Source organism: Fundulus heteroclitus, chromosome 12 (assembly GCF_011125445.2).
Source record: "Fundulus heteroclitus isolate FHET01 chromosome 12, MU-UCD_Fhet_4.1, whole genome shotgun sequence".
Classification (NCBI taxonomy): Eukaryota; Metazoa; Chordata; class Actinopteri; order Cyprinodontiformes; family Fundulidae; genus Fundulus; species Fundulus heteroclitus.
The window spans coordinates 41534122-41604742 of NC_046372.1; the positions used below are offsets into that span (position 1 = coordinate 41534122).

Below are 70621 nucleotides of genomic sequence, written 5' to 3' on the forward strand. Positions count from 1 at the left end.
AGACACTTTTATACACATTGAACAGTAGAAATGTAACATCAACAAGCTGTGGAGGTCCTGGTTTAAACAACGTTAGTATCAGCTGGAAACTATGGCGCCTTGCATATGATTTGTATTTATGTTTATGAAAGGAACGAAACACAGTACAGTATATTTTTTTATGGATTGAAAATACATGGTTTTGAAATGTTGAAGTTAATATGTTACCTTAGGTTTGGGAGCAGGGCCACGCCTCAACCATACCTCTGATTACCCAGCAGTCTCCTTATACCCAGTTTACCCATCCCTCTGTTTGTTACGGTCTATCAACCCCACCCTCCCTTACCCCCAACCTCATCCCATCTGATCACTCTTCCTCCCATCATCCTCATCACTACTTTTTTTCTCATTCTTCGTCTCTTTCCACTCCTCTTTGTTGCAGTTTGCATCTGGGAGGTCCTGTGTGGGCTCGAGAAAACCCATGTCCTGAAAACTGCACCCCCGCGCTGAGTCTCCTTCTCCCGAGCCTTCCAGTACCTCTCCCCGGATGACTCAACCTCACATCCAATCCATCCATCTCATTCACCCCTTCCTTCTTTAAACCTTTAAACTCAGATGTTTGTGGCGTGGTCCTTGCTAGTGAACACATGTGAGTACGGTGTGCATCCGTCCCAGGACGAGGTTGTGAACCAATATCCAAAGACCTGAACACCCCCCAGAGCTCTGTGCACCCCCATGCTCTGATAAAGGGAAGAGTTAGACACAACTGGAATCCTACCAAGACACGGGCATCCACCAAAGCTGAGAGAATTAATACGAGAAACAGCAAAAAAATAAAAAAAAGGCCAACAGTAACTCTGGAGGAGCTGCAGAGACTCGCAGCTCAGATGGGAGCATCTGTCAGGTGGACAAAAGTAGAGCATTAAGCATGCTTTTAGCAAGAAGGAAATCATTGCTGAAAGAAGGTCTCCAGTTAGCACTCCATAATACACCAGATAAAAATGTTATACACTGATGCTGCTTTGTTAGCGGCAAGGAAATAGTCTTTGTGTATCCAAGGACAGGACAACAGCTTCATTTGTAAATGAATGTGATAGAACAACTTAAAGACCTTGAGCTAATCTGTGCACATGTTGATTTTGTCAATCTTTAATATCTTCAATACCTTAAATATCAGCAAGGTACATCCAGTTCCAATGATTTCTTCTTTTATGGCTGAAATGTCATTCATTTTTTAACAGCAATCCCTGTCTCACTCCAAGCTGCATTTGAGGGTTAGCAACCCCACGTATTGTAAAATTCCCCTAATATGCATTTTCTCAAAAGTTCAGGCCATCCTTTGTTATCATGTTTTTCTAAAATGTATCTACTTCAAGTAATGCAACAATTGCTTGTATTTTGTAAATTTTTATTTGCCACCCTTCCTGACTTTTCTTTTCTTTTCTTTTTTTTTGTCTTTTTGGTTTTGTTTTCCAGTGGTTTTTGGCTTTCAGACCCACGGTTACAGGAAAGGTTATGTCTCGGAGCTTCAGAAGTAAGACACAGATGTTTCTTGGGTGTTTCCCTTTCAGCTCTGTCTGTCAGAGCAGTCAGTTCCTCCTCCACTGTTCTCCAACAGAGCTATTTGTTAGTGTGACGGCCTTGTTCTACGGCCCGGCCCAGAGATCTACATCCACTAAGAACAACACTTAACCACAGGAGGACAATTGATTTGGTAAACAACCCCCCCCCCCCCCCCCCCCCCCCCCCCCCCCTGGCCCCAGCCCGTCTTTCTGCCACTCGAATGGAGCAAAAGTGCACTCCGTGGCCCTCTGAAGCAACTGCGGGTAAAAGTGAAGGGGCTGGTGTTTTTGTTTTGCCGTGGGAGGGGGTTCAGATTGGAGGTGTCTGGCCTGACTTGCAGCTCAGCGCCAGCAAGCTGCACTTCACCTTCCAGCTGCTCCCCGTCCCTTTGGATTCATGGCAGAGGGAGAGAGCAGGGGCCACAGGGAGGAAGGGAGGGAGGGAGGAAGGAAGGAGGAGTTGGTGGTTGGAGGGGTGTTAGCGGACGGGTGGAGGTTGTGGTGGTGCTGGGTTTGGGGGGGGGGGGGGGGGCGCTCCTGGGCGTGCAGGCCCTGGAAATTTCCGTTGTGTTTCAGTTCTCTTCAAGATGGGAGGGGAGCTGAGTTTTAGTTTTAGTTTTGGGGGGGTGGGGGATGGCTGGGATGGTTGGATTGGGGTCTGGGGACCTGGCAACCAGCCAGTCCCAGCAGGAAGCTTTTGCTGGTTTCACACAGAAAACAAGGGAGTCCCGGACACTGGCTGGCTATCTGAGTGCACCGCCGCAGCCGCCGGCCAGAAAAACAGGAACCTACGTGTGCGCTCTGCATTTACTGACTGCTTCTTACTTACAGCTGCGCGCATATTCATATTTCCTGGTTTTAAGAAGGCAAACTGATACATGGGAGGGCAGAAAGAAAGCTCTTCCTCCGTTATTGATTTGATAAAGTCCAGCACTTTGGCTCATTAATCATAACTTTCACTGTACAGAAAGGAATCGAAGTTGGCAGGGATTCAGTTTCAATCCTAATTTGGTCAGGTTCCAAGAGGTCTTTAGTGATACGGGAAACATCTTTTCAGATTCAGTTTGTAAACAGTCTCTTTTATTGAGTTTAAAGGGGAAATTAAAAGCATCAGAAATTAAATGGTAAATGGCGTCAGAAATTAAGTTTATGGACCAACAGCTAATCCTTCTTACTATCCAACTTTCAATTAAAAAGTAAAACACCAATAATAATTCAAGTTCAGATGAAGTATATATATATATATATATATATATATATATATATATATATATATATATATATATATATATATGTATGTATTTTTTTCAAGAAATACATTTAATCTCTTTGGTCTGACACATGTCCAGCTGTTAAACCAGAGCGGGGAAGAAGCAGAAACTGGTGCTGTGCATCAGGTGGAAGGAGTGTGTGTGTGTGTGTGTTGGAGGGGAAAGGGGAGGGCCGCCGGGGGCAGGTGGACACTGACGGGGCTCGCTGGGGGCTCAGGGCCCCTAGCAGGTGGATGCTCAGAGAGCAGAAATTGAAAAAAAATGCGGATTAAGGGGATGAAAGGAAGCCAAGGATTACCCGTCTCTGTCACTTCCCTGAAAACTGAAAACAAGCCAAGTGTCTCAAGCTGCAGCTTCCAGTCTGTAGAGCTGTTCTATTAAGTATGTGAAAATACAAAGTAGAAAAATTACGTGGAAATTGACGTGGTTTACGTCAATAACTTTGTTTCCGGATTTCAATATCAGAAAAACTGAATTATTTTAACCACACAGGATAATTTCCTTCTACATCATAAATAACTAAAAACAAACATTACTACAGCTGTGAGCTGCATTATGAATTTAAATAGTTGTAATAGTTTTAAAGCAACATGAAACAAGTAGCTCCTCTCAACCTCCAAGCCCTGGAACATAGTTGTGTCATGCTCAGGAGACATTGTGGCATCATTGTTTTTCTGGTGAACAATTTCTGTCTATTTGGCCATGTGTTTTGGATCATTGTTCCTTTTAAATGACCCGATGAGGATCCGTTTTTAGGTTTCTGGTAGAGTTTGAAAGATTTGTACTTATAGGTATTTCAACAACATCCTTATGTCCTGTGCCTGTACAGTTGGCAGCAAGAAGGTCCTGTATAGGAAACCCGGCCGGGGGTCTTTCTGCATGTAGTTTGCATGTTATCTGTGTGTCTACAGGTGGATCTGGTGTCTGATGTTCCTCTGTAAAACAGCCCATATATTTTCTATCAGGTTCAGCTCAGGGGAGTTTGCTAACCATCAACAGCAGGAACACCATGGTCATTGAACCAGCCTTTGGTACCTTTGGCACTGTGGACAGGCACCAAGTCCTGCTGAAAACTAAAATCAGCACCTCCATTCGGCTCGTCTGTAGGGGGAAGCATGAAGGGCTCTATGACTTCCTGGTAGATGGCTGCATTGACTGTGGACTCTAGAAAACCCAGTGGACCAGAACCAGCAGATGGCATAGAACCAGAAGCCATCACTGACTGTGGAAACTGACTGTGGAAACTTCACACTGGACTTCAAGCATCATGAACTCTGGGTCCCTTCATTCTTCCTCAAGACTCTAGGACCTTGATTTCCAAATGAAATGTTAAATCTGAAAACATCTTTGGATTATTATGCAACTGTCCAGTATCTTTTCTCCTTAGCCCAGGTAAGACACTTCTGATGTCGTCTCTGTTAATTGCTGGCGCACCTTTTCCAACCACACTTCATCTTTCCATACATTTTTTTGTCAATACTCTTGGATACAGAAGTCTGTGAACAACCACTCTTGTTCTTTTGTGGTTTCCCCTCCTTGTGAAGAATATCAGTGACCGTTTTCTGGACATGTGTCAAGTCAGCAGTTTTCCTCATGACTGTGTCGTCTACTGTCCCAGAGTGAGAGTCTGTTTAAAGGCTCAGGAAACCTTTGCAGGTGTTTTTAGTTATTTAGCTAATTAGGGTGTGGCACCATGAGTTTCCAATAATTAGCCTTTTCACAGTATTGTGCTTTTCCGGGACACTGAATTTGGGTTTTTTATTATCTGTAAATCATAATCATCAAATTTACAAGAAACCAGGGTTTGGAATATAATCCATGAAGTGTGATGATTCTACATGAAATATGAACTTCACTTTCTGGGATGATTGGCTAAAATATTGTACTTTTATACAATGTTATTTTTTTTTTTAGATGTATCTGTATGTGGGTTCTCTTTGGGTACTCCAGCTTCCTCCCACCATTCAAAAACATACAGTGCCTTGCAAAAGTATTCACCCCCTTGACCTTTTCACCATTTTGTTACAGTACAACCTGTAATTTCAATGTTATTGATCTTATTTTATATGACTGAGCTGTATGAAATAGTCAAAGTTGGTGAAGAATGTTGAAAAAATATGCATATAAAATACATATAAAATAAAATAGATACTGAAAACTGCATATGGATCCAACCCCTTTGTTATGAAGCCCCCAAAAAGTTCTGGTGCAAAGAATTGTCTTCAAAAGTCCCATATTTAGTGAAATTAAGTCCACCAGGGGGAAATCTTAAGTGTCCCATGATCTCTCAGTAGAAACAGAGCTTTTCTAAAACCCCAGAGACTGCAGCACCACTAAGCAGGAGGCATCACACCATGATGACCAAGGAGCTCTCCAAACAAGTCAGGGACAAAGTTGTTGAGAAGTACAAGTCGGGGTGGGGTTAGAAAACAAATCTAAACAGTTGATGTTCCCCAGAGCAACATCAACTCCATCATCTTCAATTGGAAAGCACATGGTACCAGAACAAACCTACCAACCGAGGGCTACCCACCAGAACTCACAGACCAGGACAAGAGGGCATTAATCAGAGGAAGCACAGGGACCAAAGGTAACCCTGAAGGAGCTACAGAGCTCCACAGCAGAGACTGGAGGATCTGTCCATAGGACCACAATAACCTGTAGAAGAGTAGACAGAATAAAGTCATTACTTTGTTTTGAAAATAAGAGGAGACGTTTTGAATGTGTGTGATGGCTGCATTTACAGCCACACAGATGTGGTAACAAATACCATTTATGTAATTTAGTTTCTTTTTCAGATAAAGTTTCATTTAGCGAGCCATTTCATTATTTGGAATTTATTTATCACCATTACACTGCATTTCAAAATTGGTGTGCACATTTTGGTTTACCCTGTTTTGTTATGACTCTGTTTAATTTATATTCTGTTTGAGTCAGAGATTAAATTTAAACTGGAAAATGCTGTCTAGAACAAACCCAACACATCCCATCACATCAAGAAGACCATTCCCACGGGAAACATGGTGGCGGTAACATCATGCTGTGGGGATGTTTTTTTTTAGCATCAGGGACTGAGAATCTGGTCCAAGTGGAGCGATGAGGGATGGTGCTAAAAACGTGGAAATTCTTGAGCAGTCTGCCTGTAATTAGAGACTGGGACAGAGGTTCACCTTCCAACAGGATAATAACTCGAACCATACTTCTAAAGCAGCACTCCACTGGTTCAAAGGGAAACATTTAAATTAGTTTGAATGGCCAAGTCAAAGTTCAGACCTCGGTCCAATTGAGAATCTGTGGTTAGACTTCACTGTTCACAAGCGAAAATCATCCAACATGGAGGAGCTGGAGCAGTTTAGCCTTGAGGAGAGGGCAAAAATCCCAGAGGCCAGATGTGGCGAGCTCTTAGAGACTGATCCAAAGCCACTTGCAGGCTGGCATTACTGCAAAATGTGGCTCTACAATGTGCCGATTTTAGGGGGGTGAACAGTTATGCACAGTGAAGTTTTCTGCTATTTTTGTCCTATTTGTTGTTTCCTTTACATTCATTTTCAAACGTTTAGGCATGCTCTCTAAATTTAATGTTGCAAACTCTCAAAGAATCCATTTTAAGTCCAGTGAATACTTTTGCAAGGCACTGTTACTGTTAAATGAATTGGTCTCTCTAAATTGCCCTTAAGTGTAAGTGTAAGTGTGTGTGTGTGTGTGTGTGTGTGTGTGTGTGTGTGTGTGTGTGTGTGTGTGTGTTGCCCTGTAACTGACTGGTGACCTGCCCCCACCCCCTGTGAACCTGCATAGGTGAGTGGGTATCGACAATGATGGATGGATGGTATTGATATTTGGACATGTTGATATTTAATAGCAATTATAACAATGTTCAAAAATTCAAGCAATATGAATAAACAAGAAAAAAAGCTATTTAAATATGTGTGAAATTCTATTTAAAAAATGCAATTAGGATGAGGAATTAATTAGGACACTCCCACATAAATTGCGTCATAAAATAACTACAATCTAGAACAACGTGAAGGCCAGACTAAAGTTTCCACAGAGAACATAGACAAAGACCAGAACTTCTGGAATAATGTTCTTTGGACAAATGAGTCTACGGCTGAATCATCTGGAAACCAGGACAGGTATCTAACAGATCGACGGATCTAAAAATAAATAAAATGTTCTTAAAATTAGTGTTTTTGTCCTAGATTCGAGCAGGTAAATAAAATTATCTGCCAATGGAATGGGCATTTTGACCCCTAAAATAAGATAAGATAATCAGATATACTGCACTTGAAATAAGGTGATGGAGATAAATTGTTCCTATTTTAAGTGCAAAAATCTTATTGTATTGGCAGATCATCTTATTTACCTGCTCAAATCAAGGAAAAATACACACATTTAAAGAACATTTGACTTATTTTTAGATCCATTTTTGCAGTGTATCACCCAACTGCTGCAATCCAGGAGAAGGAACTCATGCTGGTAATAAATGCAGAGCATTGAGCAGGAAGTGTCATGGTTTGGGGATACTTAGTAGCAGCAGGACCTTGGCAGTTAAAATCCATCATGAACTATGTTGTGTATCAAAGGGTGCTTCTGGAAAATGTGTGGCCATTTGTAAAAAAAAAAAAAAAAAAAAAAAAAGGTTCAAGGCTGTATAGAGTTGGACGCTGCCTCAAACATCTCCCAGTTGAAGGCAATGAGTGGGATGAGCTGATACTTATCTGCTGACTAATCATCAGCAGGTAGGGTGTCCTAACACTTTTATTTAATAAGTTAAACTATTGTATTTTCTGTTGTCTAACTGCTTTTAAATCACTTTTTCCTCCACAGAAAAATAAATGAGATCAGACGTAAATATGTAAACGCTTCCCAAGGGAACTGAATATTTAATAGGGTGTCTTAATTTTTTCGCATTGCTGCAGGTGTTTATTGTTTCAAAACTGCAGGAGTCTTTTAATGCTTTTTTTCAGTTTAAAGTCTGTTTTATGAGATGCCAGAGAAAGTACCGGCTGTATGGAAACACACCGCCAGTACCTGCGCTATAAAACATCGAGCAACAGTGCGGCCCCTGTTTCTGCACACTGCCGGTCAGCACGCTGAAAGAAGAATGCAATATTTCACCCAAGCTGATAAAAAAAATTTGGAAATATTTCTTGTCATGAATAAGACAAACCGTCTAAGTGTGGAAACTAAAGGAACTCTCTCATAGCTTTTATGAAGGTTTTTAAAACTAAAGCTTGGACTGCTTGTGTTACTCTTTAAAAAAAATGCAAAAGAAAGAAATTGTGATATTCTTGTGGGTGTGAGGCTAAAGAGCAATCAGCTACACTGCCGAGAAACAACAAAAGCACATTTTGCTTTACATATAACAAAAATTGCTGGTTTGGAAACGCTAACATTTTGAGACCCAGTATTTTTACAACTGGCGACCAGATAATTCCTATTTCCTCTAATGTTTATATATATTTATAATACGCTGCCGAGCGCGTGGCACTGAAGTCAAATTCCTTGTTTATTTATGCAATCCTGGCCTATTAAGCTAATTCGGAAAATCACAACCAATTTCACACAATATTATTATTACTATAACTTAAAACAGAATGCATTATTTGAGCAGCAGTTGTGTATTTTTTGTTTTTTAAAAAAAAGAAGCATTTGGATTATGTGATAAATTGTTGCTTGAAATTTCAGTTGAGTTGTATTGAAACTGTGGTATTTTTACCCAAATTAATAACAGCATCTCATGTTGTCAAATCCTTAACCAAAGGTGATGTCGCCACTATCCCACCGTGTGGATCAGTGCAGTCAGGTTGGCACGAGCGGTGGAACAAACAAGGTTGGTACCAATGAAAAAATTGAGAGGTCAAGCAGTTTTAATGTCCTCAGTTTCCATGTCCTTTTATTTTCCATTCAAAAAAAAAGTCCAAAAAGTGCAAGTGCATTCAAAAAAAGTGCAAGTGCAGTCCGTATATGCATGGAGGTTAAGCAGTTTAGTGTTTTACCTAGTAGCAGCAGGTGGCATTCAGGAAACTCCAACAAGCCAACTCATGACTGAATGAACAAGATGGCTTTTTAAAGGGGCCACGCCAAACTAGGTAAAAACCACTTAAAACAACTAGGGGTGTACAAACATTAGTTACTTTAAAACTAATGTAAAATTCCTCCAATAAAAACCCACCAATAATTATGTAGAAATAAACCCACTAATTAAATAGACAAAATCCTAAATTAAACACAATTGCAATAAATAATTCTCCAGCAATTCTAAAACCAGTAAACCAGTCCCCCCTGCCTTCTTTGTTCTTGGTCTGGCCCAGAAGGTTTCAAATAGGTGTCTGGTCTCTGGGGAATCTTTTTGCCAGACCCCTGGACACAAGAAGAAGAAGGTTAGAAAAAAAATACATTACGCCACTCTAAAACCCTTTAAAACATACCACATACACTACACTCTGACACTTAAAAGATATCACCAAAATTACATTCATCATTCTTATTTCTACAGGCTGAAGCCTGGGGATGTGCAAATTAGTAAAACTTTAAAGTGCAGTGTGCCATCCAAAGTGCTATGTGCATGTTCAAGCGTTTTAGATAAGAGCTCTCTTTTTTACTTCACAGTAACGAACCGGGTCTTCGTTACAGGTGACAAACTCTAACGCACGACCATTACATTTCCGACGGTGACCCCCTTTTGCCCGGTGGGATTTTCTTTTCTTTTTTGGGGGGTTTATGAGAACAAAGTTAAAATATTATAACAATAAAGTCGTAAAATTATGAGAATAATGTAGCATTTTTAGAAGAACTCTTACAAAAAAAGTTGTACTTTAGAACAGGTTTCACAAATTACAGAATAAATCTTTTTGACACATCAGCATCAACTCATCTCGCGACCCCCCGGGGGGTTCCCGACCCCCACTTTGGGAACCCCTGGATCAGACATGTCTCGATGATCCTGTCACTCTCACAGTGACACACCTGTACGCTCCACCTCCCACGTGCCCACCCCTGCCCAGCCTCTGCCTGTTGTGGTGCGACGGTAAACACGGCCTCTGCTGTGGATCATGATACACAGCGTTATTTATTCATGGCCGGCGACGACAGTTGTGGTGCAAGCTTCTCCTGAGCATTGTCCATCTGTTTGCTCGCCTACTGTACACTAAATGTAATGTGAGTCCTCGGGAGGTGCACTAATAGCTGCTCAACTGTTAACGCTTCACACTATTCATCTCTGCGATAACACTGCCGTTAATTATAATTAGTGTCCTGTCGTTGGGGTGTGATTTACCGTCCCTGGTGAAGCGGGGGGGGGGGGGGGGGGGGGGGATAAACAGCTAAGTTAAAGTCTGACCTTAGCCGTTTTTTATTTAATCGCTGCCTGTGCCGACGCTGTTTTAAACCCTCTCACAAGACGCTTCTAACATGGGAATACATCAAATCTAATTGCTCCCTATAAGGCACCGTAATCTGTCTCTGAGGACAGCTGTACGCATCATTTTTCAGAAAGCCCAAGAGCTTTTTGGCTTTGCACTGTAATAGAAAATCAAGATCGCTTCCATATTCCCAAAACAGCTGCTACAGTATCAGGATGAGTAGTAACGTGAAGCAGCAAACAGTGTTTTTTTTTTTTTTTTTTAAACAAATACGTTGAAGGACACGCTTGAATTATTCAAAAGTATCCACAGTGGCTTAATCTTGTGAGATATTACATTTTGCTATTACCTATTAACGGAGATATTTCCTGTGGGGAGTTTGCTTTAAATCTGAGCAACAAGTCATAATTTGTGCTCAGGCCTGGTCCAAGCTACGAGCAATGTTTGCTTGGTGCCCACTGCTTGCCTGCAGAGAAATTCACACAGGACAGGTTGAAATGCACCATTTGCACACATAATGAGGAAAACCTTTATAGCCTGTTAGGCTCTGGAGTAGGGCTGGGCAATATTTCGAGATTTGAAAAAAATATCTGGATAAAAAAGAGATTGTATCATTGATATCAAGGTGGTCTATGCTGCATTAGAATTACACTTTTATGTTTATTTTTCAGCTGTTTCTCATATTATCTGTTAGTTAAATAACGCACATCTGAGACATTTGGGATAAAACTTTGATTCAGAGATGTGTTTTTTATAGTTACTTTATGAAAAGAAAAGCATATCAAGAAACGTATCGTATGTCGGCATTGGACGTAAAAATATTGCAATATTATTTTTGGTCCAGATCGCCATGCAGGCCCTATTCTGGAATCAACATTTAAACCATATTAGGTTACTCAGCGTTGCTCGTGTCTGAGCTGGGCAAATGTTTTAATGCACACTGTGGCTGTTTGTCAGAGGTCTGATGGGGTCCTCGGGAAAATTTCATTTTAGGGGTTCCACTTCCACCATCCACCGCTGCACTAGTGAACTCCTTTCTATATCGCCCAAGCTTGATTTGTTCCTCCCTCCTGAATTCAGCAAACATGTAGAATCAGGGGAGAAGAGCCACATTTAACATCGCTTCCACAAGCAACCACAAACTTTTGTCTGCCGATTTATTTATGGGCAGTTACAGCCTGCGTGGCATGTTTTCCCAGCGTAAACACAAGTAGCGCTTATTATTTCATTTGCTCTCATGTACGACTCTGTTAACACAACTTTCATGCCTTGAAGGCTTTTCTTCGTGTGCGTACAACTAGTGCATTTGTCAACCTGTGCTGTGCAAATGCAACGTTTTCTCGAGACCCCCAAGAGCATTCTGCTTTGCCTTTATTGTTTTGTATTGTGGTGTCTTAATTAGAGTTTTTGGATTTATATGTTGCACCGTGTATTACAGTGTTTATTTTCATGTAATAGCTGCTTAACTATTCATTGTCCGTAGGCGTTGGTCCTTGCAGGGTCATGGACCAGGTGGAGCGTAGTCATTGAGCGTTAGGCCCCAAGTTTTAGCTGTTGTCTCTCTGTTTATGTGCAATGTGAAACTTTCCAGTTCCTCCCCATCTTTACCAACCTGCTAAAAGCAGAGTGCAAACCAGAGGGGAAAAATGTAACTAGTTTGTTGTTTTTTTGCTGGATGGTGACCATAATTCAGGCCCTCGGAAAACCTTCAGCCGTCTCTGTTAGTACACGTTCCAAGCATATCACCATTCGAATGCAATAAGATCATTATCGTCACTTTACATTATGCTGCTTCCATCTGCCACTAGACACTGTGACTGATGTTGCACTGACAGCTGTAAGAACTTTCCTGTCTCATTCAGAATTTTTTTTTTATTTTTATTTTTTTTATAGGGTGTCTTCAAGTGAGATGGTGGATCAGCAGTTAGACAATCTGCATAATTGTCTCTTTCCTGCACTACGATCATCAGTGCATCGGCAAACAACTCCGCACTGGCAGATAAATAATCAGATTTACCCGTATCACATACCTGCACACTGTAACATCTGATCAGCCCAGTTTTCTTATATAATAATAATAATAATAATAATAATAATAATAATAATAACAGGTTCTACAAGAAAAAAACCCAAAACACTGCAGTAAAGAAGTGTGTCTCACTTTGATCTTTAAATACCCTCTTATGTCAACTTTTACGAGAAAGGCAGACGCTCCCTTGAATCTCTGCTGCACGAACACCTAGCAGCTCTTTTTATTTTTTTTCTTCTTCTTATTTCATTCTCCCTCCAACACCACCACCATCTGTCCCTTTCTTCCATTTCATGTGCTCAAGCGTTATCCACACCCCTCTCATAGCAACAGCACGTCGCCCCCGCGCCTTGCAGTGGATTTCTCCTCCTCTGGATCTGCGCCTCGCACCATGCAGACGGTCCCTCGGCCCTGCCTGACGGCTCCAGTGTTCCCCCCTCCCCCAACAGCCGTGCTCCTGTTTCACTCAAAGATGGCGTCGGCTCTAGAGCCCCTGGTCCTCTGGCTGCATTTTTAGCCTTGTTGTTGTCTTCGCTCCGCCACCTTCTTTGCAGCGACTCGACACGAAACCCCGGTGAGTAGCAGCGGAAGTCGGATGGGCTGGAGGAGATTTGTTTTTCGCCGCCCCGGTGTGAGCTTTACCCCGAGCTTTCCCTCGGAAACCAGAACCGGACCAGCTTTGGCTTTCGGGGGAGAGGAGGAGGAGGGGGGGACCGCGAGAGGTAGCGGGAGAGCGGGGTACGGGAGGGATGGTTGCTGGCGGAGGTGGGCGGGTGGGACGAGGGGGGCTAAAGAGAGGAGGGGAAAGCAGAGGCCTTTAGCGGCTCCGCTGTGGCGGCCTTGTCTCTCCACCTCACCGCGGGCTCGTAGCGACACAAGAGGGCGGCTGGCGGAGGGAGGGAAGGAAGTCGGCTAGGCGGAGAGCGCCGCGCGGGGACGGGGAGCGCGGCGGGCAGAGGCGGCTCGCCCCGTTCGGCTGCGTGCGGGGCAGCTAGGCCGCGTAGCGTAATGCTGCAGAGTCCGCCGCTCGGATGCCTTCAGCGTTGCACTTGCCCGCTAGCAGAGATGGCCGTCTGCAAGTTGCATTGTGCCTCCTGCATTAAGGCCGCAGTCTCACGCTAGTACCAGGACCTTCCGAGTGGGGATTGCTCGCCTTATGTGTGTTGCAGGAAACCGCGACCAACGAGGGAATGTGGTGTGTTTTTTTCTCCCCTCTGTGTGTTTGTGTGCGCGCGCGCGTGTGTGCTGGAGTGTTGGTTGTTCCACGCTGTTTACGTCTCGGCTTGGTGACTTACGCTAGGAGCGGAGGGGTAGCGTTAGCTCGCTGGCTACGAGGCTAGCTCCCCGAGCAGCAGCGCTTAGCGGGAACTCTTGTTGGTAAATACGCGTCCGGCCGGTCGTGTGTGTTTCACGGTGGGGACCACGCAGCGTGGGGACGGTCCTTTTTCAAGAAGGAAACACGCGACTTCTTTTTACCTAGCCGCTGAGCTAATGTTTGCTAGCTGTGCGTGTCTTTGACGACGCGGTGTTTACATTTAGCAACCCAGCTGACCAGGTCGCTGGAAGCTGGTGGTCCGGTTTCCAGGATTAGGTCCCTTGTTTTCATTTGTCCCTCGCATGTTGGTGTGCGGCGCCTCTTGTATATGGTGGCGGTGAACGCCGGGACCCATTTGGGCTCAGTTACGGAGGCCGTGTTGTCCAGAATTAGGGGGATTTGACAGTAATTAGCGGGTTAACAGGCACCGGAGCGCCGCTCGCAGCTCTGTGTTGTTTGTGTTGAAGGGAAAGCCTGGCTTTGTTTACATGGATCCTTCTGAGCACTCACAGGTGATTTGCACAACCTGCCTAATAGTGTCATGTTTTTCTAATATAATGTCAGTATACGCTGATCATATTTCGCTGGGGGCCACAGACCTCTCTGGATATCCCTGCTATTTAGAAAGCTATGTCTGTTTGGTGTATGTCTGACTAACTTTTAATTTCTGGGGTGAAACATTGTCTTTTATGTTAGGCCCCTCTAACTTCAGTTAATTGTATCTGGAGGAGTCATTTGCAGATCTATCTATCTATCTATCTATCTATCTATCTATCTATCTATCTATCTATCTCAAATGTTTGCTGTCTGTGTTCTGACTGTCCTTTTTTTTATGTTTTTTACAGTTTTCATCAGCTGTTGAGGCACAGTGGGCAAGAAGGTGACCAGACGTGACCTCTCCCTGTGGTCGTATGTCTCTTCCGCTCCACAGACGACAATCACACATCACTGAAAGACGAGGATCGTGAGAAGAACAAGTGGAAACAAAGGGGGGGAAGACGTGGATTTGGAGATATTTCCTTCACCCTCTACGTTGCAACACTAATTTTATTTTCTGGAGACCTCGGTCATATCTGTCAATTCACCCTAAGAACTGTTGACGTCATCGCTGGCAGAACACTGACTGCACATGTTTGTGTGTTTTTAACACTTTGAAAGAAGAAGAAAACCTCCGTTTCTGTGAAAGACTCGCCTAGCTATCCATCGCTCATCTACCCTTGGGCACTGTGGGAGTTTAACTCGTAAAAAGAGCTGTTGCTTCTTCCGCTTCCCCCTGCTTCCGGCCAGGAACGTCTACCTGGCTAGGAGTAGGCGGCGGGTGGACCAGATTTTACCAGGTAGCTGGCTCGGGGAGATTGTGCTATGATCAACTGCTCTTTTCCGTGTTGCTCATACTCAGCTTCTGAGGGACTCTCTGTGCGGCCCCAAGACAAGGGATAGTAAGCTGGTCGAGGACGACGAGGAGGAGGCGGCGCTACGGCGCAGGCCAGGTGTTCACTTGGAGCACGGTTACCTTTTTTTGTGTGTGTGTTCGTTTGTGGTGCCTGCAGTAAGGCCTGCGGGCCACTGCGTCTGCCCAGGCCGCAGCTATGGTGAAGCTGGCAAACCCGGTTTACACCCAATGGATCCTAGAGGCCATCAAGAAGGTCAAAAAGCAGAAGCAGCGGCCATCAGAGGAGCGCATTTGCAATGCGGTCTCTATGTCCCACGGTTTGGACCGCAAGACGGTTCTGGAGCAGTTGGAGCTCAGTGTCAAGGACGGCACCATCCTCAAGGTCACCAACAAGGGACTTAACTCCTACAAAGACCCAGATAACCCTGGACGCTTGGCTCTGCCGAAGCCCAAATGCAGCAGCGGCGGCGGTGGAGGAGGGTCAGCTGCATCGATGGGCGGCAGCAGCAACAGCAGCGGCGGTGCGACTCACTCGCATTCTGGGAGGAAGCCCGGACTCGATTGGAACAAGCTGATCAAGCGGGCGCTGGAGGGCCTCCACGAGCCCGGCGGCTCCGGCTTAAAGAACATCGAGCGCTTCCTCAAGTGCCAGGCGGACGTGGCGGCCTACCTGTCGAGCAGCGGCTCCGCCGGAGCCGGCCTCTTCCACCAGCAGCTGAGGGTCGCCCTGAAGAGAGCCGTGGCCCACGGCCGCGTGGTCAAGCAGGGCCAGATGTTCCAGCTGGTCAGCCGCAGCGGCCCCCAGGACGACGGCACCGGCACGGTGTCCCTGGAGTCGCTGCCGCCGGTGCGCCTGCTGCCTCACGAGAAGGATAAGGTAAAAAAATATATATCACAGTACGCACGCACCGCTGATAAACACTTGTTAATGTGTTTGTGCGCAGCAAAAACCTGCTTGCTTCGCCATGTGACCCTGCTGCCACTCTTCCTGGTGTCTAACCTGCCGTTTAAGGTTAAGCTGACAGCAGAACGGAAATGAACGTGAAGCACGGTTTCCTCCTGGCATCCACCCGCTCTGACGTAGTCACAGGCTTCCCGCTCTGCCGGGTAGCGGGCCGGGATCCTCAGCACGCCCGGCCTGGAGCAGCAGCCAGAACGGGAGCTGCCGTTGTTGAGCTTTAAAAATGTCTTTGTCAACCCTTTGGAGTTAGTCTTGCTAACACGGGATTGTAACCGACCAGAGGATAGTAGCTGTTTTTACGTGACGTACAGCTTTGCTGAATAATTTGAGGACCGATCACATCCGCTGACATGTGTTAGAGAGACACCGGGGTCTTTACCGGCAGGTGACGCGGGCCGCGTGGTCGGCGGGCTCGCTTTCAGCCGCCGCAGAGAAAGACGGGGTCGGGGCAGAGGAGTCGCGGGGCTCCCAGCCTACTGCGGGGAGTGCAGAGCAGCTGCAGGGCTGCTCCCCGTCAGGAGATGCTTAGCAGAAGGAAAGGAGGAAGTAACGGGGACGAGAGAGAAAGGAGGTGGTCTGAAGCGGAGCCAGAGGGCGAGGCCTGCATGATGCAAGCTTCCAGGCCTCTGGAAGCAGAAAGAGAGAGCCCGAAGCGAGGGAGACGGAGCGAAGAGGGGGAGGCAGACATGCCGGCGACAGAGGAGGAGAGAGGAAACACACCCACCTCTGTAACCTGATCAGAGAGAGCAGCCGTCTGCTAACCTCCAGTTCTAAGGTTAACAGACGCGTTCTCGAAGCGCTGATCCCGCCTCATGGCGCGGCTCTGATGCGTCGGACACGTCGCTCTGAAAGGCTCCCCGCCACCGAGACGCTGCCATTAAAGCCGGAGGAAAGCGAGCCGCCTCCGACCGGCGCGTTGGCTCGCTCCGAGCTTTGTCTGCCATCCGTTGGGGGGGGGGGGGGGGGGGGGGGCTGCTGGTGGAGATGCTCACAGCCGTACGTGTAAACACAGAGAAGGGATTAGCCCGCAGAGCGAGCCGCCTCACACAGTGACCCGTTTGGCTGCAGATGGTCCGCCTCTTAAGACAACACGCACATCAGCCTTCTCTCTCTGATGCTCCAATTCATACTTTTTATGGAGCCTTTTGCTGCTTTCTAGCTTAAAAAAAAGATTGTTTTTAGCTGTGAAATTGTGCTAAAATTAAGCTGAGGTGATGTTTGACAACTGGCCCAGAAGGCGTTTTTTTTTTTTTTTTATACAGTCGCTGAAACAAAAATGCTCCATTGTTTCTCTGTGCTACAACAAAAACATTCACGCCCCCTCGGAAATCATGACGGCTTCTTAAAGGTTTTAGCGGCTAAAACAAAGGTAAAAAGGTATGGGGGGGGGGTTGTATGATGATTTAAATCTGTCGTTTTACAGCAGATCCTCTGACCTTCTAGGTGAATAGAAACCTTCGTGGTCGCTGAGGTGGACCAACGACACCTGGAAGGATGCAAACTAGGCATTTAATTAGGAATTGCATCGTGGTCATTGACTTTTGTGTGTGGCACTGGCGTGGTCCTAAAGCTTTTTATTTATCTTTCTTAATCGGTGTTCCTGCCGCCCTTTCCTACGAGCCCGTGGCGGCTCAGCTGAGCGTTTGGCGCCGCCGACCTGCCCTCGGCGCGTTAGCCTGCGCCGGTGTGAGTAGCATATGTGTCAAAGAGATTAAACTGTGCGCACAAAAGGCAGAGATTGCTGTTGCGTAATCACTCGCCTCTGCTGGCTGCTTTTTCTACCGGTGCATCATTGCCGGCAGTTATGATTTCCCAGAGAGAGAGAGGGAGGAAAGGCATGATGGGGGGGATCAAAACAAATGGCTGAGCACTAGCTTTGACCCCATTTGCAGGGAGATTTGTGTATTCAGTACACTGATGGTTGCATCAGGGTGTTCTATTCAAAAGGGATCCCGGACCCTATTTCTGCCCCCCCCCCTCCTGATAGGGTGCCATTGTCAGGTCACGAGGGGGGGAGGCGGCTGGGTGAGGGAAGTCAACTAGGGGTCATAGATATTTAAGTGGCAAAGCTCATTGCCTCCATGAGCGGCGTTAATAGTATGGAGCTGCAGCCATTAGGTGGGAAGGGCTTACCGTGGAGCAGCCTGCGCTGCTTTCTATCTGCTCGTGTGCTTCTGTGTGTGCTTCTTGTTGTCGTTCATCCCATCATAATGGCTAAAAGCAATCTCCCTGCCCGCCGGCTGCCCTCCGCCTAACAGCTGGAGCGGGGTGAACCAGAGTTCTTGACGTAGGCAGGCAAGAGTCACGGCGAGGACGTGTGAAAAAAACCTGACCCCCCCACCCCCCACCCCCAACAAACCGTCCCACTAACCTCCCTCACAGCTTGGCATCCCTGATGTAATCTTTCCTCTCCCCGTGGCTGAGCTACAGCTTTAAGGCTTCTGTGGGGGCCGCGCCGTCTTCACCCGCAGGGCGATGGCCGCTGAACGCTACGACTACGTTCACACTGCAGGAGAATGACACCCAAATCTGATCTAAATGTGACGCTACTATAGTAGTGGACTTCTCAAAAAGAGAAGAAGGGGGCCCAGGCTTTGTAAAAAAAAAATAATAAATTCAGAACCGCAGAGAGCAAACCTTATCATTTCTTAGTCCATACACATCATAATGTCCTTTATGAGAAGGTGGAAGCTGATCTTCCCTTCTCAATAAAGTAGCTCTTCTAACAATTAATGGTGAAAACAATAACGTTCTTTGCTTAACGCATCATCAGAGACGGTGATGATGGTACCAAGAGAAGGACGTGGCACATGAGACAGAAGCTTAGAAGGTTTCAACAACGTACCTTTAGCAGGAGGATGACTGACAGAAACGGATCAAGCGGAGGCATCTAAGGAAATCGTGATGTCAGGCTTTGCACATAATGCACATATTTATTTATTTTTTCTAAGTTGGAGAAAACTGGAGAAGCGCCCATCCGAGTATAAATCAGCAAAGCACTTAACCCCCTTTTATGCGGATCTCCAAAGGCAGCTGATGGAGAAAACAGTTGTTATGCAGCGATAGGGCTTTAAGAGTGAAAAGGCCTGGAGACCGCAGGTTTTCCTGAAGTGAGACCAGATTTTAAGAGACGCTTTAACCAGAAGAGGCCACAGCAGAGCGTTCTTAATGGCCGTGCCGCCTTCTGCCCTTACTTCCTCTCGCTATGACGTGGTCTTCATATCGTCGCCTCCCATTGCTCTGCAGCGGTCTAATGCTAACGAGGAGGGAGGCCTTTTATTTTCAAGTTTTTTTTTTTTTAAACAAAACTTTATTGAACACTTCTAGAAAGCATTACATTCACCATTACAATTTGGACTTTTCTCTTGTGTAAAAACAAGATATTTAACTGTTTTTATTAACCAGTATATTCTTATTCAAGAGAAGAGCTTTCAGTTGAGTTGGACATCAATCCTTGTTGAACATAAAGTGCAGCCCACAAGCAAGTCTATGTTTTAAACATTTTGATCGGTACTTAATGCTGTGGTGAGATTCCTGAAAGCTTCTTGTAAAAAAAAAGTATGATTGAATAAACTCTAAAACAGTGAAACTACACCATCTCCCTGCTGCAGCTTTCTTCTCTCCCACGTGGAGCAAACCCACTTTAAACATATTACCGACACTTAAATGACGTGTTCTGTCCATTCGTTGTTACGTAGCCAGAAATTACAGACCTCTGCGATTTGGAAGTAGTTTTTTTTAAATTCTGCCGGGATCCGGTCGATGTGGTCAACACGGTAGTGGCTCCTTTCAGGGTCCGCTTGGCCCCCGCTTTCCTTTTCTGCTGATGGCTCGTCTGTTCAGGGCTGCATCTCGTTTTCTCTTAAACTTTCTTCAACGGGATCTTCTTACTGTTTTGTTATCGTCAGGGCGTTGGCTGTAAATCTTTTAATGCAGGCTGGTGTATCGGCATGCTGTGTTACTGTGTCGGATGTTCGGCACGGTTTGCGGACAGAACGTGTCGGTCCGTGAACGCGACGCTTGGTGGAGGCAGAATTAGCGCTGGGTAGCGTTTCTAACACCGACCATGACTTCTTCTCCCAGTAGACGTCTCTCTGTGCTTCCTTGCAGAAGTATTAAAGCCTCTTGATGTTTCACATTTTCTCTGCCCATGGCCGCTTTTTAACGGATTCTATCTAGACTCCGTGATGGACCAACACAAAGCAGCTTATTGCTGGGAACTGATTATTTTTAATTCCTTTGTTACAAACACTCTGAGAAGCATGCTGTGCGTCTGTATTTCAAACACTTACCTGTGAATAAAATGGGTTGTGACCACCTGAGGAACCTCACGCCTGTAAATGCAGGCGTTCTGCGGAGGGATGGGAGGTGCGTTAAAAGGACAAGCGGAGACGCGGGAACACAGCAGACAGGCCGGGGACAGGTCCTACGCAGGGTTAGGTTATAGATGAATATTCCCCATTTTGAACATGGCACACAGTGTTAAACCGTCATCCAGAAATGGAGAGAATAAAACAGGAGAGCATCAATGGTGTCTGTGGAGGTGCTGCAGGGACCCAGAAGTCAGAAGACTCTGAGAACAGCACAGCTTTTAGTCTCGCTCTGACCTTTATGGAGATTAACAAGAAGAAAGCTAGAGGACCCAGTGGCAGCTTTCAGCCGGCCATGAATGGGACGTGGTACGCCTGAATGAGAGGACGCTCCGGTCCGATGACGGCGAGCTGGAGTCTGCTGGCCTGGTAAAAAGCGCTGGGTGTGGAAGAAAACGGGTCCTCTCCACACTTTTAACTCAGACAGAGGCTGGGTCCAGTGGATGGAGTGAGACAACGAGCAAAAAGAAGAACGAAATGCACGGGGTGTGAATACTTTAATCCACGTAGAGGACCTCCAGGAAACGATACGGTGTCTTATAGGAACAGCACTGTAGATTGTTTTATCACCTTTAGTTCACCGGTGGATGAGTGTGAGGTGAAAGGTGAAAGGCGTCCGGCCGCCGCACCGAGGCCCTCAGCGCCCCGCTAGTGGAGCAGTGGTGGAAGTTCTGGTTGCAGCCGGCCGGCCGCCCTCCGTTTGATGCTGCCTTTAACATCCGTGCTCCCCGACTCCCCAGTATACAGTTAAAGTGAGGGATGACGGGGCAGATTGATATATCCTAAAGTTACAAAGTGTTCATACGCCTTTCCAGGGCTGGCTACGCTGCAGGAAGTTGGGATTTTAAATAGGAGGAGAGCTGAGACGTTAATGAGATCCTTGATTTAGGAGGAGACCGAAGCTACACCTTTCCTTTTTCTTTATCATACCTGTCCCCGCTCTGCCGTCTTCCCTTTTATTTTCTATTTAATCCGTCTCTCTTGGTTCTGTCCTCCGTTTCAGGATGAGAGAAGTAAGTCAGCATGTAAAGATGTGCAACGTCTCTGACAATGCAATATGTAGCCTCACATATTTACACAAGAAACATTAAAAACCAGCTCATCATCCTCAGCCGCAGCAAAAGGCGACGCGGGGCAGACGTTGGTTTTGTTGAAATGTCTGTTTTTTGTCAATTAAAAAAAAGAGACTACGATGAAGCATTTTAGGTTTTAGAGATTTTTTTGTGTGGTTTAACAATAAGAGAAGAAAAAAAATGACGTACAATTTATATAAAAGTCTTCAATATTTGCTTCGAGGCAAACGCCTTAATTCTGGGGCTTTTTTTAAAGATTTAATTATTGGAAAATTAGGATTTTATTTTCCCAGTGCGCTCATTGGGCATCAATGGAGAGAACAGTGTACAATACTGAATATATGTTTAAGATAAATATATAGTGAAAATATTGTAAAGAGCAGAGTTCTCCCCAGAAACTTAGAGTATAGTGGAGGGGCTGTGAAATTTCACCAGAAGCGGGGGTGCTAACAATATGTACAATTCGAAATTTACAATGTTTCCCTTCATATGGTCTAGCCTAACAAACTAGCCCTTGACGTTATACTTACCAACGCATATCCGTATGGGGTGACCAGTCCCCCCGGCCCCTCCTCGCCTACATGGGCGGTGGTCTCCGCCAAGGACGCAACAGCAAAATGCAGAGATGGTCCTCTGACTGTCAGGTTTCATGTGGCGCTGGCGTTTTGTCACGATTCGTCTCGTTTCCCTCGTCAGGAAAAGTTGTTTATGAAATTCACCTGCGAAAATGGCTCTTTACATGTTTCTGTGTGGTCAGATTTCCACCAATAACAGCGCTTAATATGAAGTTAGTTTGCAGTTACTCAGGTGAAGTGAAGCCTTTTCTTAGCAGCAAACATTCAGTTATATTTTCATTGTTTACTACAGCAGCGCCGCCATCTTGGTTCACAGCTTGTATTTAGTTGTACTTTGAATTCAGATCAGCTGAATTGGTGAAATGAAACCAGATGAAATGGTTGAAATTAAAGCACATTTTTAAAATCATTAATTTGTTTTTGTGAAATGAAAAGGAGGGGGGGGGGGGGGGATCGATTAATCGGACTGGGTTTGGTACAATAAAATCAGATTTTATTTTTTAGCCATATCGCCCAGCTGTCCCTTATGGATGCACCTTTGCTTGAGATTACAGGTAAAGTCTGTCAGCCTCCCACATCCTGACTACAATAATATCAGATTATAATGGCGTCCCAAAGATCCCCCTAAACTTATCGTCTTCTTCAGGGGACCTAGCAGACATTTCTGGGGCTCAGAAACATTCTCTCACGCTGTCGTCCTTTTGGCAACTTTTAGCGTTGGCATTAGTGCCAAACGGACTTTGTGACACTGGTCCAAAGGTCAGATTCTGCTCCATACCGGGCCTGGATGATTTCTTTGGAAGAAGATTCTCCTGTTTATTGTCACATATTGAGCACAGCAGCACGCGTCAGAAATCCCTGCAGCCCCTCGGGTGCAGCAGTCGGCCTCCTGGACCGTTCTCACTCGTCTCTTCATCAAGTCTGGAGAAAGGGGCGGTTTTTGTAATGTCCCAGCTTTCCCCCGTTCTCTCCAGTCATCGGTGTCTGCCCTGCCGCCTCACAGTAAACGCCTAAATCTGTGGGATTAACGATTTAATTTTCTCCTGATTGATATGTGGACATTCAGATGGTTCTGACCCCCAGTAGCTGCTCGGCGTCGGCTGATCCGACGACCGGGGACTTTATTTCAGGTTGATCAGATTCTCTGTGACTCACGGCAGGCGTGATCTGGAGAAAAAGCTTCCGGGATCGCAGCGTTGAAGCAGCCAGCCAATCGCGGCTCTTCCTTTTGCTTCTCCGGTTCATTTGTACTGGATCAGCGTCGCGCTGGTGATGGGAGACCTTTTGAAATCCTTCACCAAAGCTAGACCTGGCCTCTTTATCACAGCAGCCAGGCCTAGGCACAGGGGCGTGTGCTGCTCTGGGAGCCAGCCTGGGTGGATCACACCCCGGGCTCCTCCTGCCGTCTGTGTGTGGGCGCGTGTTTAGAAGGAAACCAGTTACCTGCCGGGCAGGTTTGAATGCCGTTAAGGCGGCGTTATGAAGAACTCCCTCTGAGCGCAGCTGCTTTCTAACCGTCAACTTCACCAAGGGTTCGGTTCCCAAAAACAGAGAACAGATTATCCCGTGGTAAAACACTCACCCCCCCCAGCTTAAGGCTGCCGCACACAGACAGTTTTCAGTGAAATGTCGGCCGAGGCGTAGAAATCAGCCACGGGGAGAAGTGTCTGTGCTGCAGCGGCCTTGGCAGCCCGGGTAGAAAAGTGTGAGGCGAGGAGGAGCAGCTATCAGGAGGAATGTGTTTGGAGTTCCTCCGTCACTGGAGGGTTAGCTCCTCGTTCTTTTACTATGTGCCGGGGATTCGTTTACAGCAGCGGCCGTAACCGGAGCCTCGCTGTAGCCGGTGTGCGTGGAAGGTGACGCTGGTGGGTGACCCCCCCCCCCCCCCCCCCCCCCCCCCCCCCCACCACCACCACCACCCCGTCCAGCAGCGGAGGGGTTAAACGTTGGTCATCTGCAGGCTGCTGCTGCAGATTTTCTCTCCGCGCAGACTTTTCCATCTTTTTCCCTTTTTGCACAACAGATTATTTTGGTCCTCACTGGGTCTTTTTTTTCCTCTCGTCCTCCGTTTCCTTTCTTCCTGTTGCTTGCCTCCATTTCTTTGCACACATTGTTGCTTTGTCGCTCCACAGCTTTGTTCTGCGGCGATCATTAATTGTTGTTTTCAGAGCGTGTTCAGATCACATGGAGATTTTTCCCGTCCGATTGGAGCCCAGTCCAGGATCGCAGTGCAATAATCTCCATCATTATTATTATCATTATTATTATTATTATTATTATTATTATTATTATTATTATTATTATTCACCTTTCTGCTGAGCCCTGCAGGTCCCTGCCCATCTTCCTCTTCCTCCTCCACTACACTCCGCTGTGTGTTTACCTCTTACTCCCCCTGGCTCCGTTCACCATGTTCCTCTCTCTGTTTCTCAGGTGCTGCTGTGCTGCATTGGGTGTAGCGGGAAGGGAGGGAGGGAGGGTGGGTGGGGGGGTCAGAAGGAAATGAACCTAATAAATCAAGTTCTTGTCCCTGTCTCTTCCCCGCCAAAACAACGTGCCTACCTGCTTCCTTGCTGCTGCTCTGTTTGGCCAAACTCTACCTGAGGACTTAATGAGTTTCTGTTATTAATCCCTTTATGTATTTTATTTTATTTATTTATTTTTACAGAAACTACGCGTTGCACAGAATAATACTACGACCTTGGTTTGCTTGACTCTTCAGATTGTGATGTTGCGGTGCTTCCTGGAAAGCTTTGCTTCTGTTAAAATGCCCTCTTCCTGTTCAGCCTCTTATATTTCAGCTATATCTGCTCCCTGGAAACAAAGAAGTGGATGCATGTTGTGGCTGAGCCATGTTGAAAATATGCAAGAAGATTGGTGACCGTTGTGATAACTAAACACAGAGATAAATGTTAATGTCTTTGTGCTTTGGGTTAAGAGCAAACATGGACCCCTGATAATGAGTCTTTCCCGCTGCTGGAAGAAAACATTCTCAGTATTTCTATCCCAACAACAAGGTTTTATTAAAAAGGTTCCTTTTGGCCGGATTCTGTTGTTTTGGCAATCGATCAACTTGTAGTTTCTAAATGACTTGACCTTCTTCCCTCCTGTGGCTTCTGAAGCCTGTTAATGCTCAGGTTCGTGATATATTATGCAGTCCTGAGGTACATTTAGAAGGGCTCACACCCAAGCCTTTTGTTTTTTTCTTTTTCATTATTTTATAGCCATAAAATTCACGCAATGGTATGTAATAGACTGCCACAAAAAAGAAAGTTGTAGTAAACTGGTATAAGGAAAAGAAAGCATCAAGAATGGTAACCGTGGAGTAGACGGGGTGGTTAGGGATAGTTGTGGATGAGTCGGGTAAAAGCAATGGGCCAAGCACAGCTGGAAACAAACCAGAACACGTCCAGATTGGACAAGAGGATGATGAGTCAGAGACGTAGTCAAGAGGCCATCGTTCCTCTGGGGGAGCTACAGAGATCCAGCTCACACGGTGGGGGGAGAGGGAGAACGAAAGCTGATGTTGAAATTCCTCAGAAGCCTTGTTTGCTGTTGGCCACAGGTTATGTTGGACGACACAGAAAACATGGTAAAGGTTGCTTTGATGCAGAGGTGGGGTTTGTTGAGGCTGTGGGGAGAAGCTGGTCAGAGTAAAATTGATTTTATTTTATTTTAATAGTGCCAATTCATGAAACACGTCATCTCAAGGCACTTGTCAAAGTCAAATTCAATCAAATCATACAGATTGGTCAAAATGTTTTCTATCTAAGGAAACCCAGCAGATTGTATCAAGTCTTGACAAGCAGCATTCACTCCTCGAAGAGCGTAGAGACACAGGGAGAGTCGTCTGCATTGTTGATGGCTTTGCAGCAATCCCTCATACTGAGCATGCATGAAGCGACAGTGGAGAGTAAAACTCCCCATTAACGGGAAGGAAAAACCTCCAGCAGAACCAGGCTCAGTGTGAACGGTCATCTGCCTCGACCGACTGGGGATTAGAGAAGACACAGCAGAGGCACAAAAAAGCACAGAAGCACGCATTGATCCAGGAATGTTAGTAATGGCTACACCAAGACCAGGTGTACCTACTATGAAGAGAATGAAGACAGAGAGAACATAAAGTTGAAATAACTATAAATAATGTAAAACTGGAGAACAGCAGAACTCAGCAGAGTGAGAGAAATAGACCCTGATGTCCTCCAGTAGTCTAAGCCTATAGCAGCATAACTATAGAGATAGCTCAGGGTAACATGAGCCACTCTGACTATAAGCTTTGTCAGAAAGGAAAGTTTAAGCCTAGTCTGGGAAGATGGATGGAGCCTAAACATTCAGCCAGACTTAAAATGACAGGATTTAGATCAAAGCATGTGCGTTTGGATGGCCTAGTCAAAGTCCGGAACTGAATCTGGCAAGGCTAAAAATGTGCCGTTCTGAGACGACTCTCAACGCAAAAGGAAACCACGCAGAATTTTCCTTCCCGCCTCTCTGTTACCAATACGCTTTCTCTCCGTCACCTAAAATCTCTACAAGACGCACTAAAGGCGTCCCTTTCAGCGTGGCAGAGTGCCACGACGTCCACACTGGTCACTGTCTGATGCTTTCCCCGTCCGCCGTGTTGCACTGAGCCTGCTGGGAGGCGAGCCCTGGTGCTGGTTGACCGCAGGTTGTTGACAGCTAGCCCATGATGACGTCTACCTAGCTGATATCAGCGCCAACTTTCTCTTTATGTAAAAACGCAGTCGCTGCTTCCTGTGCAGATGACAACTGAAACTGTGTGAGACCAGCGGGCCTGGCTGTCTGCCTTTCACAAGCGCCTCAGTGTAGAGGCTTCAGCAGCTATTTGGCACAGTTTCAGTCACATCTACTGCAGTGCATAGAAGACGGTAAATGTCTTATGTGCAAAATCTGTGGAGTTTGATGCAACAGAGGCTCTATGTTAAGTAACTTAAACATGTTTTCTGAAAGGTCTGTGCTAATAAACCACTCCAAGCCCACAAAGCCTACCTAAAAACACATTTCTGTGGATATTTATTCAGGATTTTGACGTAAATTGACCAGTTTTTCAAAAAGTGTGCCAAGCTGCAGGGTTTCTGGAAGTTGGCAGCTGTTGTTTTATTTCTAAGACGTTTGTGATCGTCTGAATCGTCTCGTTTGTGTTGGGAAGGACGCGCTCCCTCCAGCGTGAGGTGTTTGCACTCAAGCCGTGGGAATCGCACCGACATAAAAGTGAGCCGATCAAAAGCTCCGACTTCAGTGTCGCCAGATTGCGGAAGACGCTTCCTTTACTCCGTGTTAAGTTTTTGCTCGCCTGGCCGTTAGGAAGCGGCGGCCCAGACGTCCCGCAGCTCGTTTTGAGCCGCCGCTCCGCTACAAAGCCGAGCTTTAGAAAAACCAGCTGGTCCTGGACGGGTTTTTTTTTTTTTTAAGTGCGCTGTGTTGCTTTTCCAAGACGCCGCCGTTGTTGCTTCTCGCACACAGATGCTCCCTCTCTGAGGACACGCTGGGCCTGATTTTATTCTCTTTTTTTTTCTTATTAATATTTCCTGCTTGGGTTTAAATGAAGCTTTTGTGGTAGTTTCTCCTCTTTTTACCCCCATGACACTTTCTGCACACAAAGAGTCTTTGTATTTGCGCAATACGCATCTTTATTTGCAGTTTGCGAAAAACGGCAAATAGTTGTATTGCATTGCGGGGTTTTACGCTGGCGCTTGCTTTGGTTTGAGAAGAGGTTCAGCAATCAGCTCAGGTCCTAGAAAATCTAAACCTTTAGTGAAGAGGGGCAGGAGTCAGAACGTCGTGGCTGATCTCCAGGGTTTGTAAAGCTCAACTCAGAGACTTTGCACCAGGAAGTGTTATAGACGGAGGAGATCCTTGGGCGTTAGAAACCTTGGGATAATCTGGGACTCTTTGGATATCATCATGTCGGCTTTTATCACTTGAGAAATGTTGCTAAAGTTAACGCGGTTGCATGTCGTCCTGAACTGGGAGTGATAATTGTTGCTTTTGTTTGGTCTTGTCTGGATTCTTGTAGCTCTTCACACGCATCTACGCCAAAGCTCCCTAGACCAGACACGGCCCTCCTAACTCTGACCCCTACATTGGCTCCCGCTGTATTTCAGCATCCTTGTTCTGACCCGGGGAGCTCTTTATGGACGGGCACCCGTGTGGCCCCCAGCTGGTCCCTGAGGTCCGGTGCTAGTGGTTCCCCTTACGAAGCCGGAAACCAAAGCAGTCTTTTCTTTAGTGGCTCCTACACCCTGCAGCTCAGTTCTTTGAGCGTTGAGCTCAGCAGCCTCCATGTATTCCTTTTAAAAGCCTCTTTGTAAATCTGCTTGTGTTTAACTTGTTTTAATATTGACTGGAAGGCAATTTGGGTTCTTTATGTCTAGAAAGGTGCCATATGAGTTTCCCCGTACCTTGTGTTGGAGAGCAGTTAGCTGTGAGCTGTGTTTATTTGCATTTAGCGTGGCGAGCAGGACTAATACAGCCGTCTCTGGATCAAACTCCGTTATGGTCTCCCCGTTATCGGCTCAGAGTCTCCGTCTCTTTCACTTTCTCTCTGCCTGAATGAACCGCAGACATGTTCCCACAAACTTCTCTCATTCAGCTGGTCCCAATCTCTGCTTTTTCTTTCCGGCCAGTCTGTGAAACTGAAAAAGGCGAACTTGTAGTTCACCCAGTAACCTGGGCTGAACCAGCCTTGCTGCGCGTGGCGCTTTGACCGACGGGGGGAAAATAACGCTGCATCGGCGCTTCTGTGAGCAGCTGGTCAGTGTTGGGGGCACTGGCGCTGCATATCAGCCGGTTTCCTGGTGCCCTAAACACGGAGATCAGCTGGCTAGCTGCTGCCTGCTACCTGTTTGCTAATAAATTATTTCACCTGAACTGTCCAAATGATTCTTTATTTAGTTTTTAACAGGATGATGTAACATTGAAACAGCCGTTGCAACAAACCTACGTGCCAAACATAAAAGATACAAGCGATTTCCTCGGTGCCCTGACCCAGCTGCTGGAGCGCACACACACACACACACGCGCGCTCTGCGGCGTCGGGGTCCCTGTGGGCCCGCTGACGCGCGCGGCTACATTGACCGTGGCGGGACACGGGGCCCCGGCGTTGTTTTCATCCGTGAAGTGGAGCTGTTAATTTGACAACGCGGTCTCAAGTGTCTCCCTTGTGTCCCTCCACCAGCCCGTCGCCGAGCCCATCCCCATCTGCAGCTTCTGTCTGGGGACCAAGGAGCAGAACCGCGACAAGAAGCCAGAGGAGCTCATCTCCTGCGCAGACTGCGGCAACAGCGGTAAGTGGAGATCAGGCCCTCCCATCAAAGCTACACTCCTCAGAGAGCTGGTGGAGTCATGTAACGAAAGGTTTTCAAATATTTTATTCAAATAAATGCAACTTTTCAAAACCCCTTGGAGCTAGGTGTGTAATTTAGTTCATGAAGCTGGAGTACAGATAATCTGGGATGCTGTTGGACAGCATCTCCTCCAGAGGCCTGGGAAGCCTTGTGAAAGTCTCCACCAGGAAACCAGGGCATTTGAACCGGTTCACTGGAAACGGCTCTTCATCCAACAGAATAATGGTCCAGAACCAGGCCGAGTCAGGTCCGATATGGTTACCAGAGACAAAACCAGTCTTCTGTTAAATGCATCCTGGTCCTTAGACCTAAGTCCTCCAGGGAACCTGTGAGCTGAGCTGAGGAGGAGGAGGGAGCATCAGAGAGGACCAGGGCTGCTGAAGAGCCACCGTTATTGGGCCAAGAGGACTGGCCAGAGCTCGCTCTGTCTAGATGCTTCAGGTTGTTACGCGGTAAAGGAGACGACTGAGGCTGGACACAGCAATGACAGCAGTGGTTCCACTAGTGATTTAGTTAAAAACGATTAGAATTATTCCTCTGAATAAATTTATTAAAAAAAGGTTGAATTTTTCTATGTTTTTAGTGTGAGGCGGCTCTGTTGCAATAACAGATTCATTGACTTTAAGGCGCTTTGCACATCTTTGCCAGGGCAGCAGACAAATCTTTCCATGTCTCTATATCTTTAACAGTTTAGCTGTTCTCTATGGGTGCAGATTCCTGTCGTATAGAGTTTGCCTAAGGTGTGAGTTGTGAGTACCTTTTTCCACGTAAACAAAAATGTCTGAGAATTTTATCTTTGTGTGCGTCCATTGATAGAAATGTGTAAAAAAAAGACTTGTATTTGTAGAAAATGAACCAGGCACCACATTTATTTTACACAGGCTGCCATTTCTTTAAGGTCTGTTTACAGGTATAAAGCAGAATCTACATGGAAAACTTCGAAATTTCATCTTGAAATTTTGACCGGAATAGTCTTCCTCTAAGCTGATTGGTCTGTGTCATGTCACAAAGCACAAATTTAACCATCCAATCAGAAAACGGACGGGTCTGGCTGCTGGGTCGCGTTCTGCTGAGCTGCACGTCCTGGAGGAGTTGTGCATGTTAAAGATAAAAAAAAAATCATTCTCCAATTATATATCGATTTGGAAATCAAGTTTTCAACCAGAGCGCCGTCCTCCATCTTTGACACGCACCACTCTTCCAGGACCAGTCAGCAGTTTTACTTGTAGATTTTTGCTTTGTATCTGTAAACAGGCCTTAACAAGAATAATGTAGCTTGTGTAATTAAGAAAAAAAAAAAACTAAACCTTTTTACACACCTAAATTCTTATGCATGAAGATAAAACTCAGACATTTTGGTTGAAAACGTTAAACGAAATGTATTCACAGCTGCAGATTCTGATTTAAAAGTACAACACATGGTGAAGTTTTCAGCGTTTTTCCACTTTCCTGCAAGTTTTACTGCTCCCATCTCTACTGACTTCACTATGTCTGACTTCAGCCTCTAATTATGGTTGAACAGAGATGCCTGCAAGGGCTTGAATTTACGCTTTGTCCATCATTTTCTAAGCAAGCCAAAATTAGATATATAAATACATCATTGACTGTACCATGAAATGTATAAATGTTGAATTAAATGTTTAAATAATTTCTTTCTGATCAATGTGGCCAAATTTCAGCAGAAGTCAGTAATCTTCTTCATTGTTTTCCTTCTACGAGCCAAAGGCATGAACGTAACACTTCAGCTAGCTTTCCAAGTGTTTCTGTTTTCTAGTCAGTCGCTGTTTCCCCAAGCAGGAATAAGAGTTTCCTGTAGAGCTATTTTTTAAAGCCATTGTTCTTTTAGCTCCTGCTTCAGCCGTGTGCATGTTTATCCGAAGCAGATCTTTCTTGTTTTACCGTTTATAGTCTCTGTGTGTTAAATAAGGGCAATGATCGTTTCTGGAGCTAACCTTTTTATTTGAGATGGAGATAGATTCCCTCTTGTGTTTCTCCCAGGGCCGAGTAAGATTGTCGTTTCTGTCTAAACGCTGGCTTTGCAGCCGGGTTAGCTTTCGTGTTTCCACCTCCCATGTTTTTTACGATCACGCCCGTGTGTCAGCCGTGAGGCACAGCAGCCTGGAGTCAGCGTGCGGCGTTGATGCAGTTGTCTCTGTCTGTGTCCGCGTCTTCCCGCAGGCCACCCGTCCTGTCTCAAGTTTTCCCCGGAGCTCACGGCACGAGTCAAAGCTCTGTGGTGGCAGTGCATCGAGTGCAAGACGTGCAGCAGCTGTCAGGATCAAGGGAAGAATGCGGTGAGTGGAGGAACCAACATGGCGGACCGGCAGCGCGATAGCATCCCTCAGTCATCTTCACTTCAGCGTCAGATAGTGTCGCTGATAGACACCTCTGTGGTTTCAGGCTATTTTTGTCTGCTGCTGCATCATTTCTCTCCGGTCTTGTCAAGCGAGGCGACGTTTGATAAGATCATTTATGTGGATGTCCTGGATGTGACTGAATTCATGGCTTTTTCACAAAGATCCATGAAAAGAGGCTAAATATCAGGACAGAAGAACTATTTATTATAAAAGCGGCCCTCTTCCTGAATACTAAGATGTTTCTTCTGTGATCAGGTGCAGTTTGTGTAGGATTTGACTCTGATCCTAGAGGCTGAGCTAAGCCAACTTTGAGTATAGGTTTAATAGTAAAAGTAACAGTGTAAAGCATGTCTGAGGTGTTCATATTTGTCTCTGCAGGATAACATGTTGTTCTGTGATTCTTGTGACCGGGGCTTCCACATGGAGTGCTGTGATCCTCCACTCACACGGATGCCAAAAGGTAAATAATAGAGATGCAGCGATCGGGCTTTTCCTGGCCTCTACCCTTTTCCAGTTTGTCCTCCAACTCTGACCTCCTTATTCTGCTTTTTTTTTTTCTCTGTATGGATACATATGAGGGGAAAAAGTGCTGCAGACTCTAGAGGGTAGCTTTGAATTCAGTAGGAAACGACAAAATTCTCCCCAATCACTGTTGTTTGATCTTAGTTCAATACAAAAGAAAGTTGAACAAAATTCATCCTGTTGGTTGATGCATTTAGACCCGAAATGATGGGAATTATTAATATTGGGATAGCTGATAAAGACAGTTGTTTTTATTTAATTTTTTATCAATTGATTGACCAATCAGAGCCGATCAAGAGAAAATTGGCCCATTTAGACCGCCTGGTCAGTGCATCTATAGTAAAGGACCATGACTTCATCAGGCTGCTAGAGCAACATTAGCTAATGTTTCTCATACGGAGTTAAAATTTTATCACTATGTTGTGGTACTATTGTGGTAGCAATAAAAATGAAGATTAAGATTATTTACAGCTTCTTGCAGCTTTTTAGCTATCGTTGTTTTTGACTGCATATCCATCTGCGCTTAAAAACATTTAATAGTGTAACGTATGAAATATTAAAACAGAATTTAAAATATATATATATTTCATCTGGACTCTAATTACATTAAAAAGTGTGTTGTTTTTTTTTGTTTGTTTTTTATAACCAAACTAAACACAAAGTAACTGCATTTAATTCGAGTTTATTTTATTGATATTTATGATGCTCTTAAGAAACCAACATTGAAGTAAACAGCAAAAATAACAGTCTCGACAATACTGGATGTTTTTTGTTTTTTTTTTCGACACCACTATTTGGAATTTATCATTAAGATTAACTTAAACTCTTATCACGATAAGACATTTTCTCTAACAATAAAACAGGACGCTAAAGACCCAGTCCTAGTTTCTCATAATGCTAACAGAGAAAGAGAATTTATCCACGTCATTAAGCTATAATCCATGTTGGGGCGTCACGTTTGCTGTGGTTGTGTGAAGGTTAAAGCGGCGAACCAAACTGCATGGATCTGTAAGCCTAACTAGGCCTGATGTTCACAGGGAACTCAAATACAGTTTCATCATTCTGGTTCATTTGAGAAAAATTAGCAGTTATTAAAAACTACACATTCTTGTTGTAAAGTGTAAAAGTATGAAAGCTCTAATGTCATTTCCAGTTTACCTTATTTCTCCAAGAGTCATAAATTACCTACCTCTTTGCTTTTTGAGAACTAAACATGTCTACACCGTCTGACCATCATAGGAGCATGAAAAGAGAGAAATGAAACTAAACTGGAAAAAGAATCAGAAATGTTAATAGAGGTGAAAATGTCTCCTGGGTTCCTGCTGCAATCAGTCGTTGCTTTCTCCTTTTTCTTTCTCAGGCATGTGGATTTGTCAGATCTGCCAACCCAGGAATAAGGGAAAGTCTCTTTTACACGAAAAGGCAGCACAGATCAAACGGCGATACAGCACACCGCTGGGGCGGCCCAAGAACAGGTACAGAGTGGCTGCAGCATGTTGTCTGGAGATCCTTGGAAATAAAACCTATACGTCTTTTTCAGCTTTAATTACACTAAAACCGCTAATTTCTCTCAGTTGTTGGGGGGATTTTAAGTGACAGACATACCCAAGAGTAGCCCTTCATTGTGAAGCAGAAGGGAATTTAGTCAGTGTTTTCAAGATAAAAATACAAATAGAAATCAGAGAGACAGGGCTTTTAGTAATGAAATCCAGATTATCCTGTAGGTTACATGACTGGTGAAGACAACCTGCCTGCAGATGCTTTAGTCGTGGAGGTCCACCTTCCAGCGAGCCCAAAACCTTAAACGTACGTGAAGAGACGCACAGGGACGGCTGAGCATCACGGCATATCCGTGTGTCGGAATGGCCCAGTCAAAGTCCACATCTGGATCCAGCTGAGAGTCAGTGTCACGCCTGGAGAATTGAGATTTCCAGAAACGCTCCGTCCAGTCTGATCCAATTGGAGCTCTTTTCACAAACGTTTTTAGTTTCTAACTGCAAAGCAGGTGCTGCTCAGTAGAGAATTGATACTATCGTTGCATTATTTGTTGGGTTAAGTTGTCGTCGGGTCAAACAGTCGGCACTAAGCTTGAGCTTTAAGGCTGAAAGGTGAAAGGAGGCTGCAGGTAGAATGGTATCCTTTAGCTGGGCTAACGTCAGCACCCTTCCCTCCCCCCCACAGACCAGGGCGGCCCTTCAAGAAGCTGGGAGGCCGAGGCCGGAGGAAGCGCTCCACCTCGGCCAACTCGTCCTCCAGCTCGTCCTGTGACGGTTACCCCGGAGACGACCGGCTGCTGTTCTCGATGCGCGGCGATGACGAGCAGTCCAACAGCAGCCTGCACTTCAACAGCAAGACCAAGGGGCTCATCGACGCCCTCACCAAGTTCTTCACGCCGTCGCCGGCGGGCCGCAAGGCCCGGCAGGAGGTGGTGGACTACTCGCAGCAGTGCCGCATTCGCAAGAAAGCCGGTCGGAAAGGAGAAGGCGACGACGGAGGAGGTGAGGATGAGCCCGTTGTAACGATTGGAGACGCGATAACAATACTTGGTTACAGTCCATAAGCTAACGCCTTTTGGTTCTCGTTCTCCGGTGTCACTGATTCCGACGCCTTCTCGCTTATTCAGACCTTTAAGGCAACGATTTAAAAAGATGGCTGCAGTTAATTTACTTTAATCTCGTGAATTTATTGCTGATGGCTTAAAGGAAATGACTTTGTAATTTGTAGCGGGGAAACTGCCGCTCAGGTTTGATTAACCTAAACCATGTAAAACGCACAGAGTGGAGGGAACATCGAGTTCAGCACCCCACCTCGGTGTTCTGGAAATGAATTCAAGCTTTTCATCTGCCTCGTCTATAACACAGCCCATTAAGCACTTTAGTCGTTTTATCGCTAAGAGCCGTGTGTGTTTTGTCGTCTTTGTGGAAATGTCGGCGAGGCGGCGTGTCTCGCGCCGGTCGACTCGTTGGATTTGCATTCATGTCCGCGTTTCGACTTGCAGACAATCAGGACGGCAGCGACTGGCGGGAGGAGGAGGACAAGCTGCCTGGGCACGAGAACCTGACGGAGAAAGACATCGAGCTGTTCAAACATATCCAGGAGCTGGCGCTTCAGGTACGCATGCCTTCCTGGAGATCACACAGACCTCAGAGCGTCGGTCAGGAAAGCATAAAAGGTCAACGGAGGATCTAAAACCGCGCTGCAAGCTGATTTGGCTGGTTTGTTGTCATGAGTTTGGCTTTCTTCTCGTCTCAGTGCTGGTCTGTGTGTGTAAAAACATCCACTCCCACCTCTCAGTGTGGGTTATAACATTTACTGTCAGTGGCCTGACAGGTTGGCCAGCAGATAAAGAGCCGGAGCATAAATTTAGCTCCTTTATGTGCCTCAGTAACGCCATGAGAGGGTGGGTGTTTGGATGAGCATCGCAGCAGCCTTAATAAAACGTGGACCCTGACTGGAATAGCCACACTGTTGTTGAAGCGTTTGGCGCTGACAGAGCAGTTATCACGCTGTAAAAAGGGCGATTAATCTGGATGAGTAGCAGTGGAAAAGACTTCCTGACTGTCATAAACTGCAGGTAGGGCTCATCACACTGCTCTGTAAAGATCTGATGGATTAAAGCTGCAGGGTGGCGATGACACAAAGCCTGACGTCTTCAGGCTGCCCGTATGTTTCTGCCTGTCTCAACACGCATCCGTCAGGAGTGTAAGAGTAGGATATGTCTGTCGGAGAGGCTTTATCGTCTCTAATCGTGTTAACCTCTCCATGCAGATTGTAAAGGTTTCCAGTTACTCTAAGAGCTAAAACAACAAAATGCTTTTTTTTCCTGCTCTCTAGGTGAATGTAGAATATAACCGTCTTAACCAGGGCAGCATGATATTGGCCAAACATGTAATTACAGTAACTTGCTGACGACATATTTTCCTGCTTCATTCATTCCCTTTCATTTCAAGGTCCCCACCTTTTTGTATTATCCTTTTCATTATTGCGATTCAGGAAACTGTCCTGGCTTTGATCTTAACAGTAAATTATATATGGTTTACAAAACCCTTAGATCTATAGAGGCCCTAATTAACTTTTGTGCCATCAATCATTCATTTTGTGTTGGGATCAGAGGCGGCATCACACAATGGTTAACAGATGGAGCGAGCAGCTGGTTTTACACAGCTCTACATTTAGACAGGATTTCACTGACATTTTACAACAAAGACTAAAAGGACTAAACATGTTGAGCTGCCTTTAGCATCTCATATTAAAGGTAGAGTCAGTGATTTTTTTATTCATTTATTTATTTATTTTTTCCCCTACGTTTCCCCATGTCCCTTTTTGAATAACTGCGCATGCACAAGACTGTCTCACCTGCTCTTCCTTCTTGTTTCTTTCTGCGACGCTCAGCCGTGTTCAAAGTATACAGTGTGAGCAGCGGAGTTACAATGAACGGCTAACAGTTGAGCCAACGGATACATAAATACTTGAAGTCTGCATACGCTGCAAGTGGAAACTATCAAAGAACGTGCGTTACGTGAGCGCGTCAGAATGATTGCAGGGTTTCCCCCAGCGTATTATAAGCTACTCGAACCCCCGTCAGGCTAAGCATTGTTTGTTTATTTGAATTGCCTCGATGTTTGAGAGCAACATAAAAATTCTCGCCTGGGAGAAAACCTCCCGATGTAAACAAGCTAATGTGCTAGCATGTTGTTAGCACAGTACGTTCACGCTGTGCCCCTCCTACGAGCTGCATGTGGGGGTGGGGGCTCCTCGCATGCACGCCATCCACAACCCACCATGACACCTGCTGCCAGGAATACCCTGTTTTTCTGGGGGAAACCCTGGATTGGCATGTGGGAAAGACCGGTGAGCATTACCATGGTTATTTACACCAGTCCAACCATGTCTCCCCTTTTTTTAATAGACCTGTAAGTATACAGTACATAACTACAACAAAGATATTTGTTTTCCTTTTTTGTGTACATGTGTTTGAAATGTCTTTCATTGAGCGTCAAAAAGCCAGATTCCTCGTTTGAATGCACCGACTCTGTGATGATGGCTGATTGAGGTTCTGATCGCCTAATTGTGACCGTAAAACAAAGCCCGAGTTGCCCTTCAAACGCTCCCGTTTCGCTTTTTGCCGTTTACCCAAACAGAAAGTGGGAGTGACGGGTCCACCGGATCCACAGATGCGCTGTCCATCCGTCATCGAATTTGGCAAGTTTGAGATCCAGACTTGGTATTCGTCTCCGTACCCGCAGGAGTACAGCAGGTAAGCTAACACAACATAAAACAGTGGCGCTCCTAGGTGTAGCCGTTACCTTCGACTGTAGGAGAGCTCAGTTTACAGCTCCTCTTTCCTGGGCCTGTAGCCGGCCAGGAGCAGGAAGGGAGTTTTGTTTCTAGTGTGCCATAAGTTGTCGGGGGCAGCGAACCGTCAGCTTTTTATCATTCCACAGTTAACTAAAGCTATCTATCTTCACCTTTCCAGACTCCCCAAACTATACCTGTGTGAGTTCTGCCTGCGCTACATGAAGAGCCGCAGCATCCTCTACCAGCACATGAAGAAGTGCAGCTGGTTCCACCCTCCGGCCAATGAGATCTACAGGAAGGACGAGGTTTCTGTGTTTGAGGTGAGACGGTGTTGGGAGAACGTGACTGGGCGCCATTCGCTGAATTCCCAACCAGCAAGAGATGTAGAGCTCTGCTGTGCCTCTAACCACACAACCTAAACACATATTCAAATCTGGGCATTGCTTTATTACATTACATCTGTGTATTTTTAACACCTGATAATTGCTCCTTGGTTAAATACTCTGGTCTTTGGAGAGACGGCAAAGATAATAAGCTAATTTTAAGGCCCCATCGCTGACATTCACTCCGGTTAGGTGCAGTTTAAAGAGGAGATGACCTTACCGTTTCAACGACTGGACAAACCGTGTCATGGTTGCTGTTTTCCCTCTCATCATGCTACAGGTGGATGGAAACGTGAGCACAATCTACTGTCAGAACCTGTGTCTGTTGGCCAAGCTGTTCCTGGACCACAAGACCCTTTACTATGACGTAGAGCCCTTCCTCTTCTACGTCCTCACGCAGAACGACGGCAAAGGTTGCCATCTGGTCGGCTACTTCTCCAAGGTACGCAGGACGTCTCAGTCAGGATCTAGATGAATAAATGCACGCCATTAAAACCGCTGCACAAACAAGCTCATAAGGTGGTGCCACTGTATGAGCTGTTTACACTTTTTCTTACAGCCACAAACATCAGCGCCTTTTATTGGGATTTTAATTCATAGCTCAACTCAAAGTAGTGCATAATTGTAAAGCAATTTCTTCTACAGGTGGAAATATTAAGCCAGTAGTGCCTTTCTACACAGCTCTATTTAATCTGATACCCCTGATTAAAATCTGCATCAAGCCTTGCCTTCAGAATTCACCAAATAAGTAAAGAGAGCCTTGCTTTGTGTAATTTATTCTAAAAGTTAATATAGATGGTTAAAGTAGAGTTTAGTTATAAAACAGTATGCCAAGCTTTAATTGAGCGCTCTTCAATCCATCTTCTGGAAATAGAAGAGGTAGGAAGCAACTGCAAACCCAACAGGCCGGGCAAAGAGAGCGTTAATCAGAGAAGCAAGGTGTGGGGGGGTGATTAACTCAGGAGGAGCTGCAGAGATTCATAACTCAGGTGGGGAACTGGGAGCTGTACTCTTCACAAAGCTGGTCTTTATGGAAGGGTGGCCACTGTTGTAAAAAAAAGCCATAAGACCCATTTGCAGTTTGACACAAGCCAATCAGGACACCCACCAAACATGTAAGGCTACGTTCACACTGCAGCCTGAAGTGACCCAATTTCGATTTTTTTTGCCCATATGCGACCTGTATCTGATCTTTTCATGACAGTCTGAACAGCACAGATCGGATTTTTTCACATGCGACCCAGGCAACTTGGATATGTGGTCCTGAATCCGATACCTATCTGATCTTTTCAAATGCGACCTGTGTCGTTACAGCCGGGGGTCGCATTTATCCGACCTGTACGTCATTGATACATATTATTGATACGGTAACAAGCACCTGTTGCAAGTCAGCACAGCCCCACAGCAACGCCTTTGCTCGCTGCTATGGCCGCCGAAGATGTGTGTTTTTACGTGAGAGCGTTAAAGACATCCGTTCAGACGCACATGAAGGTTGCCTTTGCCATTCGAAAATTGTGAATGAAATCCGTATCAGTAAAGCCGCTCACCTCGCTATCCCACCATTCCTGGCTTCGACTCCGCACCCACACGTTTCTCTGTACGGACGTTACTGCCGCACAAAACGCCATTGCCAAAAATTTGTCTCTTTCGTTTCGATCTTCTTAAAAAGCTTGCGGCGGTAATGTGCTGGCTCCGGCTGGAGAAGAACTTAAAGAACGTAAGATACGCTGCAGCATTACAAAACCATGTTTACTTCCGCAAACAATGAGCACGCTTGCTATGTGTGACGTCATCGCGTCCTCTACAGCGCATGCGGGACACTTAAGTTGCATGAATGCAGTTCACACAGAGATCACATACAAGTCGCATATATTTGGAAGTGTGAACGGACATGCAAAAAAATCTGATTTCGCAAAAAAATCGGAATTGAGCATCAAGGCCTGCAGTGTGAACGTAGCCTAAGTTTCTCTGGTCAGATAAAAGCACAACTGAACCTTTAGACCTACGTGGAGAATTATGTGTTATGGACAATGATCGCTGCGACCTACCCCAACCTTGGTGGTGGCAGCATCATGCTGGGTGGATGCTTTCCTCAGCAGGGAAAGGCAAGCTTATCAAAGTGAATGAGAACATCAGCGGAGGTAAATACAGAGCAATAGGTGGGGGAGAAATGTGTTGGAGGCTGCGAGAGAAGTAGAGACTGGAGCAGAGGTTCACCTTCCAGCAGGACGAAGCTTCTATCCACGTTTCAGAGTCCGTGCATGCCGCACTTTTCAGATAATTGTTCACTAAACTTTACAACTACGCACTATTTTGTGTTGATCCATCCCATTTAAAACGCACTGAAGTGTGTTTTTGGAACTTGGCAAAATGTGAAAAAGTTTGTGCTTTAAAGATCAAACCAGATAGGTGAAATTACAGAATCTTGCAGCCATCAATCCGTGGCGATCCTAATGAAGGAGCCTTCGTTAACTTCTTACCTCTGCAAGAACAATAATAAACCATAATCACCATCCTGATGTACTGCCACTCAACTCATTATTTGTATTCTCTTCTTCTCCAGGAGAAGCATTGTCAACAGAAATACAACGTATCATGCATCATGATTCTTCCACAATACCAGCGAAAGGGCTACGGACGCTTCCTCATTGACTTCAGTAAGGACACCAGTCTTTACAAAAATGCAGCACTAACACTTAGTAATGTCACATATCTTGTTATAACACAACCCTTCATTATTTGACTCATGAGTTATTTCTTCTTTTCTTTCAAGGCTACCTACTGTCAAAGAGGGAAGGACAACCAGGCTCCCCAGAAAAGCCTCTATCGGACCTCGGCCGGCTGTCTTATATGGCGTACTGGCGTAGCGTGGTACTGGAGTGTCTCCACGAGGTCCGCGACCGACAGATCACCATACGACAGCTCAGCAAAAAGACGGGGATCTGCCCCCAGGACATCACCACCACCCTGCACAGCCTCAACATGCTGGAGCAGCGAGGAGACAGGTCAGAGGCCGCAGTCAGGCGACTCCTTTCTTTACACCCAAAACAACTCAAATGGGAAAGTCAAGCGCTTTGAGCCTCCTCTCAGATTTCTGAGTTGCTGTATATTGTGATCAGTTTATTTTTATTGTGATCAGAGATGTAATTTTTATAGCTTAGAAGTAAAGCTAGAGGAGGAGAACAGGTGTCCAGGCAGCGCTCAACCTAAAAGAAGTTGAATGTGAGTAACGCTGTTGTTAATCTTTACTCGCAGGCTTGTGTTGGTGCGGCGGGAGAAGGTGGTGTCTAACCACATGGCTCGTCTCAAAGCTCGGCCACGGCAGCTGGAAGTTGACCCCGAGTGTCTCCGCTGGACCCCAGTCATCGTTACGAACACGGTCGTCTCTGAAACGGACGGAGAGGAGGAGGAAGACGAGGAGGAGGAGGAACCAGACGACGACATTCATAAGGTAGACGTGATGAAAGTGTAGAGTCGTGTTTTCTGCCACGTCATCCGAGCTTTTTGGTTGATCGCCTGTTTTTTGCACTATTTAAACAGATCAAGCCAAGCCACAAGGTTCACACAGCGTCGTGGCACCTGCAGCAGAACGCAGAGGACGAAGAGGCCAAGGGCTTCCTGGGGTTTCCCATCAGCCACAGCTCTCCCACGTCCTCTTCTGTCCACGGTCCGCCATCTATCCCAGACCTAGCGCATCCTCCCCTGCCAGCGAACGGTGAGCGTCGGCCGCGGGGGCGTCCGCCCAAAAACTGCCCCTGGGGCAAGATGAAGAACAGCGCACGCGTCGGACGGCCCCCAAAGATCTGCCCCGTGGAAGACGAGGATGAGGAGACGCTAGAAGGGAGGACAGCAGCCTCTTCCACCAGCCCGCCGTCCCTTTTCTCAATGGATAGACAAGGAGACTCCTTGGCTTTTCTTTCACAGGACTTGGCCAGGCACCCATCAATAACCTCCACAACACGAAGAGGGCGACCGCCCAGAAAGAAGAGGGGCCCCAAGCCTAGACTTCCTGACGGGCCTGGAGAGGGGCTGACGCAGTGTGTCCTGTCGAGGTTAAACGACGCGCCGTCCGTCGACAAAAGCTGTTTCAGTGAAAGTAGCGACGACGACGACGATGAGGAGGACGACGAAGATGACGAGAGGGCTTGCTCCCCACCCATCCTCACCAAACCAGTAATAGGGCTCAAATGCAAGGTAAGGAACTGACTAAAGACGTTTGTAATTAGAGATGCACCATAAAGTCTGCCTTTAACCTGGATCAGTGAGCACACCGTGCCTAAGCACCACCCGGTCACACAGACATTACCACTCCTCACTGTGGATGCTGTTACCGGGGGAAGTCTGTTTTCAGTATCAGTGAGCCATGGAAGATGAAATCTGAGCAGAAACGGACACAGAAGAAGCTATTCAAAACAAACTTGGATTTTCTGACGTCTCTGGTTCATTCAGTTATTCAGAGACGGAGCAAGGCGTTCATTATGTGACAGTAGGAGTGTTCAGCCTCAGTCTGTAATGAAGGATGCTTCTTCGTCTGGAAATGTTGGCATCTTATAGGAAAGATTTAACCTTTTGAGGGTTATTAAGTGGTATTAATACTGCTACGCTCGTTAACCACAGTGATTAATATAATGCTAATATTAAAGACATTTCGGGCTGATTTCACACAGTTGATCTGATTTAAAGGAACCAGAGTTAATTTCTCTGCTTAGTCTGCTTCGTTTAGGCTGGTGTGATCGACCTGTCTATCTGAAAACGTGGGACAGTAGAAAGGCCGGGGAGCGACGTCCCCTACGCACATGATGTAGTATCAAAACATTTAAACCCCCAGTTAGAGTCTGCGTGAACACAGCAGCGCAATCTCACACCCCATCCTTTGCAAACAAGCCAATGTGCTTTAACATTTAATAGCCTGGGAGGGTTTTTGAGGTATAAATCAATTCTTCATATAAAAAATTAACATTTCAGATATCCAGCATCCAAAATGCTTAAGTAGAAGGCAGCTGGACTTCTATTGAAGTGAAATGGAGTCCAGTTTTATTTCTGCACTTTGGCGCGTCATATCCTGGAGGAGTCAGTCTACACCTACGACAAGTTGCCGTACTTTCTCTGTGCCCATACCGCCGTAGCGCCCCCAACAAGAAGCTATTTAGTTCTTAGCATTTTCAAACGTTCAGCAAATACTAGATGAAAGTCTGATATTCTTTGCCTTTTCTCAGTCCCCTGGATGGTTTTGCTGTGAAATCTTCCTAAAATGTCAACTATCTAATCATTATTTACCTTTGTATAGAATATTAGTGAAACACTGTCTTACACAGACTGCTCTATTTCACGTGTGACACAGAGTTGGATCTGCTGCTTAATATAATAGGTTACTTTCTAGCAGGATGGATAGAAGAAAAACAGCTTGAATCCTGTTCGCATGGCTTTTTATTTTAGATCCTAAAGAAAAATTTGAGTCGACCCAAATCTGCATTGGCAGGTTAAAGCTTTACAAAAACCGAACAGCAGAATTCAAAAGGCCTGGATTGGTGCATCTCTAGTTTCAACATGCTACAAACTGCTGTTCCCACTTGAGGCGTGTCTAAATAATTTCCACTGTATCTTCCTAGAAGCCCCTAAAGAGGCCTCGTTTTCGCCGGAGCAGTCACCCCCAAAGCAGCGTGGTGACGGAGACCATCTCTGAGACCACAGAGGTCTTGGATGAGCCCTTTGTTGACTCTGACTCTGAGAGGCCTATGCCCAGACTTGTGGAGGAAACTTCCCTGGGCCACCCACTACGCCGCTACCCGCCAGCAAGATCAGCTCTGAGATTGTCTGAGCCGCTGTCCAAGAGACCGCGCCACTCCAACCTCTCTGATTCAGAGGAAGATGGTAAGCAGGCTGGGTTTTCCTGAAGGTCATGGGGAGTTCAGTACGATTGACTCTACCTACACTGGCATATGTTTAACTCTATGAATTCTTCCTGCCTCCCCAGAACTAACTCCGGTGCTGAAGCCTGTTTCTGCTCTGGCGCCAAGGCCATCAGACATCCCGATGGTCAACTCCGATGTCCCCGTCAAGAAGAAGAAGGGCTGGCCGAAAGGAAAGAGCCGCAAACCGCAGAACTGGACAAAACACGGACCAGGAAAGCCCCCTGGCAGTGGGCCCAACCAAGGAGACAGCCAGGTCCAAAGTGGGGATTCGCGTGCCCCCAAGATCAAAATGAAGCCTGGCCGCAAACCCCGGAGCTGGTACCTTCAACGGGAGGAGGCCGAGAAGCAGGAGAAGGAAAGACAACAGCGGCAGAACAAGGATTCTCAGCTGCTGCAGGCGGAGGACCGCACCTCCACGGGTCTGCGAGTCGGCGAAGCTGCCAAACCAAAAGACTCTGACGAAGACGATGACTACTTCCCTAAACCCGCTGAACAGAAAGTGCCCAAAAGGCGAGGAAGGCCGCCCAAGAACCGCTCCCCCCACCAGCCGCCCCAGCCCGCCCCCAAACCCCCTCCCACCTCCGAGCCAGACGAAGAGGATGAAGACGACGACGAAGAGGACGCCGAAACCGCGTGGGTGGAGGACAAGCCCAGCCGTCCGCCGTCCCGTCCCCTGCTCTCCCCCTCCTCTTCCTCCTCGGCGTCGGGGCCGCGCGCCTCTCATTCCCAACCCCGCGATGCAGAGATGGGAGACGGGGAGGACGAGAACGACAACGAAGACAGGGAGGAGGAGGAAAGTGGCAGCATGGGCAGCGGAGGCAGCAGTGTCACCCGGCGAGCCGCCGTCACACCAGGTTCCGGTAGCCGGCGGAGCGAAGAGCACGACGCGGACGACGAAGGGGACGGGCATTTAGAAGACAAGAGCAACAGCTCCAAGGCTCGAAAAAGACAAGACTCGGACGATGAAGAGGAGGAGGACGAGGAGGAGGAGGATGAGCCCACCTCGCAAGCGAACTCCCCTCCGGTCAAAGAAGAGCCCCAAGCAGGCGAGGCTTTTTTAGACACGGACAACAGCGTGATGCCAAACTACGTCAGCAAGCAGGAGGAGGAGGAGGAGGAGGAAGAAGAGGAGGAGGAGGAGGCGGCTGAGAAGGAGGCGCCGGAGGCCAAGTCTCCGCCTCCGTCCGCCGACCCGCTGCAGGAGGAGAGGCGGCGCCGGGAGCAGGAGGAGTCGGCGGCAGCGGCTGCAGCGGTGGAGACGGTCACGGCCATGTCGGTTCCTGCCGAGGCCATGCCGCTGGAGTCGCTGCACCCGGACGACAAAGACGTCACGCTGTTGATGGAGCCCCAGCACGCACACCCGCACCCCCACCAGCACCCCGAATACAAAGAGGAGCTGGGCCAGCACCACCCGCATCACCAACACCCGCACTCCAACGAGCTGGACCTGGAGACGATGCAGGCCGTCCAGTCGCTGACGCAGGGGGAAGCCCAGGAGGAGGAGGCCGAGCCGCAGCCGCACCACGGGGCCTACCAAGACTGTGAGGAGACCTTAGCCGCCTGCCGCACCCTGCAGAGTTACAGCCACGCCGGGGAGAACGAGGAGGAGGGCATGCCTTTAGTGGAGGAGTGTGGGGCCTCGCAACACAGCAGCCCCCTCCCCAACCCGCCAGTGCCTCCTCTGCCCAACCAGTCCGTTCGCTCAGCCAACAGCCCGGCGTTGTCCTCGGCCATCGTGGAGGCGCCGGCAGCCGGACAGAGGGGGGGGACGCCCGGCCCCGCCGCCTCCACGGGCAGCGGTGGGACCGCGGGGAGCGGGTACACCCAAATAACGCCGGAGCACCCCAGTTCGCTGTCTGCGCCGTCCCAGCAGAACATGGAGACGTCCCCCATGATGGATGTGCCGTCGGTGTCGGACCACTCGCAGCAGGTCGTGGACAGCGGCTTCAGCGACCTGGGCAGCATCGAAAGCACAACGGAGAACTACGACAACCCCAGCAGCTACGACTCCACCATGGGCGGCGGGGGCAACGGGACAGGAAACGGGGGCAATGGCGGGGCGATGTCAGGCGCCATTGTGGCAGGACCCTCTGCAGCTTCGTCGTCATCATCTTCCTCTTCCACCTCGGCCACGCCTTCCTCCTCATCCTCTCAGTCCAACAGTTGCTCCTTCGTCCAAGCTCCCAGCCTCACATCCTCCGCAGCAAACGGGGGGTCCCAGTTGGGGATGGGCAGCTGTAGCCTTATTCAGCAAACTGGACCGGGACCCAACAGTGGACCGGGAGCCGGTAACGTGGGCGGTGCCGGACCCCAGCCCCCACCTCCCCCACCGCCTTCCAACACCCCCAGCTGCGGCATCAAGTCCCCTCAGAGCTGCGGCGTGATCGAGCGGCCTCCCAGCACCAACCAGCAGCAGCCTCAGTCCCAAAAAAAGGTTCCTCAGCAGCAGCAGACCTCCAACCCCCAGCCTTCAGCCCCGCCGCCTCCGCAGCAGCAGGCTTTGTCCCAGTGCAGCATGGGAAACGGCTTTGCCTCCACGCCCATGATCATGGAGATCCCAGAGAGCGGAGGAGGAGGAGGCGGCCGGGCCCTCTACGAGCGCATGGGCCAGGACTTTGGCACAGGGAGCTACCCGCAGTCCACGGCCACGTTCAGCCTGGCGAAGCTGCAGCAGCTCACCAACACCATCATGGACCCCCACGCCATGCCCTACTCGCACTCTGCCTCCGTCACGTCGTATGCCACCAGCGTTTCTCTCTCCAACCCGGGGCTGGCCCCCTCGCCGCACACTCTTCCTCAGGGCCAGCCCGCCATGACCTCACCTGCGAACCTTAGTTCGGGCTCCATGAATCTGGGCTCGCTGCAGCTCCAGTGCAACATGCCAGCCGCCAACATCAGCCTGGGGCCTCCGCAGTCACACCGGCTGCAGGGCCAGATGGCGACGGTCAAAGGCCACATCTCCATCCGCTCCAAAGCCACCCAGCAGCTGGCGCCGGCCCCGCACCAGCAGCAGCTCTACGGCCGCAGCTCGGGGGCCGTGGCCATGCAGGGCACCCCGCGGACATTGGCGGTGCAACGCGGCATGATGCCCAACCTCATGCCCACGCCGGCAGCTTACAACTCCATGAACATGACTCCTCTGAACGCCATGTCGGCCGGTTACAGAATGCCTCAGAGCATGATGAACAGCGGCTATCACAGCAACCCCCCCTACATGAACCAGCCCGCTCAGTACCCCATGCAGATGCAGATGGGCATGATGGGAGGACAGGGCTACTCCCAGCAGCCTATGCAGCCCAACCACCATAGCAACATGATGTACACGGGCCCTTCCCATCACAGCTACGCCGGCGTCCCAAAACAGTCTCCATACATGAGCAGATGAGCAGCCGAGAGCGGGTAACGGAGCGCTGGGACCAGAGTTGATGCTCGCTGTATTTTTAAACGTCCATCCCTCCCTTTGCCCGGCCCGGTGCCTCCACAGGCAGCAGGGAGGCTAGGCCATCGGAGGCGGGGGTGTGTTTGGGTTTCCTGTTCCTCTGTGTAGTCATTTCTGTCCAGTTTTGATTCGGGCTCGGTTCTCCCTCCAGCTGGCTGTGTTTGGGATTCTGGGTCGGACGTGCACGCGGGGCCCCGGACTCCGGAGCGCCGCGCCGGGCGGGGCCGTGCGGAGAGGCCGGCGCGGGTACGGTAGTACCCCCCCCTTGTTTCCTGATGCCCTGCAGGAGATGACGAGAGGTGGAGAGTGAGCGAACAAATGACCCAGAGAGACAAGACAGGAATCCCTCGCTCCAACAGACTGCGAATGAAACAAAATGGTTAACTGAATATATCCAACCATGCACACAATCTTTTAATTGATATAGGAAGCCTTATCTTAAAAAGAGACCATGACAGCTTGTAGGTGGACCGCTTTGTTAAACATAATGTTAAATATTATTTTTCTTGTCACTTTTTTTTTTTTTTGTTTTTTTTTAATTTGTTCTTTGGAATACTCGTGTGCAGTCCGACCTCTTATGATGCTTTTGTCTTTATACGTGTGGCATTCTGAAACGGTGACGCACCTCCTCCGCCTCTCTGAAAAAGTCCAGCATCTCCGAGGAAAGCTCGGTCAGACGGCGGTTCCTGCAAAGCCTCGGAGCGGAGCGGAGGAGGGGGGGGGCCTCAGGCGTCTGACGTGAGTTTGAGCTGTTTCTGGAGTCTCCGTCTTCCCAGATGGGCAGTGTTGTACCAAAAAAAAAAAAAACGACAAAAAAAACACACACACACAACGGCAAAGACACAGAAGAGACTAGCGTGTTACTGTCTATTATATATCCCGAAAAGAAACGAGTAGCATTATTTTCCAGTCTGCTGCCACTTGGAAACATTTTAGATGTAAATATTCTGGTACTTCCCTACACTCCGCGCACACACATCTGTAACATCGACACACACTGACTAGCCGCTGCCAATCGGTGGCTAGCTCAGGAACGACCAACGTTCAGCTCTTCTTGTCCACACTCCACTGACCGACGGTGTCAGCCTTTTTCTTTTCTTTTTTTTTCTTTTTCTTTTTTTAGCAGCTTAAAGAATGCAGAGTGTACCTGCTCAAAATAAAGGGGTTCATTCACGCCGCCTCTTCCCAAGGGGGTCCAGGAGCCTGCTTTTGGTTATTTAGTCAGAACCGTAGGATTTCTTTCTGCACTCCCATCGACTAGACGTACGGCAGCAGACATCCAGCCTTTCTGAAAGGTGTGCCTAAACGCCCCATCCAGTGCTCGGACCGGACCGAGGCGCGCTCGAGTGGACGCAGGGTCAGAGACGGGCGAGCGTTCCCGCCCCCGGTGGGCTCGGCTCGCAGGCGTGTAAAACAGGTGATCCTGTCACTCCATGTACCAGTATTCAGAGTCAAAAGAGAGGTTTGAGTTGTTTTTTTTTGTTTTTTTTTTCCTACATGCATACTTTCTTTTGAGTGTATTGCTCTGTTCTTTACTCGTTTCTTTTGTCATTTTGTTTCTGAATTTTATCAGACCGGGCAGCTTTCTTTTATGACACAAGCTGACTCTTTTTGTCTTTAGAAAACTATTGTAGAGAAGATGTTTTTTCTATAATATAAAAAGGAAATTCTGACATTGATATTGGTACTGTCATTTGTTTTTTCCCGCTTCTGTTTCAGGAAACGACAAAAAAAAACGTCTTTTTTTTTTAGCTCGCCTCTTGGATGATTACTATGAAATTCAAAATGTAAAAAAAAAAAAAAATTCCCCACTCACTTTTAGTGACTTTAAGATGCCTTTAACCTCTCCATTCCATCTCATCTCTAGAGTTTTTCTATCTTTGTGTAGTATATTAATGCTATTTTAAACAAAAGGACTACAAATATCTAAAGGTCACTTGGCATTCTTTTCTTTCTTTTGTTTTTGTTTATTGTTTTTCTTTTTTTACTTGTGTGTGTGTGTGTATAGGATGACTTCCTTACATTTAAGAGGCATGTACAAATGAGCTCGGTATATTTGTCTGTTTATATTGCTTCCCTTTTTGTATCCTTTGTAATTGTACATGTTGCGTTGTATGCTAAGAGAGAGCGCAAAATAAAGAGACGGGGTGACAGCAGAGCACCCAGTGAAGGTTGAGTCGTGCTCAGCCACCTCAGCTCTCTACTCTGTCCCTGTATGTATTTCAATTTATTCATTTGTTTTATTTTTTATTTTTTTTTCTTTCTTAGCAAGAACTCTGTACATTTTAACATAAAATGGAAATAAATTATGTTGAGCCACTCGTGTTTCCTTCATCATGAAGCAGTCGTCGCCTCACCCGCTCCTGGAAAGGCTTTTTAATGCTCGGTTGGCGTGTTTGGCCCTCGTTTTCCCAGTCGATGACATAAACCACGTGTATAGAGAAGATCTATTTTTTTTACATGTATTGCAAATTTTTTGCAAACTGTTGCATAAGAAGCCGTAAGGATGGCATCAAAATCTGTCCATGCAATACACCGAGCTACTGCAGAAAATGCTAAAGTTCCAATTACTAGCGTATTCAGGCCTTGGCTACATCAAAATAGCCCTCAAAGCTCGTCTTAGGGTAGCACTGGTACATAAATGGCTCCCATGATAAATATGGTGGCATACGTGATGCATGCAATAATCAAAAGGAGCCAACCATGGCTTGATGCACACACAAACATGGCCTGTTAGGAAGGGTTGACAGGAGAAAACCTCTTAAAATGACACAAAGTAGGCAGTTTTTCAATTAACACAAACTTTACGTGCTAGAACTGACACTAAAGTTTGTAAAAGCCAAGTGGTACTGTATATCAGCTCTTGACAGCTGTTAAGCGCGGCAGAGACGATTCTTGGCTGGTTTCGGAGCCGCTAGACCTGGACACCTTCCAGTCGTGGAGTGGACCACGTACTACACTAAAACTGTCAAGTGTGAGGCCATCTAAATAAGGGCATTTCAATATTACAGTGATCTAAAACGTAGCATCTACAACAGAATGAGTGATGTCAAGAGAGGTCAATGGCCTAGTTAAAGTCCAGACCAGTTCGGTTGAAATGAAGTTGCAGGACCTTTAACTGTGCATAAATGAATGCTTTCAAATCTCAAAGAACCGAAGCCATTTTAAGGAAGAGAGGCCTGAAATGACTCTACGCTGTTTGAGACTAATAAAGTCGTTAAAAAGGAATCCTTCTGAATTATCGCTCTAAAGATGGCCGGTTCTACAAGCTAATCATGGGATGCACTTAATTTTTACCATGTACTCGCAAATGTTCAATTTAAAAAAAATGGAATGATAAATTATCATCACTAAGGCAGAAAATATAGATGATTAGATTCAACTTTATTATTATAACAGAGTTTACATGTACTATGAATATATGACAGAACCTTGGGAGAACTGTGAAAAATAAACAACTTTATGTGCAGGGTGGTGGATGTCGGAAGTATTAAAGCCAATACATTCTGTTTAATACATATTTGTGAGAAGAGAAAGCATAGAGATTTAATTTTCAGACACCCTATTATTTTGGTGCCAGAGGGCATTAAGGCATCAAAAAATAATTTCCCCTAAATTTAAGTCAATAATGTCATTATTTTGAAGTTATACAGAGCTAAAGGTGGCTCTGCTGGTGTTGTGTTTTATCAGTAGTCAGACTTGAATCTGGAATGCTTGATCGCTTACTGAATGCTGGCTCTATTAATTAATCAGTCAGAGGGATATTTGATCTCAGGCCTCACCAATTTCACAGTAACTGAGCTGCTTTGGCAAACTATTGCCACTAGATGTCCCCTGTAGGGTGCATGTAAAGTCTTCAACCACATCCAGACCTGCAGGAGCTCATGATTTATGTAGAACCTTTGACCCCATGCTGAAAGCCTATAATCTAACTGATGCAAAGTCCCAGCATCCAACATGAACTGTTGCGAACATCAGGAGCGATGGGCACAAAATGAACCGTGGAGGTGTGATATACGTTTCTACCACCTTTGCACATTTAGAGCCTGGCTGAGGTAAAGTTCTTTTAAAACATGTTGGAGTTGGTGGCTGATTCATGACAACATATGAAAAGGTTCCAGATGCGTGAATGTATTAGATTAAAGTACTTCTGGTCATCCTGAAGGACTTTGCTGTAACCGTTCCACGCCTTTTCATTCTGTTACATTCATAAACTATTTATAACAAAATCATCTATTTGTTTGCTTAGGATCTGATGAATAATACGTCCATTGTATTGACAAATGAGGATTTTACTTTGATTGAATTGATTTTAATGTGACTCTTCACTTGAATATTCTAAAATATGTATCTCAGCAATATAAAGCCGTCCATGCGATTATCTTTATGGCCGGCCAGGCAACAGGAGACCGGACCTGTGATGGAGACCCTCCAGCGGCTTGCTCTGCTGCACAGCCTCCTCGAAGACGGCTCGCGCGTGTTTGAATGGAGAGCAGCAAGTCCACAAGATGAAATCTGATCCTGGAAACAAAATGTCAGACCGAGCCACGTTTTAAACCAATCCGCTCACAATTCTTCTAATGTTTACCGACATGGGCCAATCAGTAGCGCGCCTCTCTCTACTCGCTTCCGTGTTGTTGGCCTACCGGCGCGCTGAGTGGGCCGGCCTTTAGGCTCTCTCTGGCCTGTGATTGGCTGGCTCACCACCTCCGTGCTGCTGAGCGGCTTCAGTATGTTCCGCTCCGCCTAACGGGAAGCGCCGTCGGCTGTTTAATCCTTCATTGGGAGAAAAAGGCGAAGGGCTACTCGGGAAGGGCAGAAAAATATCGCTTCGGTAAGTCAGTGGCAGCTTTTGAGTGCCTCGGCTGGTAATTTACGCATTTTTTTTTATTTTGAAGTTAAGCTCGTTATTTGGTGACGAGGCTTCTCCTCTGTCATGAGACCGAGGCAGGAGGAGGGACGGATGGAGCATCCTGATGTTTGCGGAGCGAGGCCTTCATTTTGTTGTTACAGACGCAGCTCGCCGCAGACTGCCCCGGTAAACGTGAATCGCAGCTGTTGTCGCCGAGTTGAGGCAGACCCGAGCCGAACGCCATAGCTTTTTTTTTTGCGGCGTGTTTAATGATTCATCCGGCCGGTGTCGCGTTCCCCAGCTAGGAGCGTGTCTGTCATGTGAGGAGAGGAGGGCTTCTCTCCTCCGGATTTCAAAAGGATCTCCTCCTTATGTTCCATCGAAAAGTCCGTTTTAGTTTGGGAAAAAAAGCTGCAGTTAAAAAAAAAAAAGTTCCTGCTGTCTTTATCTGGGGCACTCAGGGTTTGCTTCGTCAGTGTTTAAAGCTGCAGGCCAGATTTATCGGGAAAGAATGGTTAAAAAAAAAAAAAAAAAACTTCAGTGCGTCATTACCCATAGAGCACGTCATGGTGCTCTTCTGTTTGACCTTTTTATAGTTTTTCTGTATGTTCATTTAATTCAATTAAGATAAACTGGACCCAGCCAAGCAAGTTCAAAGGCGCAGGCCTCTGGTGACGTCACACATGGCAGCTGATCAGACTTCTTCTCCATATGCTGATTGGGTTCTTTTCCCCCCCTATGTTTTTATTGTTTTTAAATTTCTCCTTCTCCAGTGTTTACCTATATTTTGTCCGGCTGCAGCCAATTATACGAGGTCTTCTGATACGTGCCTTTTTTGGAAGAGATAAAACGCATGGAAGCCGTTTGGCGAGATGACTGGAATGCTTTTAAAAGCTCACCCGGGGACTTGGGGTCTTTGATCATGTTCCGTTTATTGCGCAGTCTTCCTTAATAGCTGCTGTTTTCTTACTTTTTCAGAGGAACGCTATGTTTAATGTGCTTTTGCATCTGAGAAATTCCATCACACGTGTTTTCACAATCAGGTTGTTAATTGAAGTGGTTGATTGGTCCCATGATCTTCGAGTGTTTTGTTTCCCGCAGAACTGCCGCATCACCCGCTGCTTCCGCACAAAGTCTGGCAGACTTATAGCAAGCTTCGTCTGAAAGAATCCGTTCATTTCCCCCCTTCCCAGCAGCCTCTCTCCGGCCAAGATGATCCACAGTCTGTTCCTGATCAACGCCTCCGGGGACATCTTCCTGGAGAAGCACTGGAAAAGCGTGGTCAGCCGCTCCGTGTGCGACTACTTCTTCGAGGCCCAGGAGCGCGCCACAGAGCCGGAGAACGTGCCGCCGGTGATCCCCACGCCGCACCACTACCTGATCAGCGTGCTCCGGCACCGCATCTACTTCGTGGCCGTCATCCAGAGCGAGGTGCCGCCTCTCTTTGTCATCGAGTTCCTGCACCGAGTGGTCGACACGTTCCAGGTGAGAGGCGTTTTCCGTTTCAGACCCCTCAACCCACGCCTGCCGCCGCGTGCACACACCTGTATTGCTCTCCCCGTCTCCAGGATTACTTTGGCGTGTGCACCGAGGCGGCCATTAAGGACAATGTGGTGGTGGTGTATGAGCTGCTGGAGGAGATGCTGGACAACGGCTTTCCCCTGGCCACGGAGTCCAACATCCTCAAAGAGCTTATCAAGCCTCCCACCATCCTCCGCACAATGGTCAACACCATCACAGGTCCTCCAACCATTCCTAACGCATTTTACAGTGACGGCATGTTGGAAAAGATGTTTCATGTTTGTCGGTTCAGTCCTGGGATAAAACCAAGGACAGCCTTGCTGCTTCCATGGGCCACAAAGAGGAAAGGTTGTTGAATATAGTAGAGTAATTGATCGTAAACAAGAAATAAAAAAAACTTTAAATTTATCAATCTGCATTCATGATGGTACAATTCATAAATATGTGGGTTCTTCTGTAGCACTATGCTGTGGAGAGATGAGAGGTTAGTAGAGACTTCCAAACACCAGCTTGCACCAGCTGCTGATGGTTTGGGCGCCACAGGAATCGTAGTTATCGAGTCAACCATCACCTTCCCTGCATACCAGCCAGTGGTGTCAAAAGTACACACATTTGTTACTTAAGTAGAAGTATAGATACTGCAGTTTAAAAACACTCTGGTAAAAGTTGAAGTATCAACTTGACCTCTTTACTCAAGTAAAAGTGAAAAAGTATGCGCTCCAAAAACTACTTAAAGTATAAAAGTATAAAGTAACCTTTAAAAAAAGGCCACTATATGAATTGAAAGCTTAATTTAAACACTGATTAGTTCTACATGTGGCCCAAGACACAACATAATCATTAACCCATTAGTCAAAGACAAAGTCACTCAAGGAGCATGTTCTCTCTCAAACTTTATTGGAATTCAATTCCAAACAGAGGTAGTATTCAAGCCTGCAGAACTGCCAGAACATAAATGTGTGAGTTCCATCAAATACCTAAGGTAAACTATACCCTTTGAGAGGGGGGGGAGAGAGAGAGAGACTGAGACTAATGGAATAAAGTATAGTTACCTAAATAGTGTACTTAAGTACAGTAACGAAGTATTTGTACTTCGTTACTTGACACCTCTGATACCAGCTGGGTCACGCAGCAGGACTACGTTCCCAAACACAGCAGCAAACCTCCGGCTTGAATGGCTGAAACAGAAAAGAATCAAGGTGTTGGGGGGTGGCCTAGTCAAAGCCCAGACGTCAAACCTAATTAAGGGGGCTAGGTAGAAATGAGGGGCTCCAAACCTCGGTGAACTGGAGGAATGTTGCAAGGAGTCGGGGGCTGAGATGAGACTGATATTCAAATATGGGGTGTACTTAGTTTTTCCCAGGACTGTATTGTCAGTTGTGGACTATGCCAACCTCAGGCTAAGTTGAACCCTTGTAGAGAACAAGAACTGCAGTATTTAGAGTATGTCATCCAGCAGGAGCAGATTATTTCAGCAGCTATGTCTTTAAACATCAGAAAAGCCCAGTGAGCGCCCAGTACCTGGCTCTAGGCAAAGACATGTTGGTTTGTAATGCCACTAAGTGCCATTGTTGAATCTACGCTGTACCAGATTTCTAACCTGGTCACTCGTGTTGCCCCTCGGGGTCATGCTCATTGTTGCTTTTAACCAACCCTGGTATCCAGGCAGCACCAACGTGGGAGAACAGCTCCCCACCGGGCAGCTGTCGGTGGTGCCGTGGCGACGCACCGGGGTCAAATACACCAACAACGAAGCCTATTTCGACGTGGTGGAGGAGATCGACGCCATCATCGATAAATCAGGTACTCCTCTGAAGAGTCTGCGGGTTTAGGCCCCCCTCGCGTTCAGAGTCACTCAGGATGCGTCTGTCCACAGGTTCCACCATCACCGCCGAGATCCAGGGAGTTATCGACGCGTGCGTGAAACTGACGGGCATGCCCGACCTCACGCTCTCATTTATGGTGGGTTTTGTCTTTTTTTATTCTGTTAAAAACAGCTTTAATTTTCTGCGGGTGGAAATGGCGAGTGAAAGGTTTCTTGACTCCCTCTGAAACATTGCCGATCTCTCCTCCCCTCAGAATCCACGGCTCCTGGATGACGTCAGTTTCCACCCGTGTGTGCGGTTCAAGCGCTGGGAGGCTGAGCGCATCCTCTCCTTCATCCCACCCGATGGGAACTTTCGCCTGCTCTCCTACCACGTCAGCTCCCAGAAGTTAGTCTTCCTTTTGGCACGGGAGAGACGCCATTCAGAGCGGCATGCGGCGAAAAGGCCTCGAACTCTTTCACGTTTTATCACGTGACAACCTCAAATTTAAACGCGTTCTCGAGGGATTTTATGTGACGGAGCAACACGAAGTACAGAATGAAAAGGATGTGTGGATTATTATTTTTTTTAACAGGTGTTAGATGAATTTTTACCCAACACCACTTTAGTCAATACTCTAAAAAATCAAATAAAATCACCTTTTACTGCGGTTTCAGCTGCAGGTCTGTTAGCACCTTGTAACTAACAGCTTTGTAGATCTGGGGCCTGATGCATAAAAGAATCTGCTGCTTTCATACCAAAAGTTGCCGGTACCGAGACATTCTGATACCTGCGGCGCACGAGTAAATTTAAATATACAGGACCGAGCATAGACGTGTTTCTGCACTCATCTGCTTTATACGTCCTGATTTTGGGGAATTTCAGCCCAGCCACAAACATCAACAACAACAAGCAACATCATGCTTTTCTTTGTTTTAAAACTTAATAATAGAAAAAGGTGGTTCTTTAAAAATGGCCAAAAGTGTCCTGTGTAAGTTAGTTATGAAACATAGCTCTAAACATATTGCAATTAACCGGATCGAGGGCCAAAGCTGGTTCTTTGGATCGTAAAGGCTGGTGACCCCTGGTTGAGGTGCACGGCCGTCTGGGTGGGCTTGTTTTATCACCCAACCCTGCGTCAGAGTTCCCCGTAGCTTCGTCCCCGGAACCGTCCGCTGACCTATTTGCGCTTCATGATGTCATTTCCTTGCGAATCTTCTCTAACAGCCAGATTTATAGACAAGTTTCACATGCATTTCCGGTTTACTTCCGCAATTTAGCTAATTCTGCTACTCATTTCACTCATTTGGTGAAATTACTCATTTGGTGGGTAAGTTCATCGTTTATTTACAATGGATGGCGATGGCTCTAAAACAGGTGCATTCTCATAAAAGATGGTTTATAAAACATCCACCCTGCTCCAATATTGAACTGGGAGGATAATATGACGAAATGGGCTGATGTTACGAGGAAAAATGTTTTCGTACTTGAGATTTGCTGAAATTTACGGACATCCCTGCTGCTTATTGAGCATGTGAGCGTCTGTGTAATAGAACAACGTTTATAAGCGGCCAACAGCCGCTTATAAACGTCTGGGCTAAAAAAAAAAAAATTCTGGTGGATTTTGTGAGTTGCGGTTTTTGGTCTCAGTTTTTAATGTGCAGCCGCTTATTTGGCCTTGTTTTTTTTTCTCTAACAGAACCATTCTCCTGTCTATGGCGCTGTTTTGGTGCATTTTACAGACAGCGAGAGCCGGTTAATGTCTGTCCCCATACATAGCCGGTTAATTCTAACACTTGTTATGCATTTTTGTTTAGGGGTTTCAAAAATCCAAACCATCATTTTTCTTTCACTTTAAGTATGCACTTTGTTTTGATCGATCATAAAACCCCAGTAGAGCGCTATTAAGCCGCCAACCTTAGAAATCTATTGATCTATTTGGTTTTGCTCAGTTTTCGCCACCAGGTCTCGCCTCTGTGCGCTCTGAATGTCTTTTGTTCTCAGTTTTAGAACTGCGATTCTACCCGTTTTGATGTAATTCACGTCTCGGCCTCCCTTTTCCCCCGCAGCCTGGTGGCCATCCCTGTTTACGTCAAACACAACATTACCTTTCGGGAGGGGAGCTCCCAGGGTCGGTTTGACCTGACTCTGGGGCCCAAACAGACCATGGGGAAAGCTGTGGAGTCAGTCCTAGTCAGCAGCCAGCTGCCACGGGGCGTCCTCAACGCCAACCTCAACCCCTCCCAGGGAACATACACCTTTGACCCGGTCACCAAGGTACTGAGAAAACTGGCTGTTTTTCTCACTGTTAACTCCATACTAAGATAATGTTGTATATAAAGGGCAACTACAGTTACTTTTTTGGAACTTTTTTGTTGTGACAGCCTCCTTATATCTTTTTTTATCCCCTGTTTTTGTGCATGGAAGTTGTTGACGTGGGATGTTGGGAAGATCAACCCACAGAAGCTTCCCAGCCTTAAAGGCACCATGAACCTGCAAGCTGGAGCCTCCAAACCCGATGAGAACCCCACCATTAATATCCAGTTCAAGATCCAGCAAATGGCCATCTCAGGTACACCCAGACGCAGCGTTGGCTCACGTGTGCATACACTCAGACTCCCTGCACCGCTGGGAGCGACGCCACACACGCACACTGAGGCTAACAAGTATTTAACAAGTTACATGGCTTACTGAAAGAATCAAATCACAGCAATCGTTTCGTTTAGATTACTGAGTTTAGATATAAGCGATTTAGCCCGAGAGACAACAGAGCTCAAATGTTATTGCCATTAAATGATTTACATTTTGTGCAATAAGACAGATCCATGGATTTATCGAAGCTTTCTCTCATTTCACATTGAAAGCTGTTAAGTTTTGTCTCTGAAGTGTCCGTCCATCCGTCCCATGCAGTACAGGGCAGCGGCTGTCTGCCTTTCCCTGCTGCCCACCCATCTTTCTGTGTAATGCACCCGGGGGGAGCAGCGGGTGCTTTCACAGAGTTGTCCCGCAGAAAGGAGCTCAAACTCGGTAAAGCCTCACGCTCCCTCTGCCGACAGACATGCCTGCAGCTGCTAGTAAGCATGTGATTAAAGCTGTAAGGGAGGAGGCGTCTTCATCTTTTCCAGGCCTTTACAGGCCGGTGCAATCGTTAAAATGGGCGAAAGTAATCGGTGCGGGGCGAAGCTGAGTGGGGTGCCAGCTCACTGCCGTCAGGGTGTTAATGTGTGAATGACTGTAGTGCAAAGCCCTTTGGGGTGGTCGGACTTCACAGGGCGCTATACAAGTACAACCGTTTATTTACTGCTGTAGTCCTCAGGCATGCGCTCATAAAATAAGAAACACAGAATCATAGCTTCTGCTGGTCACTGTGAAGGACTCCGACTGCAGCTGGTAACGCCAGCGGAGCAGCAGCGCTCCAGAAACAAACAGCAGGTGTAGCGCTAACAAAAACAAAACCAAATGGGTTGAAAAACGGCACTTACCATCTCAGATAAGCAGGTCCCAAAAACGCATTCTGCAGGAGTAACAAAGACGCACACGTCCACCTGCCCAGCTATGAAGGCGCCTGCCCCTCCCATCAGCCAGTGGCGCGCTCCGATCAGCACCTGGCGCTCACAGAGTGGGACCGTGGAACTCCACCTCAGCAGAATTGCAAAAATCAGCTTGGATTTTATTTTCTGCTCTGTATAGATTTGCTGTGTGTGATGAATCCAGATGAGGTGCGCGACTTCCAACTTCTCACTAGGTTCTTCTTCTTCCTTCAGGAGCATACGTTGTCTCCAGTCACATTCAAGCAGTTCCCACTACTCTGCTTTCTCAGCGGACAGCATCTGATTCTTTTGATTTGTTTAGAAAATGTTACTTTGTGTCCACTAGGGGGTGCCAGATGCTCTAAATACAACCACTGGACATGTAATGCAGATGTTCCAGCTGCATGGGTAGAAGGGGATTTATATATGACACCCTCCTTGGTAAAGATGTATAAAAAGCTTTAAAGTGAGCTCACCTTTTATTTTAACAACACAAACTCATATTTACAGGTTTAGAAAATATTTTCCTCTATGAATCTAATATTTTAGAGCTCATTAATGGTTTCCAGGGCCAGAGAGAGAGGCCTAGGGCATGACTGGTCCTTCACCTACTTGACCCTGTGGCCGTGAGGTTTTTTTTTTTTTTACATATTTGTCTTTAGTATCGTTCCAAACTCACTAGGATATTCTTGTTGCTAAAAAAAAGCTAAAAGTTTGAGTTAAAGTCCCAGTGGAGGTTAGCAAACTGAACCTGTTTACATTTGTGATGGTCGTACAGAAAAGGCTTTGACCTTGCATCGCTGTCAAAACGTTGGCTGGCATGTTGCTGAAGTCTGACCCTTCATTCACACACACTCCGCCATCCATGCGTTTTTCTCTCCGTCGCAAATAGAAGCCGTTCTAGTCGATTCACTAGTTCCCACCGGCTCCGTGGCGCTGCGGCATGACGGACAGCCCTCCCCACGGCGACCATCAGAGGTACGAATCGAGTCTCTTTTTGACGGATGACGGAGCACAAAGCGTACATTTCTAAAGACCAGGCGAGCCAGACGGGTAGAGTAAAGCGGATCCAGAACATTTCAAAATAAGAGGGGAGGGAAGTATAATCGGATCTTACGTTCAGCCGGCGTGGACTGCCGCACGGCACCTCCTGCAATGGCTGTTGGAGCGGACACAGAACGCAGCCGGTGTGAAGCCAGCCTCATGGTTGTTCTGGACACTTGGTGACCCCCAAGGTGCCGCTTTTTGCACCCAACCGTTTTTTTATTTTTATTTTATTTTTGGTCCGTCATCATCATGCTTCCTGGATGTTTGTGACGAGATAAAGTTTGGGTTGTCATCCATCGTTGTCATAGTTCCGGTTGTTTTACGTGTTAGTATTGCTCTGACTTGTAGCCATTTCTTGGCTTTTGACAAATAACACGCATTTGCCATCCTTATTTTTGCTTTGATATCCTACTTTAAAGAGTGGTTAAGGGAAATTAGCCTGTCATCTCATATTTACACCCCAGGCACACAGGAAGTCAGACAGATATTCAACTTAATAGGATTAAGTAAAATAAAGAATGATTTTAGTTCTTTAATCTGGTTTATTACAGGGTTCCAATAATGTAGCACCAGAGATTTTTGTTAAAAATATAATTTCATCGTGTTTTCAGCATCGTACCCACCCTACCCAACCCAGCCACTGGTTAAATGTGCTCCGATTGTAGGTTGGAGTTCTCAGTGTAAGATTTAATCCATTTGTTTTAATGCTTTAAAGACATCTTTAGCAGGGAGGTTAATAGTTTTGGGCGGCGCTGTGAAGACAACACTAGGAAGTGAATGTCCAAGTGAGTGACATACCTGAGCGCTCTGGCCTTTAACCGTGTTTGTGTCTCTGAACAGGACTGAAGGTAAACCGGCTGGACATGTACGGTGAGAAGTATAAACCTTTCAAAGGCATCAAGTACATGACCAAGGCTGGCAAGTTCCAAGTCCGGACATAAAGACTGCTGCTCTGTGACCGCTGGACCAAACCACCACGAGACCATCGAAGAGGGGGGGGAGCTGGGAGAGTCCCTGAGTTTATGCATCTACCTACTGAGCTTCACCCAAACAAACTGGGGGCTCCTTGTAGCAGTAAGGAGGAGGACCCTTCCACACGGAATGGAAACCTGTTTTCTGCTGCTTTGGAACTGTTACAGAAAAAGCTCCTTCAGCCACCATGTCTCCAAAGCCTCCTCACTGCTAATGACGTGTTTCTTATCCTTCTGCTGTTTTGTTGGTCCTTCTTTTGTTCTTTTCCTCAATCACTGTAAGTTGTTGCTTTTTTGTGTTTTTTTTTTTTTGATTTTGTTTCTCTTGAACACTGGAGTATTCCATCATATGAGAACGCTACAACTGGTCCGTCCTCATTCACGCACATTTACCTCTGCCGGTACCAACGTTTCCTTGTGGTGTAAATGGGTGGGAGCAGAAGCGTGATTGGAGCTGTTTGATTGGTTATCGCTGCTGAGGTGTCAGAGAAAACCCAACATTCACGATCGCCTCTTTTATTATGTTTACATATTATTTCTCAGACAGGAACGTCAACGCTCATGTCCCAATGTTGAGTGTTTCACTCTCCTGAACCTATGTGAACCAAACAGATGGATTGGTTCCTGGGGTTTCATTTTACAATATAATGTTGAAGAAAGCTGATTGGCTCTGAAAATGACATATTTTCATATTTCTTACTGCCAGAAAAATTGCATAATGTAATGTGCGTGTTTCTTAATGTCACCACACCAGCTGAGCTTTTAGACTTATTTGCATATGGAGGGGAGTGACTGATCCATGCCTCTGCCTCCTTTGCTCTGCTCCCTTCAAGCTGGCATACAGATCGTTGCTTTCTACAAACACGGCAGTTAACTGATCAAAATAAAATCTATTTCTGTAATACGATGAGTACCTCCAAGGAAATGTTGATGGCTTCCATTTTCTGTTTACAGCATTCTTTTTTTTTTTTTTGGTTTAAAATACAGCCTCCAGTGGAGTGTGTTGATGGTGGAATAAAAATAAATAAAAAATGTCCTGTTATAGCTGAGCGATAACATTGTTTTATTTGGATGTCTTTGAGTTTTTCAGCAGATTGCTTGGTTACACTGTGAGGAGTTTCCCTACAATTGCTGGTAGAAGCATAATTTAGTAGGTAGATCCACCTATGGGAACATGCCTTAGCAACTCTAAGAAGAGGCGGGGAATTTCATCACGAGATTAGGTCTCCCCACCTGTCTGAGAAACGGTAGAACTGTATATTAATGTTATCAGTGGATGCAAAACAGTCTTTTTTTTTTTCTTTTTCTTTTTTTTTTTTTAAACCACATGCAAAGACAAACTGGTGCTTCTGGTGGGTTAGGTTGGCAAAAAAAAATTATCCAGACATGAAGAAAAACAAAGAGGCCCCTCTCCAAAATTAAATCTCAAGCCAAATTTTAGATTACAATGCCCAAAAAAAGAGGAAAGAAAAAAGATTCCAATGGGCAAAGATTGGCCAAACTAATCAGAGGACTGATTTTAGAAACTTCAGCCATGCTTTATAGCTGAACCACACCTCAGTCACGGCTGGGCACGGTGGAGGCAGCACCATGTTTTCCTACAATTAGCATTTTTGGTGGACGAAGACAGAATAAAGATGGGTTTTTCAGCAATATTTTGGCTAGACCTAAACTTTGATTAGTGACGTGACAATAAACCAACCTAAAAAAAAATAATCTAGCTTTGAATAGAATGAAGGAGGCGATTGTTAAAGGTTTTGGAATAGTTCTTCCGTAGACGATCCAATATGTGCCAAAAAAGTTTGTTTCTCTTTTAAGTTACTGGAATACTGGAAAAACTATTTACAGACAAGTTAGACGAAATAATTGAAAAACACAATTTATTTACAGAGTCAATATGGATTTAGATCCAACAGAGCAACATAACCGGCACTAATGGAATTAGTAGAAATTAGAAAAGATAAAAGAGCAGCAGTTGGAGGGTTCTTAGACATACAAAAGGCTTTTGATATTATTGCATTATTAGTTAAACATTAAAAATATGGTGTTGGGAGGGTTGAGCTGGCTTGAAAGCTACTTAATAAATAAGACAATTTCTGCAAATAAATGGAGAAAAAGTCTATATGGAGCAGCACAGGGGCCAATATTAGGGCCGAAGTTATTCATAATGCATATCAGTAATAAATGTATAGTATCTAAATGAGTTAAATCTACTTTGTTTGCAGATTACACAGATATTTCTTGTTGTGGGAAAAGTTCCCAGCATATTTTGGGAATAATTAAAATAGAAATAAGTGAAATAGAGATATGGTTTGGTAGAAATAAACGATCAGCAAACCTGAGTAAAACAAAGATCAGACCTTTTGGAAGGCATAAAACATGGAACTAAAAATCGAAAATACACAAACTGAATAGGTAAATGGAATAAAGTTTCTTGGTGCAATCCTGGACCACAAAATCTGCTGGAAACCTCATGCAGGGTGTGCAAAAGCAAAACTGATAAAGTAAGCAGCAATTCTTGGAAGAATAAGCCATTGTCTGGACTTTAAATCACTATACATTCTTTACTTGTGGAGCTTTTTACCGTACCGAATTAATTGTGGACGGACTGACATTTTGCTTGCTTCAGAAAAAACAAAAACCAAAGAGAATAATGCATAAAGTAGATTCCTAAGAACACATAAAACTTATTAGTTTTTAACTTATGTGCATTGACATTTCTGGACTGGCTTAGATACAAAATGGCACAGATAATGTATAAAGCTAGACAATCTACTGCCAAAAACATATGAGAAATGCTTACAGAAAGAAACAATGGACAGCACCTAAGGGAAGATATGAATAAGTAAAAATAAATAAGAACAACAATAAAAGGTACGTGTGTACCAAGCTGTGGAGTGGCTTTGTGGAACAGTCTGAATACAGACACAAAGTACAGGGTAAACATAAATATATTCAATCAAAAGGTGTAAAACCATACTTGTAAATATTTATATGGAAGGTGAGGGATTGGTGTGAAAACATGTAAGTTATGTATATAGAAGTGTGCATGTATGTATGTACATATAACAATGCATGTGTAGGAAGATATGGAATATCTACATTACTATACATTTATGATATGAATGCGGTATATGCGCTGTGAAAAATAGAATAAAAGACACAAGGGGTGGGAGTATAAAAACAGTAAACATGTAGTTCACTAATTATATACATATACATATACATATATATATATATATATATATATATATATATATATATATATATATATATATATATATATATATATATATATGTGTATATATATATGTGTGTGTGTGTGTGTGTGTGTGTGTGTGTGTGTGAGTGTATGTGTGAATATATATTTTTTTATTGTGACATTGTGACACCCTGTCTTTCCTTTGTTATACATATGGGAATATATATGTATTCTATGTGTTTGTATATATTTTGTTTTTTTATGAAGTGTGAGGTGAGACAATAACTTCATTATTGTTTTTATTTAGATTTGTGCGCGCCTGTGTGTGTGTGTGTGTGCGTGCGTGCACCATGCAATTGTTTCTGAACCTTGCAACAAAATTTTAGTTTGAGACAAAATCTTTTACTTTTTTTACTTTTATACAACAATTGTATAATCATTCTACGGCAAGTAAAATATACAGCTTAATTAAAGGTAAAATGTTTCAACAACAATAATTGTATGTATGTATGTATGTATGTATGTATGTATGTATGTATGTATGTATGTTTGTATGTATGTTTGATCTAAAATTTCCAAGTAATTTAAAGAGTATGTTCTCGTAAACCATATGTGAGTTCCCTCCAGGTACTCCAGCTACATCCCACAGTCCAAAAACATGTTAAATTTTTACTTTAAATTGCCCTCGGTGTGTGTGTTGTTTGTGCATGGTCATTTGACATGTGAGGAAGTGGATAGTGTTTCAAAGAGTACATGATGTCGTACATTTAGATAGACAGACAGACAGACAGACAGACAGACAGACAGACAGACAGACAGACAGATAGATAGATAGATAGATAGATAGATAGATAGATAGATAGATAGATAGATAGATAGATAGATAGATAGATAGATAGACAGATAGATAGATAGATAGATAGATAGATAGATAGATAGATAGATAGATAGATAGATAGATAGATATTTTGCACAAAATTGTCATTGTCAAAACAACACACATATCACAAACACGTAAAAGCATACTTATACAGAACAACAAAACTTTCATGGTGAAAATAAAACAAAATAAAAGGAAAAGAAGATACATAAATGCAATAAAGAAAATAAAACAAGCTGTCTACAATCTGATTAAAGACAGATTCTGAGTGCAGGAGGGAATTTCAAAGAGAAACAAGCCCACAGCATCACGGATCCTCCACCATGCATAATAGTTGGAAGTGATTCTTTAAAAAAAATTACCTCCATCGCCATATTTTGGTCCTCTCTCATAGGCCGGTAGTTAAAGGAAATAGGCCTCTTTTTAACACCATATTACACTCCAAGAAGTCATGGACTATTAAAAAAATGTTCCTGGACACTCTCATCGACTCCCCTTCTTCTCCAAATATTTGCTTGATGGTTTGAACGTACTCTGATGTTCAGCCATCAGAATATCTTACAGGCTCTTCACAAATCACGCTGTGTAACACCACCTCCAGTATAATCTGGGGGCTCTTTACAGGCTCCACGCTCTTTAGACGCACACCCGCCACTTTCTGACACTCAAGCGTTCCTGCTGACTGGGAGCTGTGCTAGGCTGCCCACACACCCCCTCCTCTGACCACAGCGAGGCATTACATGTCAGTGGAGGCCTAAAACATCCACGCTGCCTCGTCACGGTGAAGCTACACCTGGTTTAAAACCCACGCCTGATGACGTCACACCACACCCCCATCATTTCCCCCATAATAAGCCACCTCGTGGACTTGTGATCAAGGCTTCTTGAAGAGCTCCTGTGTATCATCTGCTGATGCCTTCACCTCTTCCCCTCACACGGGGCGACTCGGACCCTGGTCTACTCGCCTTGTGACGTCACCCCCTCCCACGTGCTCCTAGTGGCGGCACTCCACTCCGTAATTTCCTAATGACTTTAACCCTTTCCAAAAGGTCTTAGTCTACCTCTCACTCTCTGGCCCACAACTTCGACCAGCCAGGAGCCTAAAGGCAGAGACATGTCATATAGGCTCCAACTTTATCCTCATATCTCCCCCCCTCGTGAGTAAGTTTGTTTGTTAGCTATAAACAAACAAAACAAAAGTAGCTAAATATTTATGGAGCTGAGTCATTCCGCAGAAATATAAACTCCCTCAACGCGAAACTCTCGACTAAGGAGGAATGTGGTGACATTTTGTGGTAAGTTTGGCTGTTATATTGTAAATATATATGTATATATATTGTTGTTGCTCTTTTTAAAACATCTGTGTTTTTCTATTCTAATGTTTTGCCGTGCATGGCATCATTTATCATCAATAGGCATGTGTAAAATGCGAGGTTTTAACATAAAATACGCGTTTTTCATAATTCTGAATAATAAACGTGAAAGGTTTTGTGCTATTTAGAACTTTGATACAGTGAGCTGACCCGTGCTGAAGCTAAATCCCCATGTGTATTGGCGGTGAAAGTGTTACTTTTGTCACCTGGGGTAATGAGCCGCGTGCCGCCACTCACGGCTCTAACTGGGTTTTGTGTATCCGCGCGCAGATAACAGGCGGTATCCTAATGTAAAATCTGGGGCCGGGGTGTCAGCTTTTATCTCATGGCCTTGTTTCTGTGCGGGTTTCCGTGCCTCCCCCTCCACCCCCCGCAGGGATATCTGTCGGAAAGCACGTGGACCTACTGTAATCATAACAACAGTAGCAGAGGGGAGCTCATTACTGACATGACAGAGGTGGCGTCGCGCGCTCATTACCGACTTCTCCACACGCGCGCAGAACAGACGAGACCACGTGCTCGGTGATTTACTTCTTGTTGTTAAATACCCCAACCGTTGAGTCAGCGTTTCTGCCGCTAGATATTCCCAACGTGTTGGTCCAGAAATCAGTTTTGCGTGAAATTAGCGGAATCCCTCATTGTAACTTTTTTCATTTGTTATGACAATGTTGCAATATATTTTTTTTATCCTATGACGATGTAGTAGTGAACTAAGACAATGGCGTTGTTATAATAGAAGTGAGCAACGCTTCACCGTCCTTAACAGACAAGAGGACACAGGTAAATTCTGCTTGCTTTACTTTGACATTAATTGTTATCGTATAATGCTAAAGCATTTGACTGTTTTATAGAAAATGTCTAATGTAGACATTTGGTTGTTAGCTAACATTAGGTAGCTACTGTAACCTTCACGCAAAGTGTATTGTTTTAATTTCCTCTTAAGTTTAGCTACTGTTTGGTGGTTAGAAATGGGGCCGTCTTTTCAGCCTAGTACTGATGGGCTTCATTTGAAAATGTTGGTTAAAAGTAAAACATTTGTAGCTTAAAATGATGGAAGTGTCGGATTACATCATTGGATACTTGGATATTGGATACAAGTTAGATGAGAGGGAAAACAAACTAACTACAGATTGAAACACCACTACATAAAGCCTTCATATGTTCACATGGGGAAAGATATACGTTGTCAGGTTTTACTCATTTTGTCCCTCGTTTAATCGCTTAGGTTCGGTCAATGGTGGCAATGAAACCTCAGATAATAGGTGTAAAGAATTTAAGTTGAACCTTTTGTTTTCACTAAACAAGACTTGAGTTTTTACGAAAAGCTCAGGTGGTTGTTCCACAGCACAACATAGAAATGATTCCAAAACTTTAGCAAACAAGGAAAACTGGCTTCACTTGCTTGACACCAGACTTTAGAGATAAAACACTGGGCTTTCTTTGTACCGTTCACTTCACTGATGGTTCACTGGAGTGTACGACCCCAGAACAAAGGGTACTGTTCCTGGCATTACCCTATCATCCCCCTCCTTCACTCACGGAGACCTAGCCACCCCTGCCCATGTGTGCTCTGCTAATAGAACACATCAACTTCTCAAACTGTGCACGTAGGTCTGTGTGGCTATGAGCCAACTGGATTCAAAGCCCTGACAGCTGTTTTTTTTTTTTTTTTTTTAACCAGACATTGTCCAGACAGTGGTCCTCAGGGTTTGCGTGTCTGTGAATTGTAATGTGGTTAAAACCAGATGAATACAGTGTAGACTGTGACCAGTGGAGGTTTTGTATCCTCGCATCTTGTGATGGAACAAAATGGCACCGGCGTACCTCTTTATGGTTCATTTAAGTAGAGAATGTCTTTTCTTACTCCTGTCTTTCTATGTGGTCTCTGCACGCTACCAGACGGTACCCAGGCTGGGCAGACAATGCCTTGAAGCTCCAGCCGAGTGCCCAACAACTTGGTGGGTTGCCAGCCTTTCTTCAAAGCGCAGAGATGGAATCCAGGCTCAAAGTTACCGCTCGGATCCTCCAGGGCCCCCCGGGGGACCGGGAACACCGTAATGCTTTCATGTTGTTCTGGAAGACAACATGAACACTAAGCCAACTCTTCTTGTACCGTCCCACACAGTTAAGAAGACCGGGATTTTCTCCAGTTTCCTTTGATTATATAGACTGATATAAGAGCTTTTTCCATCTGCTTGTGTTTTTTTTTTTGGACGGACTGACATTTTGCAGTCGTTGCATTCAAATCCTAGAGCCCCATTTAGACAATACACAGTGTGGATTTTAAAGTCTACGTTTTAAGCAACTGTTTTTATCCATGTGTTTGAGTCTCTGTCCTTTTTAGCTATAGTGAAGCTCAGACAGGGGTGTCATCATGCCCAGGCTGAGGGCTAGACAAGGTCCACCACCTGAAGACACGTGCGAGCTCTCCATGGACGCGGACGAGACTCGTTCTCACTGTTTGCGAATAAAATGTTTGAAAAAGACATCTCCTCTGAGCAAATATATCGAGGCCGAACACCAGCAAGCAGGGCTCTTCTGTCTGTCTTCGGTGGAGGCCATCGCTGATCTCACAGCTGACCTCCAGAAGAGGAAGAGGAAGAAGTGTGGCGCCTGCGTTCCCTGTCTTCGCAAAGAGAACTGTGATACCTGCTCAAACTGTCTGAACCGCAGGACGCGCAAGCAGATCTGCAAGGAGCGCAAATGTGAACAGCTGAAGAAGAGACAGAGTGAGGGCCAAGAGAGTGAGGTATGATGGGCTCTTGGTTTTATCTTTCGAGCTTTATGTAAGTTTTGTCTCCAAGGATGTTGTATTAATGTGCGGGTAGAAAAAAAACAATGTTTTGCCAATTCGGATTTAACTATAATTAACAGCGTTCAAGATGTCATTAGTCATTTATATTAGCAGCAGAGGTGACATGGCATTGTGTTTGTGAGAGAGCAGTTGCTGTGAAACATGGGTTTACATATTTAAAACAACCAAACGATTTGGCACTGTCATTTTAGCCCCATTATTCATTAGAGCATTCATTAGAGAACGAGGCAGAAAAACAACAAAAAAAGTTAACATTTGTCAGGTTATCCGACTAATATGTTTTCAACTTTTAGCTGGAGGCCTTGTAACATTTGGTACTGTGACTGGGGACAGAAACTGATTGGAGAGAGCAGCTTTTCCACTCTGAATAGATAAATTCATCACACACTGTTCCAGGCATCTAACACGTCTTTTCAGGGACGTTCATTAAGAAAAACAAACGTCCGCTTCACAGCTGCTGGTCTTACCGTTTCCAAGTCAGGACCGTTTTTTTTTTCTCAGACTGACTTTACAGACTGAGCCAAAGGCGCTGGTGTGGAAAAGCTAAAGTCCTCCCATTTGTGAGGAAACATGGCAGTCGGACTAAAAATTGCCTTTTACAACTGAAAGTTTTGTATTAGCAAATATAGTAGGTTTTTTTTTCCCTCCTTGTGGCAAACATACAGAACCAGCCTCTGCTTCCATTTAAGGGTGCCAGAGCAGATGGAAGTAATAGTCCTGCCAACTCAAATAGACATGCACAATTTATACCGCACTATAGAACACTGTGTGCACTGCAAACATGGTTTAAAATTATTTAAAAAATCCAATTATATCTGCATGCAGAGCAAATTGATGAATTATATCATTAGTTTAATTTGTGAAATATTATGGTTTTATATTAAGTTTGGGTGTCTTTTTATTTATTGTTTTTAATAGTAGTAGACTGAGGGAAGCATGTTTGCATGGCTGAAACTGCGGGGGCTACCAAACAGCAGCGGTAGAGAATTCCTGCCGTTGCCTGCGCTTTGCCCTTTGACCTCTGCAGTTTCCAATGAGGGTGGGGGTTAACCTTAGGCAGTTTGTGTGTGTGTATGTGTGTGTGCGCGCACGCACATGTGTGTGTGTGTGTATAGGGGTGTAAAGAAACAGAGAGAGAGAGTGCAGCTTCCTAAAGTGTTTCTCTTGTGCTTTAATGGAAGTGTGCATGTGTGCGTATGTGTGTATCTATGGGCGGCAGCATCTTAAACACTGGGGGATGGGCTGTAAAACCAAGGAGGAGGGATAGAGTGTGGATGGTCAGCAGGAAAAACTAGAATACACTACAAAAGCATGTCCAGAGGAGTGAATACAACCTGGCACCGCACGTGTTGATAAACAGCCTGACAAGCACTTTTTCCTCTATACAGTTTACAACACATTTCCAAAATGATAAAGACCTACAGACATCAACCGAGAATAGAAAAAAAATCCTGTCATTTA

General features: G+C 45.7%; 3 protein-coding genes across 7 annotated transcripts in view; all 3 read left to right on the plus strand.

The window, feature by feature from the left end:
• Positions 1-12737: 12737 nt before the first annotated feature.
• kat6a (K(lysine) acetyltransferase 6A) lies at positions 12738-47971 on the plus strand. 3 transcript variants are annotated; one of them, XM_012877428.3, is made up of 17 exons: positions 12738-12779; positions 14366-15790; positions 29085-29193; positions 31432-31547; positions 31989-32070; positions 33493-33607; positions 34314-34630; positions 35131-35243; positions 37274-37389; positions 37609-37750; positions 38094-38255; positions 40377-40470; positions 40587-40818; positions 41069-41264; positions 41354-42007; positions 43423-43684; positions 43788-47971. In XM_012877428.3, exons 2-17 carry the CDS (start codon positions 15110-15112, stop codon positions 47108-47110), a joined length of 6714 nt encoding a protein of 2237 aa, XP_012732882.2. In that variant the 5' UTR covers positions 12738-12779; positions 14366-15109; the 3' UTR covers positions 47111-47971. The 3 variants fall into 3 exon arrangements, with proteins under 3 accessions (XP_012732882.2, XP_021179927.2, XP_021179883.2); XM_021324252.2 differs by lacking the exon at positions 12738-12779 and adding an exon at positions 13214-13400; XM_021324208.2 differs by lacking the exon at positions 12738-12779 and adding an exon at positions 14012-14032.
• Positions 47972-51890: 3919 nt separating this feature from the next.
• ap3m2 (adaptor related protein complex 3 subunit mu 2) lies at positions 51891-61911 on the plus strand. 3 transcript variants are annotated; one of them, XM_021324389.2, is made up of 9 exons: positions 51891-51998; positions 53118-53501; positions 53585-53756; positions 55203-55340; positions 55414-55499; positions 55617-55750; positions 57412-57619; positions 57770-57914; positions 60760-61911. In XM_021324389.2, the coding sequence occupies exons 2-9, from the start codon at positions 53229-53231 to the stop codon at positions 60858-60860; spliced, it is 1257 nt and encodes a 418-aa protein (XP_021180064.1). In that variant the 5' UTR covers positions 51891-51998; positions 53118-53228; the 3' UTR covers positions 60861-61911. The 3 variants fall into 3 exon arrangements, with proteins under 3 accessions (XP_021180064.1, XP_012733139.1, XP_012733065.1); XM_012877685.3 differs by having other exon boundaries at positions 51892-51998; positions 53210-53501; XM_012877611.3 differs by having other exon boundaries at positions 51902-51998; positions 53213-53501.
• Positions 61912-68490: 6579 nt separating this feature from the next.
• The window catches only part of tet3 (tet methylcytosine dioxygenase 3), a 59591-nt gene continuing 57460 nt past the window's right edge, over positions 68491-70621 (plus strand). The window contains exon 1 of the mRNA XM_036144623.1: positions 68491-69094. Coding sequence (XP_036000516.1) covers positions 68720-69094 — 375 coding nt within the window. The 5' untranslated portion in view covers positions 68491-68719. The remainder of the gene's footprint in view (positions 69095-70621) is intronic.

Excerpts from the sequence above, each read along its gene's own strand:
- kat6a (XM_012877428.3), top strand. The coding sequence starts at position 15,110 with ATGGTGAAGCTGGCAAACCCGGTTTACACCCAATGGATCCTAGAGGCC. Across the intron at positions 29,194-31,431 it reads CGCAGACTGCGGCAACAGCG|GCCACCCGTCCTGTCTCAAG; the intron begins GTAAGTGGAGAT and ends GTCTTCCCGCAG. Across the intron at positions 33,608-34,313 it reads CTGGGGCGGCCCAAGAACAG|ACCAGGGCGGCCCTTCAAGA; the intron begins GTACAGAGTGGC and ends TCCCCCCCACAG.
- ap3m2 (XM_021324389.2), top strand. The coding sequence starts at position 53,229 with ATGATCCACAGTCTGTTCCTGATCAACGCCTCCGGGGACATCTTCCTG. Across the intron at positions 53,757-55,202 it reads AATGGTCAACACCATCACAG|GCAGCACCAACGTGGGAGAA; the intron begins GTCCTCCAACCA and ends CCTGGTATCCAG. Across the intron at positions 55,341-55,413 it reads CGCCATCATCGATAAATCAG|GTTCCACCATCACCGCCGAG; the intron begins GTACTCCTCTGA and ends GTCTGTCCACAG.